General features: G+C 38.7%; 1 long non-coding RNA gene across 1 annotated transcript; it reads left to right on the forward strand.

The window, feature by feature from the left end:
• Nucleotides 1-26,972: 26,972 nt before the first annotated feature.
• LOC134153566 (uncharacterized) lies at nt 26,973-38,462 on the forward strand. The gene is made up of 2 exons (XR_009961168.1): nt 26,973-27,153; nt 35,271-38,462. It is a non-coding gene; the product is annotated as an uncharacterized LOC134153566 (long non-coding RNA).
• Nucleotides 38,463-72,089: the final 33,627 nt, after the last annotated feature.

The raw sequence follows: 72,089 nt of genomic DNA on the forward strand, positions 1-72,089 counted from the left end.
TCCAAAAAAAAAAAAAAGGGGGGGGGGGTATTTGGTTACTGCAGGAGAAATCAGCCTGTTAGGAAGATTGGAAAAAAAAAAAAAAAAAGTGAATCTGGATGAAAAAAAATGGATTTTTCTAGAGTGAAAAATAGTGATTTTCTAATCAGACCTAACTATAGAAATGATGCTGTTTTGAAGCTTCCATCCAAAACTATATTTCCTTCCTTGAGATAATAATATGCACTGTCATGAGGTATTATACAATTCATTTCACAAATCTGAAAGATTTTGGAGGCGGCAAAGCTTTTGTGTTCAGAATCTGCCTGTAATATCCGCTGTATTATTTACATTCTGCTATAGTTTGTAGAATAAATAATTAATCACAAATACATTAATGAGCTGTCTTTTCAATCCAAGCATTTTTATTGTTTTTTTTTTCTTCTTTAGATCCTTGAGACTTTAAAGCATCTTAATCTGGTAAGCAATCAAGTTTTTTAAACCAGTATGTAGGAGAAATAATAATTATCCAAGTCTATTAACAGTGAAAGAGGCCTTTAACATCATAGAATTCTCTCAAATTTTTCCTCAGGATGTTTCCGTGGCTTGCAAGGAGCAGGGCCATGAGAGGCTGCAGAATAGCTTTTAGGGAATGACTGGGAAGAGTGGCCAAATGTCCACCCTCTTTCACTTTCTCCTGCAGCATATTGCTGCTTCTGCAGGTTACCCACATTTATTGGTCTTTCCAAGTAGATGAGGAAGCTCTGCGTTGTTATACTTCAGTTAAAAATACTAATTTCAATAAAGAGATGAATTCCAGGCAGACTGGCTGCTGCCAGAGCAGTCCTCAACTGGGTCTTCCATGGAGTAGGGAAAAAAAGTGAGTCTTCCTATGGTGTATAAATATATGTATAACATACTTTTTTGACGGTAAGGTGTTCTACCACCATCATGATATCTGAGTACACCTCACTTAAAATTGCTGTAAACCTCTCAAAGATCTTTGTGCAGTCTGTGCCACTTTCTCCATACTGGGATCAAAAGTTTGCTTCTAAGCGTCTTTAAAGCTTCCTACAGGGACTTGTCTGTCCCTTGCATACGGATTTTCCCATGTATTTGGGTAAAACCTGTGTTAAGCTTGACATTTAGTGCAAAGCATAAGCGGAAATTAACCTTAAGACTCTAATTGAGGTAGGAAAGTAATTCCATAATAAAATCTAAAATGCATCTTGATTGTAATCAAGAAATGAAAAAAAAAAAAAAAAAAAAGATGATACCATTTGGTATTTAATAAAAAGTAACACGTACAACTTTAGGTAGGTAATTTCCTTGGATGGCATTAAAATGAAATGCAAAGCATATAAAAACAAAAATCTATTCAAGTGCCTTATGGAATCATAAATTGCAATGACATTACAATGAGAACAACATGATTTGCCCAGTCAAAAGCAATTATGTTAGGGGAAAGGGGGAAAACAGAAAAGCTATGGTCATCATAAACATTGTCAGCCCAGATCTGCATCTCTGTGCCTCTTAAACCAACTTGCCTTACTATTTCACTTGCATCTCAAAAAAAATTAATTTTTTTCCTTGATGAAATAGCCCTACAAGCCCTGCAGAATTGAACTTTCTGTCCAGTTTATCTTTTTAAGTGTTTATATTCAAAGGTTATTTTATTATTTTTCCTTTTATTTCCTCCCTGAAATGTTACTGTTGATAGCTATATATCACACTGTGAACACAGGCGCAAATGCATAATGAAATGCGATAATCTAATGAGCATGTTAACCTTCAAAATAATAAAAAGGCATATTTGTCTTTTATATATGTCAGATATACTATGCTTTGCATTTCTTCTTGACCTGTACTTTTGACTATGGTTGAATTTTAATTGAACTTGTAATTAACAGGGCAAGACATCTCTATCCCTTTCAACATGATTTCCTCTGATAAATCTCAATCTGGAAAAGTGCTGCATACCTTTAATTGGCAATCACTGAAGCTTCAGGGTGCTCAGCAATTCACAGAAGTGCTCAGCACCTTCAAATTACTGATAATAATTGAGGGTTACAGAAGATAAAACGTCAAATGCTGTGGGCATTTGATCACAGCATGAAGAGGTGAGATACCACGTTTAGAAAAACACTCCAGACTTTCTGGATGGAAATGCATGGTAGATGTGTTTTGCTACCACACTTACTATGGGAAGTTGTGTCTCCTTGTGTGCAAGGCCAGTGCTCCTACCATCTATTATACACCAGCGTGCAACCTACATTCAAACACCGAGCGCTATTTTTTGTTTCGGACACAGCGTGATGCAACGACCGGGATAACAGCCAACATGCCAGATCGTCCAGGCTCTTCCTCCGACACAGTGGGAGCATGTCGGTGGACTGCATTTGGACCTGAGTGCTGGCTCAAGAAAATGGATCTTCAATTACAAGGAAGAGTGCTATAAAGTTGAAATTATCCAAATGGGAATTGCAAAGAGATTTTACGCAGACTATCTGCTGGTACGTAAAAATGTATACAGCTCATGAGTATGTAGGCTCTTTACAGGTATTCTTCTCAAATACTGAGTATGCTTTCATTCACTTGTTAATAAGAGAGTGGTGTATCAGGGAAAAGAAGTTGTTCTGTGCTGAAGATACTTTCAATCACTGAAGGGATATCACGAAAGAGAGCTCTTACAGGTCTTTTCCTGTACAGAAGCACCAACTGTCCTGTTCATCATTTCTTGGACATGTCTTCGGTAAGATTCACAAAATACAAAAGATGCCACTTTTGCTCTTTTTTTCTTAAAATACAGTGTATATAAAATCAGTGATGCTCTGCAGGATGTTAGTGTCTGAAAGAAAGAAATTATTGAAAAATAAGTTTACATGCATTTGTAAGGTTGGGGCATAGAGAGGATTCTTGGAGAAGGTTCTTGGATGGTTTAGACGGAGAACAGCACTAGGAACCAACTGTTTTGAGTTCTACATTTCTAAATACCACTGATATAGGTTTCCTTAAAAAAACAGAGATGATAATATCTATACCACAGCAGTCTTGGGAGGCTCCTATGTGTAATGGCTACACATGGATTTGCTTCCCATGATTCTCTGATGAAGAAATTATGTTTATTCTGACAATCACAAAGCTGTTGTAATTAACATGTTTTATTGGTTTTAGCATTTCTGTTGGAGGCTTCCCAATATTTTTAATTTCTTTAAAACTCCAGTTTCAACAATAAGGAAAGATTATCTGTCTGCTGCAGCTTCTAATAAAAAGCAAGGAGGAGGGGAAGATAAAATGAATCTAGTGAATATGGTCTTGGAGAAAAGCTTACGTGCATAATCCATATGTACCCTATACGCTCAAAACCGAAAAAAAAAAAAAGAAAATGCTGAAATGTGACAATTTTGGGGGGACATGATTATGAATTTTAAATACCTGAATTTGGTAATTATGTCATAAAAAATACGCCAAATGTTCATAAGTCTGATATGAATAATCATACAATTTTTCTGCAGAAGGCTGTATTTTTTGGAAGCTTGTCCCTGTATGAAAGGTTTCACCTCTTCCTTTATTAACTATATTTGTACCCTGTCTATAGATATCAACTTCTGGACAAATTCCTGAGGCTGCACAACATAGCTGAGAAGTCAGTGTGCTTCATCATGGACAGAGACCTGAAACGCTTAAATTACAAAATTCAGGTTTGTAAAAATCTTTCAGGTTATGAAATCCATATTTGTAAAAATATTTCAGGTATGGACTAATTTTCTCTACCTGTATCTTGCACTTTTTGGTCACTAAGCAGGCAACAACACCGCACAACAGCAGTAACCACAGGACAAAACAGCAAGTGCTTCTGATCTGTGAGAACTAGCCAAAACTCAGGGGAGATGGGAGATGTGGCCTGCTAAGGTGGTGGCTGCAGACATGGAATACCTTCACTTCCCCAGGTGCAGGAAGCAGGTGGAGCTAACGTTTAATGCAGGATACTAGACTGTCTGACATCACTACTAGGTCTCCCAATGAGCTAGCAATTATTGTACCCTTTTCCTGCTCATAGACCACAAAAACTATACTGTAATTACTCAAGGAATTCAATAAGCTAGTTCTACTCACATTTTATCTCCTGGGGCAAAATTAAGCTGTGTTGACCAATATCTAGGTGGATGGGCTAGCAATAAACATCATCAAAGGTCTGTAAGCACATATATCTCCTAGCTTTCCCTTGAATGCTACCACACACTGCTGTATTTCTAAGTTGTTTTGCTAATTGTAGGAGTCAATCAGCATGTTTCAAATGTTCCTTAATAGTTACTAGAGGGAAACTGTGAAAGTACACAGTTGGCCTTGAAAACAATATTTCAGAGGCCAGAAGGCATTTAATTCACATCATATTGCAAGGGCACCACATGTTTTGACAGGCCCTGAGAGAGGTAATTCAATGAGCATCACTTTAATGATAGATGATTTAGACAGCTATTTTTTCCTTTTGTCCTCTCTGTGACCCTGCGCCTTCCCTCTTTCTTTTCAGTGCTGCCACAGAGTCACTGTCACAAGGATGTCAAATCTGGAGCCAATTGTGTCCTTACTCAGAATATTATAAGCAAAGGATAGAATTAAATGTGCAGATGACTGCGCAGTTTGCAAATCAAGACAAACACAATTAATTCAGTTTCCTCATTCCATTTGCTTGTCCAAGGCATAGGTTAGACATGCAGGGCCAAGTTCATGCCTAGTGAAAGCCTGTTGGTGTCAGTGGATTTTAACAGGGAGGAATTTAACTCTAGGCGAGTAACTGCTTGTGAGGGTTTGGTTATCACGTATGAGATGGTATAACATGGCCCATAACTTTAATATTGATTAGAGCAGTGGAAGTAGGTGGACTGGTAAATCATGTGTATTTAAATACAAGAAGAAATTCTATTGCCATTTGTTTTTCCTGCCTTAACTGAGCGGTCTTGCTGAAAACCTGAATGTCATTGTGAAAGGCACTGTGCAAACACAGAGCAAAAAGTGCACCATACCAGCTTAGCGAGCTTAAAATCTGACTAACCACATAAATGGGAGAAATTCACTTCGGCATGCCAAAATGGGGTTCTCTCTCCCCACGCAGCACACCAGGCAAGCCATATAAAATTCAAGAGGGGGAAGCTCAGTGACAAAATGACAGAGAACGAGATTTTGAGTCCCTTACACTGATCTGTGAACTCTGCCGAGTTGAAACGACTGTGTCTCCTGTCCTTTTGCAACTTAGTCACCATCTCCAAGCCCTGCTCAACTTGAGCAAAAGGGGCTGAATGAGGTCTCAGAGCTGGTCGGGATCCAATACCTTCACAAAAGTCTGCAGAGATTCAGCTCTGCTACCAAAGAAAATCAATAGGCTCGAGAGTGCCACGCTAAATAATGCCGATATTATTTACTGCTTGAATGGAGGAAAGGTGAAGAGCTTCTGGAAGGAACAGGCCACAGCCACTTCTACTAGATCTATTGAAAGGCTAAACCAAAGAAATTTATGGATTTAATATCCTTAAAACTCTGACTGCCATTTTGTCTGATTGCTATTTGTATACGGAAATGAAGGACGAAGTGCTTGTGCAAACCTGTACTTTCGGCATCAAGGTCAAGGAAAGTCTTTGGGTAATTTAATACTGTTTTGTTCTTTGCAATATATGTCTTCAGAGGACTTAACTCATACTTCTCACTTGGTCCTGGATGAAGATTGTTGGGAGTATGGTTTTTTGGTTGCAATTTCTCTCTCTCCATCTCTCACTTATTTTAGCTTGTTATCTACATGGCCAACTGGAAAGCATCTGACTGCTTCTTGAATATTTACAGCCAGTTTTTTTTTTTTTTTTTTTACCTCATCATCAGTTGGAGAAATAGATTTGCTCTTTAATGTGAGGTTAGCTCATTCATGTAGGTGCTAGTGAAACAGTGGAAGGTAAGCTTAGGAATCTGTGTAGAGAGCTTGCTGAAGGACAGATAAAAAATGAGTTTTGCAGTGAGTTGTGCTCCATGGCTGTGCTCCTCCAGCTCTAGCTCTTGTAATGTTTCCTGCATTAATAGCTACAGCAGAGCAGGACTATGACAGGCAGGAGACACAACCTTTGGGAAAGCAGACATATTGTGGAAAATTTGGAGATTACGCAGAAAAACCTCAGCTGAACTTTATTGCCAAAGAGAATAACAAGAGGTCTGACATCTAAGACAGATGTTTCAGTGCCTGGTAGGACTTTTTGAAAAATTTGCTTTTTGTATTTGGAGAGCATATGCTGATTTATCTCTCTTCATTTCTGGGTGTAACAATGACAGTGCTATAGCTGGGAGTTATCTCACATCTCCTTACACAACTGCAAGTCAGATAGCTAAAATCTATTGACTGTACCAACTAGATCTTCTTTAACAACAAACAGAGCTTGAATTGACTTGCACAAACGAAAGATACCTTCATCAAAGACACGTGCATTTATTCTGATGAATCTAATTTCTAATCAAATGGTTTCTATATGCTAGTTTTTGGCTAGAAATATCTCCAGGCAGCAATTTATCTGATGTCCATGTATCTATATAACCTTAGCTTAGGATGGCATGAATTGCCACGTGGCATGTTACCTGCTAGTTGGTACTGGGGAGGTAGCTAAGCACTCTGGAGGTGCCTACTTCTCTTCCTTAGATATACAAAGGTCTAAACACTAAAACACTACTAACGTTTAGCTGCATAATCTCATTAAATGAAAAATTGGGTGACATGAATGTCATTTTTACAATTGAAGAAATAATTACAATGAGAACTATTTCTACACTTGTGTCCAGCAATATGAAGAACAAGTTTCCAGCTACAAAGGGGGAGAAATAGAGACTGCTGCTACACATTCTTTTGAGGCAGGGGGTCACTTCTTGTTCTTCCTACAGAAGTGTAGGATCATAGTCCACAAAATCAGACATAAGTGTCTGAAGGACATAGTGTCATTACAGATTGCAAGAGGCCTGTCAATCAATGATTGAAAAATATGTAGATTTGTTTGGTCACAGGGAACGAGAGTCTGAGGAGTTGAGACTTTCTTAATTTTAATACTTTTCCAGTCAAAGCAACAGAAACTGTATTTGTGCTCTGTTAGATATCCTATTGCAACTGTGCTGTTTTCAGAAGAATTATTTATCATTTTCATAGAAAAAAAATAGAAGAAAATTTAGGTCAGTTAACATCACTATAAAATTTTGAGTATTATCCAAGTTATTTACTGTGCTTTGTATGCAACCTTCTCAGCCTTGATTACAGTTTTAAATCTTCTCTCTCTGATACTCGTATCTTCGCTGACCTCTAAAAATATGATATGCTAATCCACACTTAAAATAAGCTTCCAGGTATCTGGGGAACACTGGGACATTACACTGAAGCACTTCTGAGCTAGATTATGATTTTGATGGCATCAAGGCAATTAATAGTTTCAATATCTAGATACAAAATGCTCTTGCCTTGTATATCAGTCCACGAGATAATCACTGTAGGGACCCATAAAACCTTATTGTTTGTAGAAGCCGAATTAATGATGCAAAAGCTACTGGCACACGTGATTGCATCACTGTTGGTACATTTCAATACAGCTGGACTAAGATCAAACCAAAAGCACTTCATATATGCCAGTTCTCACAAGGTTGGATTTTTATTAACATCTATATTTGTCTATATGAAGAATAAATGTTTAACCAGTGGGGGCAGAATCTCAAGATGTGCTTCTTCCCCCTCTCACCTCACCGCTATTTAAAACAAATTCACAGAACTTTCCTTTTTGCATGAATGACAGTTTTGTGCTAGTTGCGTGGACAGGGTAGTAGTAGCTACATTTGATCTTCAAATTTAATCAAAGAAATAACATTGCCAATTATAATAGTCTTTTATGATACATAAAACTACGCAGAAGACATTAAGAATCTTATCTGATTCAGCAAAAGAATGAAAAGATAATTATTTATTATTGCTGTTATCAGTATTATTATGTTACTACAGGGGCACAACCAACCTCAGGACACTGGTGCGTACTAAGACTTGCACAGGTCTAGGATGAGACATAGCCCCTCAAAGGGGCTCAAAGGATTTCTGTCTAAAGAAATAATGCAGGTGATGCAAACAGGAAGGTGCTTTTAATATTACAGGTATACAGGGGAGCAACAAACTGCAATAGAAAACCAAGGTTACAATAGTAATACATCCCTGGTTTTATATCTTAAAAAGATCTCATGATATTAATTTAGAATTAAATTTAACTGTCACGAGATTTTGATCATTTGATTTTGTTCTTTTTATGTTTATTTCATCTGTGTGCATGGGAATAAAAGAAAAATCTGACATGCATTTGCAGTTCCTTGGATACATCTGAACTAACCAGTGGTATAGCTCTACTGTACATAAGCACTCACAAGAATATCAAATGTCTATCAGATACTACAGTCAAAGTTTGGTTTCGAATTAATAGCTTTTAAAAACTTCATTTCTTCAAGAAACAAAGCTATATGAAATTCTGACATCACAATTTTTGCTGCATTTGACCTTTTGCCATATATTTTTCAATCTAACATAGACCTCTTTCTTTATGAGCTCTTCCTAAACACATTTGTGGTATTTACATGTTGAAAAAGTTGGCAAATGTATTTTAGTACCTACCAGGACTTCAGCACAGTACAATTAATTAATAGCAACCTAAGCAAATTTAAGAGTACAATCACTCAGTGATCCTAAGACATATAAGCTTCCCACAGTGAAGAAAATCATGCCAGCAGAGACTCTTGTTGTTCTCATGATGTGAGTTATGCAAAAGTCAAGAGTGCATTTGAGGCTAGGCAGAATGGGGCTTTGAATGCTCCTAAATCAAAACAATAATGATTCATATATTTATGAAGGGGATAATAAAAGTGATTCACTTGCTTGCAATAACAGGGAGCTAGACTTGGTGACCCATGTCCTCTCCAGACTTATGCTGATAAGAATTGGAAAACAAGACAAAAGAGTGATTTGACCCTGGGTCTCTGGTGTTAGTAGAGAGAAAACTAAACTTTGAGCTGCTGGGTAAAAGGCAGGACCATATCTATCAAACCCACGTGAAATGATGCTGAATTGTCCTGGCCAGTAGCTAGGATATGGAGTTAGTGAGGAGCACTAGTCCAAACCTAATAGTGATCAGGATCAGAAAAGAGCAAAGAGAAATGCTAATCCTAGGTTGAAAACAATAGCGTAGACGACATGGGAAATGCAAGGGCCCACACTGCAGGAAAAGCTATAACCTTGTACTCTTCTGGTACATGTACCATGTAGCTTCATGTAGGGGTCTCTTCTACATTTAAACCTGCTACTGCCAGAGGTCCCTCTCCCAGACAAGAAAAAGTGTTACTGCCATGGAAAGAGTGAAATCTGCATTCTCCATTCGTTTATTCCTACTCTTTGTTTTCTGTTGTGTAGGATGGAATTGGAAGCTCAAACACTAAACTTTATATCGCTTTAAAATGATGGAAATGGAGAACACAATCTGAGAAACAGAAAAACAAGACTTGAACATTTCTAACCTGATGTGAGGATGCTTTTCAAATCAAGGAACAACCATATGTGCGTGCTGGTTATTTCCTTAGCTATGAATCTGCTGTTGCATGTCTGTAAACTTCCTTTTCTCACTATGTGCTCTAATTCCCAAATGATAAAATAGCAGGATTGTGTCCAAACTAGAAATAAATCATATTCATGCAGTATTAAATCCTACAATAATGAAATATATCAGTCTAGTTGCTGCTTTGTCCCATTTTACACAGAGGAGGGGCAGACGAATTATAAAGGTGGGTGATGAGATGTAAAACTGTGGGGCCATGACCGCAGTGAGAGGTGGAGAAACAGGCACAGATGAGGATGAGAACCTATATTGACATCCATTTCCTGTGCTACTGCAGTGTAGCAATACACCAAAACTGATATTTCTGTACTTGTATTTCTTATCATCCAGACTGATGAGCTAGCAGTTTGCCTACTGGCGTTCTCCCTACATGCACAGCCAAGTTTCCTTCCAAAAGGGACAAGGGCACATGGAAGAAGGTTTACACCCCAAATCACATCCTGACATGTGTCACTGAAGGTACACCAGGTGAGATACCTGGAATGAGGGAAAGAGGAAGCAAACATAATCTGAGTGTAGAAACAATCATAAATTACTCAATTACAGATCCATTTTGTGCTGACTACACATCTCCTCTACTCTGCTCTGCTCTGCACTGCTCTCCCTGTAAAGACATACCTTTCAACAGTTAAAGGAAAAAAAAAGCAAGTAATTATTCTGACTCTTCATAAACATAATAAACCTTAATGAAACATTCTTCATTTGCACTTCATCGTAGCATGGATGGAAAACATCATCTGTAATATAATAACTGTGACCAATACGATGCAGCTTCAGAAGCCCGGCAACATATCTGTTCAAACTGTTTTTCTCCTCTTTTAATGGAATGACGCTTGCTGGTAGTTCAAATCAATGAATTTGGATTGCATTTAGGAAAAATTAGACATTTGGAGAAAGTCTATTCTTTATTGGCTTGCAGTGTTTAAACATTTCCAATAAGCAAGTTTAGTTAAAACCTCAGTCATGAAAATCCAAAAGTTTCTGAGAGACTTATTATGACCCAGTCCAAATCTTGAGATCTAGAGTAGACATAGTCTCACTGAAACAGTCTCAGTCATTGAAAGCATGACTGTCCTAAAATGAACAAAAAAAAAAGAAAGAAAAAAAGAATTTTGCTCTATTTTGAATATCATTGACTTATAAAACAAATTCCTAGGACATAGGTTCTTTCTTTCTTTAGATTATCTTCTCACAATAAAGAGAAAAGAAGTGGCAGGTGGAAACAGGCTGTCTGAGGAAGATGCTAGAATAATAAACCCCAGATTTTATTATTTGATGGCCTGGTTTCTTAGCTAGTACCAACTGATGTTACACCATCAAAATAAATGGTGCTATGTTAATTTCCTCTATCAAAAGAGCTGATCCAGTTTGCCCTAGCATCCTTATTCTGTTCTCTTGGAGTGCAAAATTCTCTTCTTTTAATAGCTACAGCTATCAAAAATCAAGAAATTAAAAATTAAATTAAAAGTCTAGCATTAATGCTTGAACTGCTGCAGGATTCTGTTGTGTTAGAAGGTGTCAGAGTCACAATTTCAGTAATATGGTCCATGAGAATACAGTCTTGCCTACAATAGACAATGTGTTTTTCTTTTTTTACTTCAGTGGATGTGCTGATGTCACTGCGGACTCACTGTAAGCTTTCCAAAGCCAACACTGGTCCAGGAGTTTGTATCTATCTAGAGGACTGTATATTCCAGGGTGCTTAAACCATCACAACCTGTTGTAGTTTAATTTGCTGTATGTCTACCCGGTGAATATACAAGTTGCATTTAAAAAAACAGTGAATGGTACATTTAGCATTATTTTTTAATAAAGGTGCCATAGAAGGATGATGACCTTACCTTCTTTATTGCTATCATTTTTCTGGGTAGAATATTGTAGCTATTTACAAGCTAAATCGCCTAAGTTTTCTAGTATCTTACTCCTTCAAACAGTTCATGGACTGTGAAAAAGATCTTTACAGGAACAAAGGGAAAGACTTTTCCTGTTTTAAAAATAAGTATCTAAAGATGGAGATAGTTGCTCCTAAATGTTCTTTTCATTGGCCAGAAGAATGAGATTCATCTGCATATTTTCAGGAATCATTAGTTATTGAACATTCAGAGAAATTCCATTTTTCTCATCAATAACAGCAAAAACAATAATAGGTATTTGGTTGGTGAAATAAAAATGCCAAAGACAAAAATTTGGATGGCTTGGCACAATGAAACTTAAGTATCTTGGGGTTGTGTAAAACTGATATCTCCGAAAGAGGGCAGAAATTGTAAGTTCTAAGCTAATTTTAAAGATAATTCCCCTGGTTTCCCTTCTACCTCAGGACCTACTAGGTATAAATACCAATGCTGGAGTATTAAATGTGCCAAGGAGTATTCTTCTGTGCCACCTGCACCATGCTTTTATGGAATGGGGTGTCTTGTACGTCATGCAAGACCCAGCGGTCTGGTGGCTTGGGCAGCAAGGTTAACTGCTTGGCTTAGGAAAAAAACACAGTGGGGCTTGTGCAGAGTTCAATTAGCACATCTCATTCACAGTTTATGCATTTGTAATTCTGGAAGACTAATATCAAAATGTTCTATCTGAAAATATTGAAGTGTTTCACTATGAGGACAAGAAATGAATTTCTGAATCTTCACTGTCTTTCAGGAAAAATTTGAGAAGTCTATTATTCATTATGATTAGAGAAGGAAATGAAAAAGGACATGCTGGGATCTTCTGTGAGCTGAAAAGTGCAGAAACTACTTAGATCTATGATTAGTCCTACATGGTCTTGCACATAGAACTATGTGGAAATCTCTGAGGGCTTCCAGACTCTGTATTAAGTGCCATGCTTCTTTTGGTGTGAAATAGCCTCAATTTTAGTGATGGTTACCACTAAAAGAGATTTCTGCATAAAATGTTTTGGGAAAAGACAATCCTCTTGTAGCAATAAGTCAGCTCAAATGGCTTTCTGTTCTTTATAGCCAGATTCTTATTGAAATGATTCTTTCAATGTCATTGGTGTTTCATTGTGCTATACAATTAGTGAAGATGCTGAGTTATCTAAACTTTTGGTTAGGAATCATTTTTAATATCTTTTGTTGCAGAAATCCCTTTTTTTAGCATGCTGATTCTTAATGCACGCATAAACTATAGTATTTTGAATTAAGAAAACAGAAAGCTGTTATTTGCTGACAGCTACCTCCTATCATTAATTTTTATTCTCAAGAAAACTTTCATGTCCTCTTCCACCCAGCACTTCAGATTACATGGTCCAAGTTCTGCTCTCTGCAATACTCCAGCAAATTCAGGACAACTCTGATGGCATCAGAGGAAAATTTCTGGATCTTCTAGTGAAGGATTTGGTGGCTTCAGCACTGTTGCTTTGTTCTGAAGCAGAAAGATTGGTGGGCAAGCAGGGAGACAGAACCCATGTTAAACTGTGAAGTCACACTTTTTTATCTGAGACAATTATAAAGGCATATATAGTACAAGACAAAGACGGTCTGTCCTATCAAACCATTACATTACTATACCCCTATTTGTATCCATAAGAGCTGATCTTAGACATACATTACTTTATTTTAAGTTGCCCACTGCATATTATCTAATTCCCACAGCAACATTCTTTCCATAGAAGTGGAGAAGTTAGGGGTTGTAATTAGAGAAGAAGACCTAGTTTGGTCCTCTGTAAGTATACCATTGCTCCCTAGAGAACAGTTCCTGGTGATGTATATTGGCTGCTATTAAAAGTCCTGAGTGAGGGTCCTTAGCTGCTTCTTCAGGTAATTTTCACATGTAATAGAGCTTACCAAAAGTAAGATTTCCCTTCTGATATTACGCATAATGTAGCTTTTCTTAACTATAGACCCTCTGAGAATTAGAAGTTCTTTTATAATTTTATATATAAAAAAGTTCATTTTCCTAATATTTAGTACATTAAAGATGAATGAAAAAGATGGCAAAAGAGCATATGCCAACATGTATGTTTAATTATTATATCATTTTGTGCTGGGAAATGTAAGTTCCAATATTCTATCTTATTAACAGAAAGATACTTTAGCCAGAATGAAGTCGGTGAAATACTGTGAAGGAGTGCTTAGAGTAATTCAGTGGAGTTGCAGGGTAACTAAAGTGCATCTGCCAAATGGTATCACATATCATGAAATTTTAACTTATGTCATTTATTTATCCATATTGTTGTTTATGAGCAGAAGATGAGTTAGTGCTATTTGTGCTGCAAAACTCCATGGTGGAATATCCAAGGTAATAATTTGGACAGTCAGTGTTCTCTGGGGAGTTATTTCTGGGAACCGAAGTGCAGTTCACATAAGGTAGAATGTTGCTCTTCACTTTGCGCCAAGTTAGAAAGTTGTTACTTTCGAAGGCAGTGTCATAAAATTTAAATATCATGGGCTTCCTTGACTTTGTGATTCATGAGGCAAATAATGGTACCATTAAAAGACAGTGAAGTAGTTAGCCCATTCGAATGCAAAGTCAAGGATTAGGGATACTTGAAATATGACCATGGGACATCAATGAAAATGTCTCTGACTCCAGCAGAATGAGAATGGAGGGCGGAGAAAATGGGACACCATCAGTGCTGTTATGGTGCTGCAGAAGTTATTGGGAGGTTAACGCAAGGAGAGGTGAAGAGCTGCCTAATGTGCCAGGATTAAGCAAGCTAATGTGATACTTCCAAATTCTGAGTATACCATGAAAAATCACAGAGACCTAGTCTGCAATTGCCTGCGGCGGTATGTGAAGCAGACATTTCATCAGGCTAAAACCTTTCTACTGGGGTCACCATGTAAACAGTTAATGAAGCAGAAACACTCTGGGGATTCATTGACTGAGCACATTTAGATGTGTTACACATACATGTTCAATTGGCAGTAGTGAAATTACCTCACTGATGCTTTAAAGAAACTGTGGACGTTGTACCCTTCCAGCATTAAATGAGGTGTTCATAATTAATTTCTTATTTTCAAAGCCAATGTAACAGTTTGACTATAACTTTTATTAACCATTGCAAAGTTAAAAGGGGAGGGAAGAATCCAGAGGTCATAAACTACTTCATACAATTTAGAGTTCAGCAAGGAGTTATTGCGGCACTAGAGCCTGTTAATGTAACTGCAATTTTCTGTGGAGTTAACTTTTTTGTCACAAGAATTGTCTCGTAACTGGTTACCACCAAATGCTGTGGTATATCACTGTGATACAACTTAATTGAAAGGTAGTTTCAGATGTAATTCATGAGCCCAGGCACTGATGTTGTCTTGCGCTATTCTGCAAAGCCCCAAATAGTCCTGAAGCTAATGCAGTATTTCATGAGCCACAGGAACGTCTTACAGTGCCTTAACAATGTCATGTCCTTAACACTTCTTTAAGCATGTTAGTATTTCCTGAGATACCAAAGGGTGTGACATCCTCTACAACGTTTCCTCTTATTCTTAGAAAAGCCCTCGTAAGTGGAGCACTACTATGAACAGCTAAAGAGTGAAACTGTTAAAGCCTCCACGGTACTGATTTGTATTATACAAATTACTCTGTGAACTCTCAGACTGGCAATGAACCATTTTCTTTCACCATCTTCTCTCCATTACATCAATAGAAACATACATCCCACAAGAACGGTTATCTGGGAATAAATCTCAGATGCAGAGATTTTAAGACCAGGAGGAACTATTATGACTTCTGCATAACAGTCCATCGAATTTTTACAAAGTGTCAAGCCCTTAACTTGACTGTGCTAAAATCACACATTAAATATGTAATGCATCTTTCAGCACAGAACATATGAACTGTTTCAGTGCTTTTATCGGTTCTATTGCTCTTCCCAGGAATGAACCAAGGGATAAATCCTCCCTTAGCTTTATCTATTACATTCATCTTAGAGATTGGCAGTATTATGTGGATATTCTCTTCTACCCAAGATCTTGATGATGGCATTGCTTCTTGAGTGTGCATTCCTGGCATCAACAGCTTTTCTGAGCTTCTCCCATTTCAATTAGAACACGATTCTTAATGTGATGTTTCATGAGTAACTAACAGTTCCTCATATATTTCAAATATATTTTGTGCACAAAAAGTGCAAAAATTTAAACACATTCTTTAGCTTTAAGCCCTACAAACAGTATCTTTGAAATCAGAGAGACAGATTCAAACTCATAATGTTTCATACACTCACAGAGACCATACTGAAGAGTGTCACTCCCATGGCCATGTAAAGATACTATATTTATAAGGTGAAGTACTGAGCAACTCTTAGTAGTATGGGGACTGCAATGACTCATATGTAGCTAGCAATTTGTTTAAAGAAATTCTACTATTCCAGCTCCAGTCTATGTGAGCGTACTTCTCCATATATTTTACAAAAGCTACTGTACCACGATAGGTGTTTCAAGAATTGGCAAATTCTCTTTTGGAAAGACAAAACCAACAGTTGGTTATAATGCGTCTAAGTCTTCAAAGGTTAGCACTTTACACTAATTTAGAAAATAAAATCTATTCATAGATAGAATCATAGAATCAGTAAGGTTGGAAGGGACCTCTGGAGATCATCTAGTCCAACCTCCCTGCTCAGCAGGGTCACCTACAGCATGTTAGACAGGGTTGCATCCAGGCGGACCTTGAAGATCTCCAGAGAAAGAGACTCCACAACCTTTCTGGGCAACCTGGTCCAGGGCTCCGTCACTCTCACAGGGAAGAAATTCCCCCTCACGCTCAGGCAGAACTTCCTGTGCTTCAGTTTCTGCCCATTGCCTCTTGTCCTGTCAAACGGGACAACTGAAAAGAGTTTGTCCCCGTCCCTTTAACACCCTCCCTTCAGGTACTTGTACACAGTGATCAGATCCCCCCTCAGTCTTCCCTTCCCCAGGCTGAAGAGGCCCAGCTCTCGCAGCCGTTCCTCACAGGGCAGGTGCTCCAGCCCTCGGATCATCTTCTTAGCCCCGCACTGGACTCCCTCCAGTAGCTCCATGTCTCTCTCGTGCTGGGGAGCCCAGAACTGGACACAGGACTCGAGATGAGGCCTCCCCAGGGCTGAGGAGAGGGGCAGGATCACCTCCCTCCACCTGCTGGCAACACTCTTGCCAATGCACCCCAGGATCCCATTGGCTTTCCTGGCCACAGGGGCACATTGCTGGCTCATGGTCTTGCACCAGCACTCCCAGGTCCTTCTCTGCAGAGCTGCTCTCCAGAAGGTCAGCCCCCAGCTTGTACTGGTGCCTAGGGTTATTTCTTCCTAGATGCAAGACCCTGCACTTGCCCTTGTTGAACCTCAGGAGATTCGTCTCCACCCAGCTCTCCAGCCTGTCCAGGTCTCTCTGAATGGCAGTACAGCCCTCAGGCGTATCAGCCACTCCTCCCAGCTTGGGATCATCAGCAAACTTGCTGAGGAGGCACTCTGTCCCCTCATCCAGATCATTGATGAAGAAGTTGAACAGGATGGGACCCAGTACTGAGATAATATTGACATTGTGTATACTTTAATACAGATTAAAGGCAACTTTAACATAGATTATTAATTATTTTTATTGTGGAAATTACAGTATAAAATAGGATGCTACAGTGATAGATATGCTTATATACATGTAATGTATATGTATATACATATTATGTATGTATGTATATATATACACACACACATACACGCTCTCTCTTCTACACACCACATTCATATTGCTAAAATGTAAAATACGATATGGAAAAATAATCTGATACATAAGTCTCTTGTGAACATTCAGAGCCAAGGGCAGAAGATTCATTCAGGTCTAGTTAATAAGCATCTTGCAATCCAGCTAGTGCTATAAGAGTAGTCTGTCTCATCTGTTGGTTTTCAAGAACTGGAAGGTTTTGATCCATCTGTCACATAATTCTTCCCATTTCTATTTGGAGAAATATGCAATCTGTTCCATTAATAAAATGTCGCAAGTAGTTTCCTCCTTCCATGCAGTTCTAAACCCACTTGACAGGTGGATATTTTGACCTGTACATGGTGCAAAGCATTGAGTCATTTTAGTTAGTGTATGTCTCCACAAAGAAAAGAAAGATAGACACTAATTAAAACCTGGGTAAGTCATCTGGAAGACTGGTAGCACACTCTGGCATTTGTTAGCACAATACAAAAGTCACTAATTATAGTAGTATTGTTAGTGCCATTGAAGTTATAACAGCCTGTCAGAGGTGCCATTATAAACCACTATATTCAGGTGTTCATAAAGACAACCATAAAAATTAAAATAAAGCTGAAACTTGGCATACATGATCTCGGTTTGGAGCGCTTTTTTCTTTAACAAATTGGGTGGGGGGTGCTTGGGGCTGCACTCATTTATATCTAACTTCCGTGATTTAGAAATCTTACTTGGAAAACCACTCATAAAATAAATAGTTTGGGATTAAAAAGATGCCAGTTCAAATCCTGTTTCATCTGTTTACTGTGGGCCAAGTCATGTATCTTCTGTTCCAGTTAGGTGATTAAATATATGTGTATCTCTAAACAGCTGGGGAATTTAACAGTAGTAATCAACCGCAGAAGGTAGCAGTTTACATGCTTTAGTGCATCAGGTTATTAATTTCTCAGTGCTCTTGTTCCCTTCTTCGAGATACAACATAGAAGAATGAAGAAGAAAATAATGTTCCCTTTTCCTGGTTCCCATTTGCCCTTTTACACTGTCAGCTCCTTGGGGTGAGAGTTGTTCTTTGCCACTGTTGACACAGCTCACGGCCCGGTGGGATTTCAAGCCTCAATCAGAGAAAGCGCAATGGGAATGCAAATACCATATAATGGAATGTTTGCAAATACTCCTTGCAGTGGTGGCTGCTTTTAGGGTTTTACAGGAAATCAATTACTCCTATATCTCTGCTAAAATGGGCCAATTCAACAGCAGCTGGCAAAATTAAAGATTCCCAGCCCTTAATTTCTCACGGCATGTTAGTTCATAGGCTTAATGAAAGAAAACTGTTTACATGTTATCCTTATACCTACATTAGAATGATTAGATCCCATAAATTATGCAGGACACCATTAATAAGTTTCATTATGCATCAGATTACAATGTCCTCGTTCCAGCAGCAGTCTCCGATTAATTACATAGCAATCACTGCAGAGCTGACACTGCGAGAGATAGGGGATTACCCTGAGTGCCCCTTGGTGCAAGCAGTCATTAATATGATGGCACAAGGATCTGGGATAACAAATCGCCCTTGGTTAGAACAGACCTGAACTCATTAAAGTTTAAACATTGTATGGATTTAATCTTTTATTTTAAAAAGTAAACACAGGAGGGATTTGCTTGAAAATAATACCTTGGGTTTTCCGTTATGCAAATAAATCTGGTTGTGTTGACAATGTGGGAAAACAACAAGGTGACTTAATAAGATGCATCAGGTATGTATTAAATAATTGACTTCAGGATGTTTTCTTCTTCCAATGCTTTCCTCACTGATTGCTTTTTTCCCCTCTCTCTCTCTCTTCATACAAACAGAGAGAAGGGCAACTCTTCACGCATGACTCCAAAGCCCAGAATCAATAAAGATCATGCGCCAAGTTGGTTATACCTGTGTCATCTTTGCTATCCATGTCATACGGAGCACCCTGGAACCCTTCTGTTTTTCAGGATATTGTTTATTTAATGCAAGTCTACTGCTATCTTAAACTTAACTATCTTTAAATGTGTTGCTATGATGCCCGCACAAAGTATGTCTGAGGTGTCCATTGCTTTATTTTGCTAGAATATCAAGAAGTCTATTTTAAACATTCATCAGACATTGAAGGTTACAAATTTATCTCTTTTTTTTTTTAACAGAAATCTTCTTAAAACTCAGGTGTCCCTGATGTTACTTTGTTGTTGGGCTGAGATTTTTTTTTTCCTGGATACACATATCTGTGAGCTTTAAACATCCCTTAAATATTTTAAAGAGTATGGCTATATCACTACGCTTGGGGTGGGAATGAATCGGGAAGAGAATCCAAACAAGAAGTTATTGGAAGCTTTTTATAGCTACATCTCAAAAAAGGAAAAAAAAAAGTAGTTTTTACAGCATCTATGTGGACACATACAATCAGTGGTAGAGCCTGATTCGCATTCCCCCAGGATGCCTGTGGCAAAGGCAGAAATAGAAGCCTGGCCCTCCACACAGGTTTGAGCATTTTCAAGTTGTCTCCTCCATAGAACACAAATAATTGCATGAAGGAGCCTTCATAAGCCCTGCCTGATGTTCCAGAGAAGTAGCCAGCGGCATGGACTTTCTTTCCTCCAAAGCCTTAATTGAAAACAAAGTTGCACACAAACAGACCTGACAACAAACCAACCTGCAAAGCCTCAGGACTAAAACATCCTGGGTTGCTAGTAACACTTGACAAGGATACCGGCATGGTTCACAAGCAAGGATCATCTCTACAGAAAAACTCCTGGCCCAGTGTACCCTGCTGGCCCAGTGGGAAGTACCAACTTGCTTCTGCTTCTTCCATATTCCCTTTTTTTGCTTCCACCTTCACGCTTTTCCTTTGTCTTTCACATTATCACAGCTAAATCAAAAACATTTTTCTGCCTAATAAACCCCCCAATAGTGTCTATACATTTTCTTTGTAAATATTTGCAATTTTTGCATTCTGCCCTTCTCCAATATTTTTCTGATATTCTGTCACATGAAAATCCCAGTGTTTTTGCATGGGCTCTCTGTGCAATCTGCAGTTCCTGCTCCCTCCCCTGGGTAGTGGAGAAGGGGTAAACACCCTTCTTCTGCCTGCCCGTGGCCAGTTCACATGCATCGCTGTTCTGCACAGCGATGTGAGAGAAGCAGCATCGTTATACCGACACAGAGTTTAAAAAAAAAAAAAAAAAAGAAAAGAAATCCTGCTATTTCTCCTAGCTGCTGCCACCGGCCTTATGGGTTGTTACAGTACCTGGAGCTTAGTGACAATTATGCTTCTGAGACAAATGGCCTCACTCTCTATATTTCTATATCCCCACACCAAAAAGGCTCTCAAAGCAAGTTTTTAATACCTGAATTTTCATATCTCCATTGGGCAGGTGTAATTGCAGACTTCACTACATGCCTCTACCTTGCAGCGTCTGTTAAGATTTCTGCTTTATTTCTTGAATAAGTTTCCCCCTGCTGCCTGTCCAGCTCTGAAGCCCATATCAAAACTGCTTTCAGACCTCTTTTTTTTTAATTCATTTTTGACAGTTCCTGGCTTCTGAGCATTTTTATTATGTCTCCTATAAATCGGCCTCTCTACAAAATAATAAGGAAGGCCACAGATTAAGCCCTAGCAAAAAGGAATTGAATAATACCTCAGCAGGTACAAGAAAAGATATAAACCTCTTAGGGGGCACTTCGAGCTCATTCATAAATTGAAATTTGTCCTTTGATAGTAGTATGTGGCCACTGTGAGAAAGATTTTCAAAGGTAAAAGGTAACCTGGGAACATGACGGCTTTTATATTTGGGGATAAGAAAACCTAAAGGAAGAATTAAAATGGCCTTGTGGGTATGGTGTTAGTCAGGTCTGCACTGGCATCCTGTCAATATTCAAACAATTCTGATATTGTTAAACAGTTCTTCCCATTAGTATGTATATGCCTACATATATATATATATGTATATATATATACACACACATATTTATATATATATACACTTTTTTTTTCCTATATGGAAAAAAAGCATAAGCTTTACTCAAAAAAAGAAGTTTACATTGACTGAGATAGACAGAGTAATACAAAATCTGTTTCTAGAGCAGATCTTACCCTTCTAGCTCTTCAGACACAAACTGGGGATGACAGGAGTCCCCTGCCTCTCAAGGGCGTTGTGGAATAAACACATTAAAGATCGTGAGGTGCTCCTAGATAAGTACTTTGGGTAGTGCCTGCAGAACTCCCAAATATTTGCTTTCTTAAGCTTGGTAAAATGACTTTTTGCAGGGCCAGTGCTTCCTGCTGAACAGTGTCTTCACATTTGCCCCTGTGCACGTGAAATGGGTGTAAGACGCTGTTGGCTGGATGGTGCCCATGGTTTTACACCCATGTGTAAATGTCCCCTTGAGATGCAAGGGTCAGATGCTCAGTGTCCATGGCGGGGCACAATATAATAGTGAGGGAAAAGCCATGATAACGTAAGCACACCCGGGAGAAAAGGGCTTATCACTGCTTCTTACTCAGGCTCAGAAAAATCACTACCAGATTCCTCCAGAGAAGCAATACAGAATTTAAAGGAGTTTGTGTGATGTAAGCTTGAAAGGATCAGAGATGACATCTTCATTGCTTCGATTTTCATTAGCTGCAGGTCATTAAACAGGCATTTGCGGGTGTAATTCTGTATGTATAAAACAACTGAAATATTCATTACACACAAAACGAGTGAAAATGCACTCCCATCGTTGTGATATTTGAAGTGTAAAGATACAGACGACCAGAAGTCTTGCCCTCATCCTTCTCCCATTAAAATACTGACATACACCAGTGTTTAAAACGAAGCCCAATACACACCAAAACTAAGCTACCTTTTTTCGTCTTTTGTGGTGCAAGAGCCTTTCCGAAGAGTGGACATAGCACACAGGAAACTACACCCAGACAACGGTCAGGTTTGAAAATCAGTCTCTGAGGCATCAGGAAATACCTGTTCATGAGCATTCGTGTAACCTACATTTGATTTCCCTGTGCATTTACACTACAGCTACCGACTAAATAATCCTCTACCACTTCTTTGCACATGACCCTTGTCTCAGTCGGCCAAGGTGTAAGCAAATGAAAACAAAACCTTCTAATGCTTAAACATTTGGCAGTGGTACTACACTGCCTTTCTGCTTGCATAATAGAACAGGAGAAAATGCGTGTGGTGCTAGAGCACTGAGAAAATCAAAATATCCCCAAACCACCCCAAAACGTCAGATTGATGATATTTAGTTATCTAGATATCTAAACTCTGTTCTATTTAGTGGCTGGTAGATGGAATTTGCTATCTAAATCTTCTCAGTGGGAAAAGTGGTTGAAACTATTTTTTCAGTGACAGAACAGTGAATTACAGAGATATGGGGTGGACAGAGCTCCCTAGCCTAAGGGACTCGACTGGGCTTCAGCAAAATGTCTTTCCAAAGCCTTTCTGTGTGGGCCTGGAAAAAGTCATCCAACCTTTCTGGCACTCAGTTTCCTATCTGCGAAATATAAATAATAATTCCATGCCCATCACCATAGATTTACCAGGATGAGTACGCACTGAGATGTTTGAGGTTGCCAGCCACAGGCAGCGTAAAACTGGAAAAGCCAGAGGGAACAGCTTTCTGGTGGGGCAACGCTGGTGCTCTGCCCAATAGATGTTACGCAAAGCCTTTGCTGACAAGCTTTGTACACCTTGTATAACACTTGGTACCACTGAGAAGACAGGTACCACCAAGCGTGTTGTTATTTGTTCAAAGGTAGGCTTTGAATCAGAGGAACTTGGGCAACATGGATTGTATTCAATCAGTGCTGAGAACTGCATATTCAAGACCAATAATATTTTCATATTCCTGCCTCCTAAGTCTTTTTTTAAGTCTAGCATTATGATTTGAAAAGCAATCTATTTACAATTTGTCCCTTATTGTTTAGAAAAAGGCAGAAAGGGAAAAGTAACATACTTTACAAGTTTTTATTTTTAAATATTTTGGATAAAGCAATGCGAAAGAAACCAAGCATTCTTTTCCTCTCCTCTCAGGAATACAAAACAAAACAAAACAAAACAAAACACACTCAGATGCCTAAAACAAAACCCAATCTAAATTAAAACGGAAAAAGAGAAGATAAATGAATAGGGGGAAAAAAAAAAGTCATACTCCCAGGAAATATTGCGTTAGGAAAACATCAGGAAGAACAGGACACACATTTGCATCCTGCACAGTGCTGTGGCTGTGATTTTGCGGTGAGGTATAAAGGACTTGGAGCCTATACAGAACATGTCAGGCTTTGTTTGGGAAAGCATAAACAAGCCAAGAAGGTGAAAAAAGAGCAGCCGTGGCAGAAAGAGCACTAGTGGAATATAATACACCCATTCTAGCTGGGGTGCTGGCCAAGTAAAGGCATTTTTTCCCCCATAGGAAATGTTTCCTGTGTATTCCTTAAGTATTAAAAATATATAAAACTTCATATAACAGTATTGCCTTACGCAACAAAAGTACCAAAACTGCAATTGCTAACAACGCCTTGGTGGCATTTGGAAAGCTGGAGGAATATCAGAAGTTTATTCTGGCAACAGAGAGCAGTAATAACAAAGTGTGGTAATAACAAAGTGAATGCACACTGCCTAGCAGTACTTCCAACCACAGCTTATCCTGGTGCAGGGAAGTTTTCAGAGAGCAGTCCCTCAAATGCTTAAAATAAAGCTTAGTATATCCATTTAGGGATGATGAAAACAACAAAAATCCCTTGGCAGGTTGCTGTTAGCTCAAGGGCTCTGTCTTTAATTGGTATAAATAATTAACCAGCACTGTGCATGGTTATAGCATGATAATAGAGATGTTTCCTTTTGAGGTCGAGATTATATCCTTTATAATACTGAATAAATCAGGCAGCATGTAGGAGCAAGTTGCCTTTTACTGGACTGGACTGGAAGTGTTCACAAACTTTATTCTGCTAACCAAGACCCTCAGAGCAAATTTAAAAGTACAGAAAAAGGCCATGGTTTACAGAGGAGGAAAATAAAATTCTTTTCAGCGTGGAGTCTTAGGGCTGGTTATCAACATAGTATATAAATGCTTCCTTGGAGGACTTATATGGACCTTACTGGTCATCTGCCAGAAGATACTGCATCAATTATGATTTAAAAAAAGGGGGGAAGTAGTAGCTAATTTTTGTTGTTCTGTAACCAATAGCAATAACACTGGGCTTTCTAACATGTCCATACTTTCAGAAAACACTACTTTGTTAAAATTTTTATCTCATTGTACCAGTTACATCCTTTTGTGTTTGACCTGCTACTCATTATTGGGAATCTTCTGAATTGTCTCCTGTGGAAATTGAATTTAATGACACATTCAGGTAATTCTTTGATGCAATCCTACTTGTACAGACTAATGTGTACAGATATCTGCCCCTCTGAACACAGTAGGACTCAAAAAATGGCTTCTGGTTTGCAGTCCTGAGCCTGCTTTAGATAATAGCTTCCGTGTTTTTTTTCCCCCTTGGAGTAAGTATTTTGTCTTACTCCAAAAATAGATTCACTCTTCCTTACATCTGTGCTGAAATTTGGGCAGCTGTTGTACCCACTACACTTCTTAGGGATGTACCATCTTCAGCCATAATCCTCTTATCTGATATAATGCAGCAGTAGGTGCAGACACCAAGCTCACCCCGAATGAGGTGGTAGGTCTACCCAGCAGGACATTACAATGCTATGAAGAGGTGCTAGCTTAATTTCTGAAGAAACAGTAGCTGCAGCAATCCTTATTTTCAGCTAATATCTTCTGTTTTCCAACAGGATGACTTTCCTAGATACAACACATGGCTAGTTGCAGCCTAGGTTTGATGCACCCGCAAGGTGGGTTGCCATGTGTGGATGTTTCCTCAGTGATCTTGCTCAGGGTGGGATCCTGAGTCAGTCCTATGCGGTTCTGAATGGAGCATGTGTGTGTGCTCATGAGCACGCATGCACATGCGTATTTCCACATGTGATGGCTTCCTTGTTCTTCCAGGGAAGAAAAGACGTTGAATGAATGGTATTAAACTTGCAGACTTAATAGTTCCAAGAGTAGTGCACAAGGTTTTGTTTCAACGAGACTTGAAGTTTTACCTCTTTTCGAAAAAAGAAAGAAAGGTGTGGGCAATCTCTGCATTACTTATGACACTGAATTTCATCTTAATTTAACAGGATCTGTGGCCCCTGAAAACTGATTAAATAATCTTCATGTAAAAGGGTGAGTATAAAACAAAAAGCCAGATTCTGTGCAGCATCTGACTTATTCTGGATGATGCGAGGCTTTTACAAAGTCAGGTACTGCCCCTCAAATCTCTGTGCCGTCTCCACTGTAGCTCTGAGACGCCTGATGGCTGCTCCAAATTGCACTTTGTGGCTTTACCCTCTGTGCGAAACTATATCTTTACAAGCTTCTGTGAGCAGAGCCCTCTAGAAGCTCTTATGAGGTCTGAGAGCTGATCAGTAGCTCTCCTGCACTCCTTAGCTCTAAGTGCCTCCTGGGCTACATCATTAAAAGCTTTATGGGAATTAGGGATTGCAATGTGATTGGATTGCTCGTGTGTTCTCCCCTTGTCCATCATTTCGCACACATGCACCGTTGAAAGCTACGGGTTTGAATACTAAAAGCTGGCTCTGCTTATACCATGCATATCCCCAGTAGTGGAAGCTGGGGCAGAAAGTCTAGTATGTTGGCTTTTTCATTCCATTTTTTCCCCAGGATAGAAGAAAGTGCCATGTGCCTTTCTAATGAAGGCTCAGATCATTCTTATCTATTCAGATCTCCTTTTTTTTACTTAATGAACAAAATGTCAGTGGCTCTTTCACTGGCACTTCACAGCTGTATAAGTTAGCATGAATTGCTTCTGATCAGCGTGTTTGCTCACAATCTTACTTCTATAATTAGAAGATCTGCTTGTTTTCCAGTTTACTTGGGTTTCTACAGTGGAGCATGTAAGTAAAATTTTTTCAGGCATTCCATGGAAATTGATTCTTCACTGTTTTGCAGAGCTGTAAGGGACATACAGCTTCATCTTTTTTGTTGTTGTTGTTTCTTTAAGGAACTCCTACAGCTCTCCCTTGTAGCTGTTGTTTCTTTTCCATTTGCATCCTTTTTCCTGGGCTATTTGTAAGGTTCACCACAAATTCACTTTATAATGAAGAACTGTAGATCTTCTCCACTTCTAATTTGTCTCTCTAGACTCCACATTTTTCAGTGGTCTTTCTGACACCTCCTTCTATGGTTCTCCATCAATAACACAAAGAAAAGAAAAGAAAAAAGAAAAGAAAAGAAAAGAAAAAAGAAAAGAAAAGAAAAGAAAAGAAAAGAAAAGAAAAGAAAAGAAAAGAAAAGAAAAGAAAAGAAAAGAAAAGAAAAGAAAAGAAAAGAAAAGAAAAGAAAAGAAAAGAAAAGAAAAGAAAAGAAAAAAAAGCCTCTTTATAGAGCAAGTGATTCCCACGTAGTCTTACTAGCATAATGCTTTAGTCATGTAGCAGCAAAAAAGCTACTACATCCTCCTTGGGTTTTTGTCTCTCCTTTTTGCTTTTCTTCTTTATAGCAACACTTCTCCATTTTACCAGGCCCAGGATCTGACCTTTACCTTTGATGTTTCCCCATTACTCATGCTGCAGAAATCCTGGCACTGTTCCTCCAGACTGTATAAGCAGAGCTGCTAAATAACAGCTAGAAGTGCAGAGTCACGGGAAGGTGGAGCCTTAAGCTCCCAGAAGAAATCAATTTAATCTCCCACTAGGGTGACAGGATCAAGTGTATGTCTCCAAAGGGCTTTTGCTAAGTCTGGTCTAAAAATCCTCCAGAAACAGAGACTCCATGGTAACCTATGGCCTGTTCCTACGCATCACCACCCAAAGAGGTAAAAATTTTGCTTCTCATTACTTTCTTTTCTGTTGTTCAATCCTGTGTCATCTTCACTGACAATCTGATCCTTTTTAACTTTCCCTAAATGGCTAGAAAGAATAGTATGTATCATGATTTTTTTTCATATTGAAAAAATACCATGCATATCCTCAGCCTTCTTGTCTTCAGAGTTAAAACCCTTAGTTTGCCTACCTTTGCCCTATCAGTCATGTTTTCTAAAATTAGATCATCTTTCCATCTTCTCAAAACCCTCTGGAGTTCTGAGCCCATCATGCATAGTACTTGCTGTCTGTTTTTCCACAGAGTTTCTTGGTAGCACTTATATAGACTTTTGTCATGGAAAACATTCATCAAGATGTTGAATTTTCCCCTGAAGAGACTCCAATTAGACCCCTAGATGAAATGCCTTCACAGTTTGGCATTACCCTATTGATAGTTTCACAGAAGAATATGACTTTTTAAGAACAGTTGTGTACCTAAATTACACTTTATATAGGACATATGTTCTTACTTGCTCATGAGAATGCCACGAAGGATAAAGTATAAAGCCTTATTAAAATCAATATCTATCACATCTATCACCCTATTTACCCATATGCCATAAGATAAAGATTATTTGATCTGTTTTGCCAGATCTGTGCTGACTACTTTTATCATCATCTACTTCATAGGAATTTAAATTTAGATTGTTTACAAAATGTTCCACAATTTCTTTGGCAAATTCATGTTGATATTCCCCCAAATCCTTTTTTTCCCCTTTCCTTTTTAAGGATAGGCAATATGTTTAACTTTCTTCAGTCATCTGGCCTTCCTTTTTCTGTAAGTTATTGCAAATAAATAACGTTAGTTCAGAGATTGCCCTAACTTCTTAAACATTTCTTAAGTACTCTAGAAATCATGATAGCATACCAAACAATTATATTCAATTTTGAACATCATGATGTCAAAAATTAATGATCATAGAATCCTCCCACTAATGCCTGCTTTCCCAGGAAAACTGAAAAATTGTCCTCATCTCTGCCCTTCATCTCTTCTTCTACCAGATTCTTCTTCCCATTCATCACCCTCTCACACCGATGTCCTATGTCTTCCTCCCTGATGCCCTTATACTCTCTTCGAATTGATTCATGATGCTGTTACCTCCCTTCAGGTTTCCCTCTGAGACATGTTTTGGGGATGATTCATGTGAAAAACTGACCAGTGAATATTCGCTTAAGGAAAAGATGGGCAAAGATGATATTTACCAGTATGAAAAACAGCTTTTTATCATTTTGTCTAATAATGTGCATTACATTTGTTATGGATGCAGCTTATATCACAATGATATTCACAAGGAATTCAGTTCCTGAAGAGAATATCTGAAGTTGCTGATGCAACCTTAAAAGCTTCGTTTTTTGCTTATGAAACCTATAGTCGGTTGTCTTTCATGACGGATTTTTAGAGTGAGATTATTAAGCAGCTAAAGTGACTTTCATCTTACTGTATGGCATACAAATTGTGGCTTGTTTACAATAACTCGCATTGCATTTGAAATGATATTTTATCCACAGCTGACAAGACAACAAAGTATTTCTATTTCTGTAGCTTAGCTTCCCTCTTAGGGAAAAAAGCCTAAATTCTCTATTTGTTCACTTGCTGCTAAGTCATCCTGAGGGATATGTCCCCAAAAGGGTTTCTGTGTGGCAGCACTCAGCAGAGTTATACCTGGGCACTTGACTTTTGGAGCAAAATATCCAATCAAGGAAAAGGAAATCCCAGATTAGGTGTGCAAATTCCCCAATAATGCATAAGCCTAGTTATTACTTCAGAAATGGAGTTTCAAGCAGATACATGTGCGTGTGCATCTTTTGGGGTGGAGGAGACAGAAGCAGGGGTGTCTCCACTGAGCAGAAGTCAAGGAGAAGGCTTTTGACTGAAATGTTGCTCTTCCTTCCAACTCAGGTTCCTACCTGCGTCAGACTCCAGGCAAGGCTGGGATTCACAAATAAAATCTGTGCCCTGAATTTTGTCATCAAAGTCTACTTGCGCTGAAGGGTGTAAGAACTATTTTCTATGAGCATGAATAGCTTATTCTTTCCCTATTTTTCTGGCTGAATACAAGGCGCCCTCAACAGCACTTGACAGGTTGTGCTCTTTCATGTGTTTTCTTCATTTTCTTGTCTGTAAAGTGGTCCAGTTCCAGGCCAAATCTTCAAGCCTCATGAGCTGGCAAATCAGAAGGCTCACAAGTATTATCATTACTATATACAGTGATAACACTGCCAAGGTTCAATCAACTATCAAGTCTCATTTCCTGAGAAATTAAAGCCTAAGTGCTGCTGTGCTGCTTAGCATGAGCAAGGTTGACTTTATTTATACAATCTCTTGTTGTTTTCCTTCTTTTAACCTCTGTCCCCCTGCCTGCCTACGGTTAAATGTCAAGCTTGTTGGTCCACAGACCTCCCTGCCTCAAATCTTAAGGAAGCGAATTGTAGCATGGCTGTAAATAAAAGAATAATAAATATATACAGCCATTCATAAACATGTAGGCCTAATAATCCTCAAGGAGATAGTCTGCAAATGTCTGCCAGATGCAATGAATTGTCCATGATAATCCTTCTTAGTTATTAAAAGAGATTTCATCTAGTTATTTATTTTTCTCCAGGGTAAATGAACCATTACAAGGGTAACTTGTTTTTGTGGTTTAATGTTTTCATCGTTGATGTTGCTTACAACCTGAAGCCATTATGATGACTCACATGCTCTCAGACTTCAGAAATAAACACATGCTACATGTAGTAAAACTTTATACATATCAGCTTCATCATCCTAATTTGCATACCTGACAAAAAAAAAGGGGGGGGGGGAGAGAGGAACGAGAGAGTGAATAGTCCCTTACACCTCCAGCAATTGAATTCATAGGATCAAAACCTGAAATGCTTTATGGTGATGTAATTGCTCTTCTATAGGCCTGGCTAAGCTTGTTATGGAAATCTGGAGAATATGCACAGCAATTCTGTGTTACAGTGGAAATAGCTGGGGAGGAAAGAAGGAATTGGGGTTACTCTATATACATTGAGCAGCACTGCTTGCTAGCTGTTTTCTGCAGAATGGTGGAGGGTTTTTTTTGAAACTCTCTATTTGCTAAAAATGAAACCTTTCTTTCTTTTTCCCCCACCCCATCATAGCAAAGGGTTTCTGGTCCTGATGAGCAAGAACAAGAAATCTCACGAGAAATAGCAATAGCCAGATGATTGAGTTAGTCAATCAGGAAGATATTCACAGATGTGGATATAGCCTACTTCAAGGGATTCAGGAACATTATATGTATGAATGGTACAGTTCATAGCACCCAAACTAGAAACTTAAAAATAGGCAACATAGCCTTCTTACTCACTCAGACACATACACTCACTCTGCTCTTCAAGTTTTAGTACCTTGGCCTGAAGCACTCTGGTGTGAAACCAATCGTCTTCTGCAAGTTGGAAGATAGCAGGCCATTTCTTCAGTGAGCCACTGTATTTTATGATGAAAGTGCTAGTAGCTTACCATCATATTCATCAGGAATTAACTAGTTTCAGATGGAAAATAAACATGGGGAAAAAAAAGATCATAGAGTTATTGGAAACAGAACTGCTCATCACGTGCTCATTACGCAGCAGCGTGCTGAGAAGATCAGCCCTTGGGCGGACAGGAGAGGCAGGTTCGCTTCAGTCCTACCTATAAGATCTATCCTGTGCCTGCTCTGGTCCCTCCATCAAGGCAAAAGGACAGCACCACCATACCAACTCTTTTGCATTCATCTTATTGTATGTTGTAACGGAAAAAGGGTTTACTTAGAAACAAGAGAGTAGACTAGTCGAGCAAGAACACTAATGCTAGTTTGCTAACAACCTGAGCAAATCGAAAGATGCTATGGTCTGAAAAGCGAGAGGAAAGTTTGTTGTTCGTTGTGGTAATGCCCTTGTGTTAAATGTGGGTGCTGGTCTGGTAATCTAGCGAAAATAACCTCAAAATCTTCATGTTCAAAACGCATACTGATTATTACTTCTTCTGTAGAAAACAGAGAACTATTGACAGAAGGGCTAGGTGAGAGGCCTTTAACTCTATTTACTTTCTTATTATCATAATTTTGTTGTTGTTATCTGATGCCAATCACATCAACATTTTCTTATTAAAGGAAAGGTTCTAATATATAAATGTTACACCTGCTACTAACAACATTACTGCAGCTGAAAAAGCTGTGAACATCTGGAGTGAAATCGTGTATCCTTTTAAATCCACATGAGTTTTTTGTATCACTTAAATGAAGGCAGGCTATCTTTCTTGCTTTGTACCAATCATGTAATATATTTTCTTTTGGATTATTAGGTGTAGGGTAATGCCAGGCAGCTGTGAGTACATTTAAACATATAATTAGTGACACTCTGGTGAGCTTATGAAGGAAAGAGACAAATAATAGAAAAAAGAAAGGCTCAGCAGAATAGGAATCCCAAAGTCCTCTGTCTCACACCCAAATCATACTGAGAGGTCTGTACACAATCAATGCACTCCCACTTCTTTTCTGAGTTTCATAGGTTATTGTCAAGTATGCCATATTGCTATTTGGAGTTATAAATACTGCATCAAATCTGTTGCCTTTAAAAATGAGAGAACAATCAAACAAAAATGAGGCAGAGAGATAGCTACTAAAGTCATGCTTTGAAAAGGTTATTTTTACAAAATTTGAATTTAAGATCTACGTGAACCTAACCTGATCTCTTCAAATGCTGTATGTGGAAACTGAAATGTAAAAGGCATTCATGCTGATGCACTTCTGTATTTGCTCTCACTCAAAGGAGCAGGGAAGATGTTCCCCGTATGGGAACGGACCTCCTGGATGTCTTTCTGGCAGGTTAATTCACTCAAATCCTTTCTCCTGAAAGGACAAGTGGTTTAATGGTCTGTTCAGTTTGGTACCAGCGGGGTATCAGCAGGAGTAAAATGAAGAATGCAAATGAATAGGAATGCCAGATTTCTCCCGCTCTTTCAGGAGGGCTTACTCCCTGGAGACATATGCCTTACATGAAAGCACAAGAAGGACACTTCAGAGACACAAACACCTGTAAAACCGCTGATTTCAGTCCCCGGCAGACTTTTCCTGCAGAGGAATATCCCTGAGCAGCATCCTGCGCCTGCAGCAGTTTTTTTGCCAGCTGTTCCCAGCTCCCTCATCCGCAGCACAGCACTTGCTCAAAACACGGTTCATCCGAGCTTATCTTAAATCTCGGCCTAGCTGGACCACTGGCAGCAAACAGTGAGCCACGGTGTCTTGAAAAGTGCTGCATCTTATCCCAGAGGTGTGATGGGTGCTAGGGGCAGAGGGATATGCAGGTAACTGCGCAGACAGGGATTTCCTGCTGTCACCAGCTAGGGAAAGCAACATTCTTTGTTATTTTCCCCTATATATTTTCAACACTGTGTAAGTTAGCTCAGAAAGTGCATGCATAATCTTACCTGGCTTCTGGAAATCAGGCAGAACCATATTTATTGTCAGCTAAAGACAAAAATAAGCATTTAACCGCCCCTCCCCCATTTTTCCCCCAACACACAGCACGCTTCATCATTTGTTTCAAAAATTACAGCTATGAATGTTTTTTCGGCTAGGTTTATGTTTTGTAGAAGCTCAAAACCTTATTTACTCAAAATGATAGGATTACATTGATTTCAGATGGTATGATATTCATCTTTGTTGTCTGCTTTCAAGTTATAGCCCTAAGGATAATTACTATACTCCTGTGTTTCAGAAAACTGGTCTCATTTTTTTCTCTGTCTGCTACCTCCTCATCTCAGCCCCTGTTGCCTTACCCTCTCCTCTGGAATTTGAGTTTCTTATCTATTCACCTTCCCGTCAAGAGCTGAGGGTTGTCTTCTAACTGGCATTTTAGCATGAAAATCCCCTCAGTGTCTGGATTACCTCCATGTGCTGACGCGTGTCTTAGAGAACGAAAGAGAAAGCAGCTTGGCACGTAGCATGAGAACAAGAATTTACCAATCGCCATGCAGCTGCAGTGGATTTTCTTTTGTTGTGCCCTTGGGCCCCAGTAGATGTTTAGAAAGAATGACATTGCCTGACTTTTTCCGTTTTTTTAAGCCTGCCTTGGCTTGACAGCTCTTGACTTCTAGGCAGCTTTGGTGGCATCTTTCCTGTCCCTTCAGCTTTTCAGAAGGTTCTCTGCAGCCCTTTTTCCTTAGCTGATTTGAGATATTCGTCCTGAATTCTCTCCTCATTCATTCCCCTCCCACTTGTATCTCTCTTTCTCTCTTGCTCATGAATAAAGCTCTTTTTTTTAATATATATTTATTTATTTATTTTAGGCCTTAACACTATAAAATCTTCCATCTTTCCTTAGTTGTGAGCAATACCATCCTCTTCCATATATATAGAAATATATATATATATAGACATACACACACATATATATGTATATGTGTATATATACTACTTATTTGTCCTATCAATCTATCTGGCTCTTTTGTAGTGAGATTTTCTTCCCTATCAGCATCTGAAACACTCATGCAGGAGTTTGTCATCCTTTCTCTTCATTACAGGCTCAGCAAGTCACATTTTATTCCACTTTGCTCACAAATTGGGTAGAACATAGCTTTCCTATCCTGCAAGAGATTTCAGAATTTTGATATTTTTTCTATGAGATGAATGTAGGCAAAAGTCAAGACTACACTTATTACATACTTTAGTGAGAATCTAGTTCCCAGCAGAGTAAGATGCAAGTAAACCCTCTGCCTCCAAACGAACTCCAACCCACAGCCCACTTGAAGTTTGGGTTTTCCAGTTCTCTATCCTAAAGGTTATTAGAACATTGAGCAATTTCAAAGGGCAAGGTGGACACTTCTTCGGTGAAGTCACCCAGTGCTAGCCTCAGGTTACAATAATGTGTCAGACTGAGATTAATCAGGACTCAGCAGGAGAAGAAAGGTAACAAACTAGTGTGGACTGTTTCTTTACAAGCTCCTTGATAGCAAAAAAAGTGAAATGAAGAACTAGTCAGAACATAATTTTCTGTCCTATGGAAAGCTTAAATTTTTAGAGGCCACTGGTTAGTGAAGGAAGTGTATGGGACAAAGGATTTTGTGATCCAAAGTATAATGTGAAATATAGTTCAGCCAAAGAAGCAAAACCATGTGGAAGAATGCAAGAAAAGTGCTTCTGAATTATAACTTCTATGAACCACAGTGGAAAGAAATATACTGGGCTTTGGCTTCAGTATTTCACTTCTGGGCCAGGATATTCTTTATTTCAACCAAAAGCTGGAAGATTTCCATCCTCCTGGGTTCATAAAGTTTTTTGTTTGCTTTATTGTTTGTTTTTTTGTTTGGTTGTTTTTTATTTTAATATTAAACATTGCCACTGAAAGTAGGCTCTTGTTAAAAAAAGAAAACCAGACTTTAGGAACACCTCCATAAGTTCTACTTGCTTAAAAAAATAGTGAACTCTCTTTTATTCTCTCCTATCCTGTAGTATTGTTGCTGTTGTTGCTCATTTGCTCAGTTGGCTTCCTTTTGACTGCTTTAATTTTGTCTGTTTTTATTTTCTTTTGTTGCTATGGGGTTTTTTTGGAGGTGTTGCTGTATTTGACTTGCTAGACCTGGTTCACATTTGTCTTAAAGATAAATTCCAAAAAACCTGTGTTCATGGCACGCGCGCACACACACACTCACACATGTATATTTGTGTTTGTATATACATATATGTATTTATACGTATGCATTTCAGCTAGTACTACTCAATCTGTTCCAGGGACAAATATGTTCAAATGCTTCTCCTGGTGATGTGTCATCAAGAAGAGTGGTTTTCTAAACAGAACTGTTGTAGATGTCTTAAAATTAAAGGATGAGCTTCGGGCAAATAGATGTGTGTGCAGCAAAAAGCTATTACTTACAAGACTATAGGTGCCAGAAGGCAAATACTCCCATGTTCAGGGATGGAATAGAGCAGACAACACATTCCACTTCTGAACAATTTTAATGTATCTCCCTTACACACACAATAAAGATTTCTGGATCAAGCTGACTGCTTTCTTTCTAGCGGAGTAATCAAGCTCTACATCATTAACCTTTCTGTTTGCCTGGCAGATAATCTGGGAGAGCAGCAAGTGACTACTCCTCTGGGCTTTGGAGGCAAGCCAACACAATTACTCTCACCCTGTTCTCCGAGGTGGCAGCTGCAGCGAGAGCAGGATGCAGAAAACAGCCATGAAACCAAAGGGTTACAGACTTAGCAGCCAAGTCCTCGTTCATCTGCCGATCAGCCAGAGCTCCTAACTTGGATGACAAAACCTCACAGCTCACTCTTTGTGTTGAATAGTTACGAACTACCAGTCAAGTACAAAGTGCCCTCATGAAGGTCTAATGTTAGCCCCACTGTCCTTCCACCTGTCTTTAGTTGCTGATGGTAGTAGTAGCATAAATATGCAACCGAGCCAAGAGTATGCTGTCTTGCAGATTCTGTTCTCCTAATGTGTCTAATTGGACAGTGTTACTTATAAAGTCTACTGATACTCTGCCAAATGCCAACTTAGATTTTTGATTGCATTCAGCAACTTGCTCACACAAAGAAAAACACTTTCCCACTGAAACGCCTTAGCTCCTGGATTGCAGATATGGCAGATGTTTTGTGTAGGCAATTAAGGTTAAGGAGAAACTAGTTACCTGTGAGGGACAGGTAGTGAGAGAGGATAATGCCTAAATCCCATTTCTAGGATTTGCAGCTTCATAGGAGAGGAATAATTCCGTTATTTGAGCTATGTGACATCTTCAAAGAAGTTGCTGAAGCATTTGGTAAGAGACAGAGTAAATAAAAGTACAAAGGAAAAGAGAAATACAGAAAGGTGAAGTAATTTATCCAAGTCAGGCTAATCACATTGGGCAGAGAAAAGATCCCAGACTTTCTGAGTCCTAAGCCTGTATCTTAGTTGCTAAGCAACTGTCCTGAATATAAGGGTGCCCAAAGCACAGCATATCAAATATTATAACACTGGTGTACTGACACCTTCTGTTTTGATTCGTGCCGTATCTAAAGTATAAGGGAAAGAAATGAGCTGCTTTGTCCAGCTGCAACTTCAGTTCTTCTGCATGTAATCTCTTAAATAAGACCCCTCAGTTTGGAGTCCAGTTGTTCAAAGCTTCCTTACCAGCAGACATAAAAGAGCACTTCCAGCAGGTGAGTCATACAGCTTCATTCTGGAATGATTTCATGAAGGTATCTTGCTCCAATGTCCAAGAGAAATGATGGGGAGGACCTTAGCTTAGAGTCCGAGCTAAGGTGCGTCATCCATAGAAACAAATGGGTGAAACAAATCTTGGCTTTCACGACTAAGAGGGCTGCTGGAATACATCTTTCATCACTGTAAAAATGGCTGAAAATCCTAGTATTGAGGAGAAATGGGAATTTTCTAATAAGTAGAAAAGGATTCTTGGAATTACCAAGCCAATGTCTGGAATCCTTCAGTGACACTGTAATTATATGTCACATCTCCTTTAGCTGACTTTTGGATGATTTTCAGTTGGCAGGGTGGAAACATCCATCAACCAGCAAATATAGCTCATAGGTCTAAAATGACAGCCCAGCCTTCCCTGAAAGAAATCAAGACCAGGGAGATCAGTTCCAGCAATGAGAGCCAAAGGTTTTCTTCTAAAGGTGTTGAAGAGCACCCCGGAGGTGGGCTGGGCTTCCCTGCTCATACCAAGTGTTCACCAAACAGCTTTTGTTTGCACTTCTCTTATACGCTAAACTGTTAAAAAAAAAAAAAATCCAGAGCACCATGGGTAGAATGGAGAGGAATTAGCAGAACACTGATTAGAAAGTTAAAACTAAGAAATAATAAATTACAAAGGGAAGATTTACCAAAGTCTGGATGAAAGCTGATCTGCCTAAATCCATACAGCAATAGACTTCACGTGCTTTTCAGAGCTACTAAAACCTAAAGGTACCTAAATTCATTACGTATTTTTCTACTCAGCCTAAGCTTCCTGAAAAGAATATGTTTCCATATATACTTGGTTATACACCAGAAGTGCCTATCCTGGCACACATTAATTCCTATCTCCCACCAGTGTTTCTCCAATGGTCATGGTGGGTCCTACCATTCATGTTGGACTTGATCCTAGCCTTATGGCTCAGCTGAGGGTAAGTGAAATCTAAATGTTATTCCCTGCTCCCAGTTATGCACACGAATATACATATACATATACATATACATATAACTATTGTTAAATGAAAGCTGAATTGAAAATTTAGACATTACAATTCTGAGGCTGTAATCCTGCATTACCACTTCCCAGATGAGTACTCTAACTGTTAAGCTACAGCCAAGCTTTTTCATGACTGTCCTTCATTGGGTCTGCACAGCACTGCTGCTGTTTTGGATGCGCACTGGTTCAGACTCAATGCAGGGGACAGGGATTGCCGATACTTTCACCATTAAAGAGATTTCAGTGAAGGTTCAGTAGAGCCTAGAAGCTGCATCACCTGCTTCTTGGGATCAACAATTCTGAGGGATGCAGTGCTTCTGTACGGAAAGGTGGTCTGGATTGCACTTTGTATGTCTTCAGAGATGTCAGCCTGCACACTGACTGTGCAGAGGATTTGGGCGATCCTGTGAGGTGAATAGATAGGACCATATTCAACCAGGATCAGGTACTCAGATGTCTGGAGGTACTCAAAAGATCCAAGGGGTAGCATCTAAGTTATTAAGTTATTTAAGCTAAGTTGTGTCACATTCAATGACACAAATTCTTCCTTATGTCTTTCTGCCTCCTGTAAAATGTCTTCTCCACTGATCATGAGAATTTCTTAATGGTAGAGTTAATTAAGGGCAATTAAATATTGGAACAACTTAGCTAGGGTCTCTATCTACTCAAATTTCTGATTAGAAACTGGATAGCTTTCTCAAAGATAAGCTCATGAAGACTTAATGGCTTGATGTAAGAATTATCTTGTAGGAGGCTACATCCTTTGTCATGCAAAAAGCACAACAGATGCCCAAAGTAGTTCTATTTGACTTTCAATCTACTTATGTACCTGACAGTAGCCACAAAAGAACTAATTGTCAGCTTTGGTGAAGCTATACTGCATTCATCATCTGAGAAACCCATCCATGTGCTGTATATATTTTAAAGGAAAAAAAAGAATAAAAAAAAGCTGAGGGTAAGAAAAAGCTTGCAAGCGAATCCTAGAAGTTTACATTAAAAATATAATTTGTAACCATCTGTGTAGAACAAACCCAATAAACCATCAATTATCAGTGAGCTCTATCATTAATGAAATTTAAAGTGTGTTACAGTGGGGTTTGTTTTGTTTAAATTTCTTTTTTAAGACTTGTCCTCTATGTCGTTCGTTGTTTTCCTCTGCCTGTTACTTTCATCATGATGCAGTAACAATATAACAATGTTGGCTGAAAGCCAGCTGGAGAACAGACCAAGACTTCAATGGCTTTTGATGCATGAATATTTTGAGGGGGCATTTAAATGATGTTTGTGCTTCTCACAGCGTGAAAAAACAACACTATTTTTTTTTTTTTTTTTTTTTTTTTGATCTCCTGGAAGCAGGCTATCATAATACAGAAATAGCTGAAATAAGTATATTCAGGTAACTTCGTTCTATTTAACTACGTATCATTTGCTTCTGTGCTCACAAAGGAGGTTTTCATTCAGCTGGGGCAAAGTGCACACAGTTATTGATGGTTCAAATATTTATTCCTTAAAATGACAGCTCTGAAAATATACTTCTCTCTCCACACAGAGAGTGGGAGGGCAGTAGAAAGGAGGGGATAATTGGGGAAGCTAGAAGTGAAATGATGTTCATGGCTGTCAGATGCCATTTCCATTTTAATGACCGTGGAGAGGAGACTCAGAGAGTGGCCAGGCACTGCAGGTCTGGGTGACCAAGCTCTGTATCAGTGGTTGGGGGACACCGGGCTGGCATTGCTGATCAGAGGAAAGGAATATGTTTCTTAGATGTAGCCAGATAGACTGATATTGTGGAAAGTTGTCAGCATTTCACTGTTTTCTCAATAGCACAAGCTCAGGCTTCAGCAGGGTGGAAGCTCCACTATGTTTGACAGCCCACAAGCATAAAGACATCCATCATACCTCTGCTCCAGAAACCTGCGGTCTGAAAGATAAATATTGATGGTTTGGGGAAGCATGCGGTCCAGGAGAGAGGCAGGACAAGTAGTAACAGACTGTGTTGGTATGGATAGCCTGGCCGCGTACACAATTATAGGAACATGCACGGTGTCACACTGGGTCAGACCCGTAATCCATCTAGCCGAGAGTCTTGTCTCTGGGACTTGCCGGCACCATGTCTTAGAGAATTTGAGGCCCTAAACACAGGACATCACAGGGATACTTAGTGCCCCTGCTAAATGGTGATATGTATGCTAAGAAACTGTGGGCCTGTGAGGTAGGTTCAGTGTCGAACGACATTTCATAAGCAGATATTTCCGTACACGCACACCTCTCCAGATACACGGCACCCCAGGCTGCTGCGCATCTGGGGAGAAAAAGTTGAGGCATAAGTGAAGTAATATTCTGTATAGAGGACAAGAAGTCTGATGCTCAGCGTGCACAACTCTACTACAGAAAGCACAAAACAGAAATTACCCTGATATGAGCTCCTTGCTCCTAAGAGTCTTTTGCCTTCAAAGGCTGTGGGATTTGGGCCCAGACCTAAGAATGCTCTTCAAGGGAAAGTTCAAGAAAATTGACCTTAGAAAAGAGCTTTCCTATACTTTCCAACAAATAATTGGCTTTTTTTTTTTTTTTTAATTTCAACTTTGGCAGTTTTTGTTATCTGTTTAAATGTTTATTGGAAGTGTCCTTTAGTTTTCACTTTCAGTGTGTCAGAAAGTTCTCCACCTTAATCATTCATTGTAAGAAAAAAGGAGTACTACTGCCTTTTATCTGACTTGAACTTGCTACCCTCCTTAATTTTATTGCACGTTCTCATGTCCTGCCACAAACTGAGGAGAAGAGAAGCACCTAATCTATCTTCTCTAAGCCATTTATTTTATCCTTTCATTACGTCCTTTTGTATCTCTCCTTTCAAAGGTAGCTCTTCTCAAATTTTTCAATCATTATACGTGACAGATTTTTTTTTTTTTTTTTTTTTTTTTTTAATGCTTGGATCATTTTCATCAGCCACTGGTGAAGCCTTTTTAATTTTGATTTTTTATATTTTTATGTTTTTATGGTAGTGTTATAATACTTCACAAAATCTTCCAGAAGAGATTACATTTTCATTTATAGAATGGCAATGTAGTGTTTACTGCATCATTCCCAATCTCAGTTCTTATGAACACTCACATCTTGTTTGAATTTTTTTTTAACTACAGCTGCATATGGTGTAGAAGTCTGTCTTCATTGATACCCAGATCCCTTTCCTGGGTTGAGACAGTGAATGTATACCCCTGTCAGATGTACAAGCCGTTTAATTTATTTTTTTCCCTTCAGTATGCCTTACTTTGCATTTATTGGCATTGAACTTAATTTGCCCTCACTTTAGTCCTCACATGGTTTAGCTAAGTCTCTTTGAAGTTCCTCATGGATCTCTCTGGTCTGTGCTAGCTAAATAACTTTGTGTCATCTGCAAGTTTTGCTAACCTCAGATTACCCTCTTTCAAGATCATTAATACAGATTTCAAACGTGAGATGTAATGCAGAACAATGAGGCAAGGCATCCCACTGTTCACCTTGTGCCACTGACTATTTATTCCTTTCCTTTGTTTCCCATCTTTCACCAATTTTCAGCCCATGTTTGATGTACTCCATGAGTACATCACATAAATGAAACCATAAGTGTGGTTAAGCATCAGCATGCTCCGTTTTTCTCACTGCTTTGAATACAGTTTGTGCAGTAAATACACTATATTTCAGTCTCTCCCTACAAGAGATCTCATTTTATTTATTTATTGTTTTTTAACAGTAAGATGGCTCTATAAACCCCTCTTGTAGGCCCAAACCTTGTAAATGTCTGAAAAATAAATAAAGTTATGACTGTATATATACTTCAAGACGTCAGAAATTTTCAGACTTCTACTTACGGACAGACCATACCATTTTTCTCTTTGAGTAGTCAAGGATGAGAGGCCTGCATACATTCCTCTGCTAGTTCAATAACAGGACCTTGCTAGCACATTGTTACTATTTCTACCATAACCAACATAACAAGAATTAACTCATTTTTGCAAAAAGAACAACCTTGATTCTGGCCCCTATCCTAAACTGTGCCATTATAAGAGCAAATCACAGTTTTTCAGCCTACTTTCAGCTAGAAAGAATACTTTTGTTCATCCACACAGCATGGCCAATTCTGGAATTGATGCTACGAGTGCTGGCTAGGGAAGACAACCTCATATTGGGCCTAAGGGTCCCATATCATGTCTTCTTAGCGAGAGGACTTGTCAGTGTCTGAGGTTTTCGCCTTTCTCCATTCTTGTTGCCTGTACGTCCAACCATTCAGTCCTAGTGAGAAAAAGTGAAAGAGACCTAAATGGAGCCAAACAGAGTCCAGGAAAATAGCGTATTCAGTAAAATAACTAGATCAAACTCAGTAGCCTAAGGGTGAGAATAATCCCAACTTTGGTAATACAGAGCAGGTGGATCATGGACATTGATGCAAATAACGAAGATGGGGCCTGCATCCAACCATCTCAGGCCTGTTCTTATCTTCTGGTTTATTACCTCTGTGCTGCCACACTATCTGAAAGCTCCTTTTACCACTCTAGTATAAAGCAAGTTCAGACAAGCAAGTCTCCCATGCAGGGGATATGCACCGTAATGCATATGAAACTCTTTTTTTTCAAATACTATGCAATATGGTATTAAAAATGAGCTGGTTGTGCAAATAATCTTGTCAGCTACCTAATTTGCAATAATATCAAGGGAAAGTGAATATAAACAATGTATGAACACCCAAAAATCAAATGTGTTTAGTACCTGGAAGGAACATTAGTAGAAAATGTTTAGTTGTATTCAAGCATCTCCGATCAAGAGTCTTTATGATGTGCTGAGAAGAAAGAGATATTTTATCACCTGAGACACTAAGTCTAATCCTACTTCCTCCTTTTATCTTGGACATTTTATTTTACAGTAGAATTTTGCATTCTGTGAGCATTAAACACTGGGTTCCTTTGACATTCCCTAGGAATGTGGTTACACACACAAGACACTTTGACACCATAATGTTCAGTGGCACAGAACATAATTTGTAGGGTTTTTAGCCACTGTAGCAGCATCCGCAGAACATGTTTTGTACTAATGAGGAGGATAATTAGTAAGTTACCTAAGGTAGCCTGCAAAAAATACTGAGGAATATCCCTGTCATTTCAGGATTTTACCATCCTAACCTTTCCTACAAGGAGGTATTTACGTCCAGTCCTTGGGATTTGCAGTCATAACCCTTCTATCTCTTCTTTAATGAAAATAAAGAAGCTCAAGCAAGAGTCTTTATTTTTAAGGCCAGAAAGAAGGTAATTAACTGTGTTCTTATGACTAATCAAGTCCTGTAACTGTCTTTCAGCATGTGGGGGATCTGAGTTCAGCTCCATCCTGTGCTTAAGGAGGTTCAAAAGTACACTTATCTCCTCAAGCAGAAAAATGGCACCCACAGTAATTCAGAAAGCTGCATTTTCAAATACCTAATGCGTCTGTGGTGTGAGTACTTTGCTGAAAAATGGGAGAAGTAATTTAAATTCCTACTTCAAATTAGGCAGGCTGGGCTTTCAGTAACAAAACTCCTGTCTCATTTGAGTGCACTAACATATTTTTCATATCCACACTAGAGTAGGAGTAGCTCTGACTCCTTTTCAATTGGCCTCACTTGTCTTGAGTGTTTAGGTTTAGGAGAAGGTTAGCTGTTTGTTTAACTATTAGCAGTGGGATTTAATTTCAGATTTTTTCTCAGAATTGCTTTCTGGAAAGTTTAGGGGGCTCCTCAGTAAGCCTGATGATGGCTTCTCTGAACTTCACCCATTTTAGACATTTGACCCTCTCCATGCCTTCTTAAACTCTCATTCCTGGGTGAAGTATAAAGACTTCTCTAAAACTTAGACAATGAAGTCTCATGTCCCTTGGGAAACTTGGCACTGGGAAACTTTAGATACACTCCTGTGTATCTAAATCATTTGTGGCTGCATCCCAAAATCACTTACAGACTGAATCACAAAATGATGTTGGGACTTCTGAGACTCACTTTAATTTTAGCATCAAAACACTCATGTGGTTATCTCATGTCTTGAACTGTATGAGAAATTAATGGTGCATTTCCGTTCAGTTTGGGTTAAAACTCATGACTGTCCTCAGTTGTTATGTTTGGCTCTCATCACAGAAGGGTTCATGAAAACTTCCAGAAGAAACTAACCTGAAATATGTTCTTCAAGAGAACACTTGAGGCACTGCAGCCATGATTGGATCCTAGCCCACAGGCCTGTGCTAAAGATAGTCTGAAGCAAACCATCTTAAATGTGAATAGAAGTGGCTGTCAGCACCAAGTGTTTCACTCCACAGCTTCCTCCTGTTGCATCTCACTCCTTGCTAGTATAGACATAACCTTCATGAATTACGGTAGGTACCTAAGTTCATGTGAGATTCATTCCATCTTTGCCCTGATTCTGTTAAAAGCAGGGTAATTTTCTTCTTTCAGGAAGTCATGAGCATGTCTTCCTGAGTGAAAACCTGATTGTACCTCTCCTCATCAGAAAAGAAAAAAGCTCCTTGTGCAGCCCAAAATACAAAAAAATCTATTCACCTCTTTGCTGGGGAAAGAAAAGTGTTAAGTCCCAGAGGTGAACTATTAACCAGTTAGTTAACTAATGCTAGTTCCTCTTCTTTAGATTGAAAGTCACTTGATAAAGAATGAATAGAATCGGTAAGATTTGCAAAACTGGAAGGAATCACATTTGACAACCTTCGGAAATATACTTCTTTTTCCCTTAGATACTCTTTTTATCACAGACTTCTTCCCTAAGCCACAATCCTAAAATTAAGAACTCTAGTGAAACATGTGTAATCATTTCTCTTCTTGCTTTTAGGGGGGAGACAAACCTCTGTGGGACTTTTTTTTTCTTTTTCTTTTTCTTTCAGAGAGAGAGAAATTAGACTGAACTAATCAGCATGAATTGTATGGGGAATGTTATGAGTCATCAGGAGGAAATTCTGCTTCATCTTTGTTTAAAAAGAAATAAAAAAAATGAGGATTTTTAAAATTACTGAAAGAAAAGGAAGATTAACTGTGCTCTGAATGCAAGAGCTTTCTAGGAGACCAAATAAGTCTTCTATAAACTGATTTGCCTTTCTGACTGCGATTTAGTAGAGTGACACCTAATTTGTTCTGAGAGTCATTGATGCCTCCAACACAATGGAGGATGACAGCTTGCATAACCTCTCTTTCAGCTCTCATCTCATTTATTCCGTTTGAAGTCGAGTTCCGACAAGAGAGAGGCACAGAATTAATATTACCTTAGATCAGCTCAGTCTCCAGAGGGAGCAGCAAAAGCTTTTCTGGAAACAATAAACCCTTTAAACATGACAGGAGGAATAGGACCTTAGGAGGTATCTGAAAGTATCCATTATTAAAGAAAGAAAATATATATATATATCTATGTGGGTCACTTTGATTGTTTTTGTTTTTTTTTTTTCCTTAATAAAAAAAGATGAACTATGTCAGTTTTACATACAAATTGAAAGACTTCAGATACTTTGTAGTTAACATCTATGTTATATATACATGCTACACGCACATACACACATATATATATATACACATCTTCCTTTTAGTTACCATTGCAGAGTCCCTAGCCATGAATGGTATTTGTTTTGACTTTGAAATTCCCTGCTTGTTTAATCTGGTTCCTTTCCAATTTAAGAAAAAAAAAAAAATCAGGAAGGGAAATTCCCATCACATCTAATAGTTTATAAGGTCAAATTTAATTATAGCAATTTACATTTAAAATTAATATAACATTTTAAAGTAAATTAGAGGAAGCCAAAGAGATAATTTGTGCAGACAGCTTTCTAGAACGAGCAAGAATAAAGAAGCATGACAATTTCTGCGTAGCTGTACGTACCTTAATCTGTGGTTTACAGAACATCAGCATGGGTAACCTGGCCTAATTCCATTCAAGCTGGAAAGCTGGAGTGAATTATGACAGCTAGTGGTCAGACCTTTTATATATATATATGTATATATGTGTATATATATATGTGTGTATATATATATATATACACATATATTTGACTGAGAGATTAGATACTTGAGGGGAACATAGGTAGAATAAAAATGTTGATGTTTGTCTAAAACCTTCACATCAAACCACAACTAGAGGAAAAAAGAACCCTCTGGGGTTTTAACAGCTATCAGTGGACAGACTTAATACAGGGGCTATTCATTAATAAATAATCTACCCGATGGATAAACCTTACAGCATTTTCTTTTTGTGAATTCTCAGTGGACTTTGGATTTCTATCAGCAGACATCTAATTTACATGTGAATTGTGATTTCATCATATCATATCCTGTCATTCCACTAGGAATAATTTCCTGTCATTCCACTGTGAATCATTTCAGGAAAGTACAGATGACTTAATAATTTACAATTAAATAGTTCGTGTCATGCTGGAGCAAACCATGCGAAAAGAATCAGTGTACTTGCCACACAAATGCAAACACCTCTGGGACGTTCAAGGTGGAGCAGAAAAGAAAGGAATGGAAAAGGAGAAAGAGAAGAGCAAAGGACTGTAATTTAACAGTGGACAGTAGAATGGCAGAATTTAGCAGAAGTGTGGAAAATCATCACCATTTTAATAGAATTCAGAAAAGCAGAATACAAATGAGGGTGTTAAGTAGATTGGAGAGAAGGCAGCCCAAATACCACTTTGTTGGGAAGGGTGATGTAAACCTTTTCTGTTCTGCTGAATACAGGCAAACACTCAGCCACCCCGAGGGACTAGCTATAGGCCTGAGATTGCACTTGCCTTCTCACTGAAAAAATTACTAAATGAATGTCTCTTGCCTTCCCTCCACCCCCATCTCCTCCGTCCCCCCACACTCATTCATGAAATGTTTTCTGAATAGGCTTTGATTTTCCGCATTTTGTTAGCAGTTCAACATTATTTGTCAGCAGCTTTGAGCAGCTCTACATATGGCTTTGTGCTAAACTATTCACTTTGGCTGTGCCTTTTATCTTATTTGTGATGTGAGGCCAGCCTCACTGTGTTCCTCCCCGATTAGAAGAGCAGAGAGAGGAAACATATACTTGTGGTCTTAGATCTGCTACCACTACTTCTCATTTCTGCATGAGATTCATATTCCCTAACTTTAGGCAGTTACAGTACAGATGTCTCCATCTTAACTACTCATCACTGGTTCTTTATAGTCTGTGAAAAGAAATATGTGCTTTAAAGCAGGACATTTCTGTCTTACGTTAAACTCTAATTCAGGATGAGATTAATATCACCTTAAAACTGCCTATTGCTTTCTACAGTTTCCTGAAAGAACCTAGAATGATAGCTGAGATGGAAATATCTACAAGTTACAGGTTTAAAATTAGGTGTAATTAATGCTATCCTACCAGTCAGCTTATTTTCATAATCCAGATAATGGAAAGGATATTGAAAAGGATTTTTGAACTCTAAGATGAAGATACCTCTCCAAAGCAATGTAAATAGACAAAAGGTGACTTTCTAACTGAGATCTGAAATAAAATCACTTGCCTACTAGACAAACATCCCTTGGGAAAACATTCTACCAGAGTGAGTCATTGTAAAGAAGGTCAATACTTTGAACACTAAATCAGAGGAGGACAGATAGGAAAAATTAGTCCTTTGATGGCATGTAGCAGTCTAGGAAACTCAATTCCTTTCTTTGTATTAATTTACTTATATATGATGAAGTGAAGGCAAAAGGTGTCATACATCTCTGCAATTGTATTTTAAACTTATTCTTTATATAAGCATGGGATGAAGGAAGATAAAAAAATGAAGAGTCAATGAAAAATGTAGAGTTTCACTATGATTTGTCTGACTAGTAAGAAAACTAGAGCTATTCTGCGCACAAATTCACAATCAATTTTAAGAACAAAAATCATACGAAAAAGTGGTCTCTGATACAAAACCTCCCTGAATCCAAGGTGTGTTGGGTATTATAAAGGAAAATTTATTTGCTAGGAGAGTTAACTTCCAGTTTACTCCATGAAATGTCTGAAAATGTTCAAACAAGTTGCATTATTAAAAGGTCTTATGTATTTTATGGATTTCTGTCTAAGCTCACACAATAATTATCAAATATCAATTATTCTCCCAGTATCACCCTGAAAAATATTGATAAAACTTATTTAATTTGTGGATGAACTCATGACAAAAGAAAAAAAAAAAAAAAGGCACAGAACCTGTCTCTCATGGTTGTGTTTCAGAGGAGTATGTGCAGTGAATCTATGAATCTAAGTCACATTCTACAAGTCTTTCATCTAGCTTCCCTCCAGAGAAGGAGATTGAAAAAGTAACAATAGAATCTATCTCTATAACAGTAATTCTGTGGTTATAGCAGCCCCCCAAGACTGACAAATTTATGTTAAATTCCTTCCTGCAGGAATTTAGTCTCTATTCCCTTCTTACATTCAAAGAATCATCAAAATTTTCCCACAGAATGACACAGCTTCAACAGAACACCAGAAGACTTCTCCTGCCCTCCTCAGCTTATGCTAGAAAAGCATCCAATCACTCATCCTACTAGAGCAGGGTGGAAGTGTTTCATTCTGTTGTATTGTTGTCATTTTGCAGGAGGGCATTCAAGATTAATTAATTGAGCCCAAGAGAAGGAATAAACATGACAGGAGGATATGTTCTAGGGTGTCCAGTTAGAAATAAGTGCTCTCTGTTCTAGCACCTGCTCTCGATTTTCTATCTCGTCCAATGATCAGTTGATAAAATATCAAGTTTATCCTGTTTAGTAGTGGATTCCCTCAGGAAGTTGAAAATGGCATTACAACAATTTCAGGAAAAACAAGAGGTTAAAGTTGAGCCACCCACTTTCTGAGATTTCTATAGTCATCAAGCTACTACATGAATGTCAAGACACTCATTGCTTTGCGAAAAAAGACATGAAAATGTATGCTCAATAGAGAATTGGGTCTGTGATCCTCATGTGGGGTGGTACATCCTTAGTAAAGTGACCAAGATTCAGAAAACAAGATCTGTAAAACATTCTTGTCCTTTGCACTTTTGAGAATCACAAAATCATAGAATCGGTAAGGTTGGAAATGACCTCTGGAGATCATCTAGTCCAACCTCCCTGCTCAGCACGGTCACCTAGAGCATGTTAGACAGGGTTGCACCCAGGCGGGCCTTGAAGGTCTCCAGAAGGTAGATCTCAACTATGTATGTCGGCAGCTTCTACTGCAATGCTGATCCAAACACACTGCACAGGGAGCACAGATACCAGCACAACAATTCTAACTTTTACTACTTTTATAAGATCTACTTTTGAGATGTGCATGTTCTTTGATGCATCTTTCATTTGCAGATATGCAGCCCTACTGCAAAAGCTTCACTCCCATCCCTGTATTGTTTTTTTTTTTTTTTTTTTTTTTTTTTTTAACACATACTGAGATGGAGAATTTTTATTTGCAAATGAGAATTTGAGGTACAGAGAGAGAACAACCTCTGTCTTAGGTTCAGCACTATTTCATTCTTTTTCTTGTGCACCTATCTCACCAACCACAGTTCTCCACATTTCTAACTAGAGTGCTAACTCAGTACCAGCACGTGTTACACTCAGGCTGAATAATTGTATTTCCTTCTTTTGGCAAAGCCTTGGACATACTATTTGTCTAATAAAATATATGTCGTATTAATTATTAGTAGTATTTCATGTCACTGTTCGTTTCCTCATTACTGGGTGAAATACTAAAGTGCATGTAGCCACATTAATTTTCATTACTGATGCCAATTAGCAAGTGGTTATAAACTTTTAATAATATTGTAACTATATAAATCCTTATTGGGATATTTTCATTAATTTTTATCAGCACATAATCTGCTAAATAACTGAATTCTTCTGCTGTAAATTTGTCATTTCCATCACAAGTTCATTAAACAGTGGTTAGAGTCTTAGGTAATTTTCTCTCAAGCTATAGTATTAATAACAATCTCAGCCCCTTTCGTTTGCCCCAAATGGTGTATACTCTTCAGAAAAACCCTATCTCTAGCAACCCAGAATGAAAAGGCAATTACAGTATTGCTGCTTTTCATTTCACCTCCTTTTTGGCAGCTGAGTGTTCGGCATCCAACCAAAGCTTTTTGTCAAAGCTCTCTTTATATCTGTGCATGGATGGGCGGTTTTAACCCAGAGTACTTTACTAATTCCTGTTTCGGAGTCAGGTGATTTATATTCAGGTAAACCTGAAGTATTTGGAGGAGTGGGGAAGAATAAATGAAAAGGGTTGGTTTGGTTTTTTTTTAGAGGACGGGAAGAGATGGTACTCTTTTGTCTGCTGAATCCAAAATATGTCTTGGGGTAGAATAGAATTTTTCAGTGAACTCAGATGTGGTGTCTTGTTTCACTTTTAGTATTTTTGTGTGTATTTGAGTTTGCTGGTGTAGAAAAGCCCACAAATGCTGAAATAAAAAGGCATTTTGAAAACAACAACTTTGAGTGGGATTCAACTGCCTAAACTTAAGTGTTGTTATATTACTCACTCTGGGTTCCCTGCACGACCTTCAGCTGTCACCTCACCACCATGCGGGTCTTCAAGTGACCCTTGGGTTACATCCATCATGCCCATGTAGAAGCGTTAGACACATTAAGGCATTTAAATGGCATTAGATATCTGTGTTTAGATATCTGAATTGTTTTGATGAAATGAAATGAAATGTTTCAACTTTGTCAGTAAACCAATATTGTTTTATCTTCTTCAAGGATTTTTATTTTTAACACAGACTTGTCTTTTCACCTGATCCAAATCTGCCTTTTTGGAGAGGCAAGTGGGGCCTGAGATTTCACCTAGTGAAAACAACAGATTCTCCTGGAATGTCTGAATTCAGGCGTCTGTCTAAAAGGTATGCCACTCGCCAAATAAAAGTGGCAGGATAGATGCAGAATTTAATAAGCTGGTGATACACGGGAGAACAGATTAGATAATTGCTCTAGTCTCTTTGAACCTAAAAATCTATTAACCATCCCTAAGAATTTTAAAAATGCTTTTCCTCAAAAGCAAAACCCACTGACAATTATTCATTAGCTAAAAAGCCAGAGAGATAAGAATAAAAGGAGTTATAGAAATGAAGAAAAAAATCTTCAAAAAGCACATGAGACCAAAACTGGTGTTAAACAAACGCAGAAGACAGCTCTGCTTTATCTAACAAGCATTCAGGCAGTAAGTTACTAAGCATAGCTATTTATGTCGGAATGAGTGTGAGGAGACTTCTGGAAACATGTGATACATGATGAATTTTCCATGAGACTCTGCACATAGCATTGCCATGCCCATGCTAATATGTTATAGACTAACCCTCTCACCATGAAAGGAGCACACGGACATCATTTTGCTATTACTTTTTAGCCATGACTACATTTTGTCCATTAATTAAGTTTCTTTTTTTTTCTCTCCAGAGTAGCTTTGCATCCACTCTCAAATCAAAAAGCTAATAATCAGAATTATTCAACTGTTGACACTGTTTTACATTCACTGAGCCCATCCGTTTAACACCTGTAATATGTTTTCACCCCATGGCAGTGTTACATCCTTATTTGTTAATGGAACAGATATCAGCTTCCAAACGCCTCTGGCTCAGCGAAGAGAAATGGAACTATCACAATTAGCACGAATCAGTGCGTCCAGCACTGTTTGGTGTGCTTCATTTTAACCCAATAGTAATTTTAATAATAGGGTTATGTCTGCCTGGAGCAATCAGAAAGATTCCTGAGTTAGTGTCAACCGAGCTGATAAATCCACTCCGATCAGTGAGAAACCATGCACAAGCACTCATTTATGCCCCCAAAGCAGGAAAGCTTCATTAGTGAAGGTTTTCCATTGGGTATCTCATCGAGGGTGAGTAAGATTTTGCGTGGAGTGCATCATCTTGGTGATACTGAGATGACCCTCTCTCTCCCTCCTCCTTGCTTTAAAGGAAGCCTGCAGTGAACAGGGACAGAAATTGAGGACTTAAAATTGGGTAGTTGAATGCAGGCAAAAGTAACTGAAAGAGCTGCCAACACTCAGACTGTTACTGATTTCTTTATGTGTCTGGGTTCTTTTTTATTTGTTTTTATTTGTTTGTGGGTCACCTGGCATTAATTCAAGTTTAGTAGCTTAATGTTCAATGAAAGGACATCTAAGATGCCTTTTCCTGCACCCTCACATTCTGCAACAGGGCACTGACTGTTTACTTGCCTCATTAGGAAGCTGTATGCATATTTTTTAAGCACCGTCAATTACAAATCACAAACGACTAGCACATAATTGTGTGTATTTTCAGATCGAGGCAGACGCGCGTGTGCCAGTACCTGTTAGATTTGATTGGACAAGGTCACACAGAGGAACATTAAGAAATTGAGACAGAGATGTCAAAGCATTTCCAACGGCAACAACAACCGCCCCACTCGTATCAACAGGGGGGAAATGGAAGCATAAACCAAATTGCATCCAAATGATTGCAATTGGAGCACATGTGTTATGGGAAAGGTTTGAAGTTAGCACATGTGCTGATATAGCAATATGACGATGAAGGGGGGGGGGGAAATCCAGCATTCAGTGTCTTTGCAGCACAGATGGTTGGGTTTGCTTTGCTGGCCTAGTTGTTCATTAAAATGAATCAGATGAATCTGGCTATCCCAAACTGTTAGTATATGTCTCTGCCTTATTATTCTGTGCTTTGCAACAATGATGATCCTATACTGCCCATGGGCCAAATGATGCTTTGGTACGGACCACATGATTTACTGGCGGTGGGCTGGCGGTGTCTGAGCTAACCATCCCGTCAGCAGTGAAATCTCGGGAAGGGTACAAAGCACCAACTGGATCACATCTGCCGTCTAACCTTGTTTTACAAAATCACTTAGTAGGTACTACACGGACTGTAAGCAGTTATATGTGATTAATTACAACCTCACAAATGGCTCTGACTTTTGGGCACTTCCTTACCTTTCGCATTTTGATGGTATTGAGTGGTAAACACTAGCAGAAACATTTTTTATTTTTATGTTCTTTTGTTATGTGGCAAAGGGTCTGTATAATGCAAATAACACCAGAGCTTTCTTTCTCTCCACCCCCCCTTTTCCTTCCGGAGAACGAATAACAGTTATGAAGAGTGTAGTGATATATGGCTCTACTAGACAGCCATAAAGTGTAAATTTCCAACATGAGATGCCTGTGGGGAGGGCAGATTTTCCCTTAGCCTCACAAGTCCCACTGACGTTAATGAAGGAGGCATGTCTACAACACCCCTCACTGAATAATTTACATCTGCATGGACAGAAAGTCAGAAGGCAAAGCTGGAGACACATCAGAGAGCTGGCTTTAAATCAAGTCAAAAGTTTGCCTGTGTTTGTGGGTGGTTTATTGTTACAAAAGGAAAGCAATGCAAAGTGAAATTAAAACTTTTGCCTTCAGCTTGGAGGCATTCAGTATATGAGGATGGTATGTGATTCCCTATGAGGAGTGGGAAACTAGAAAATATGAGATGGCTGAGGATAAGGAGCTGTTTAAGGAGACAAATTAATTGTAGTTTGAATGAACAGAAAAAAGGGGTCTTGAACTGAAGAGTAAAATTAGAGTAGATATTTTTGTGCTTCTTTCATGAATACATTATTTTATTAGAAAAAGTAGGGCAAAAAATACAAGAAGGCATTTGGAAATCATAGAGGCTTGAAAGTCAAGTATTTATTTGGAATTAGGGGTCATGATTTAGGCTGGAGATTAGGACTAGGTTTTCAAAGGAATTTAGATGGTAAGAGATAAAGATAGACAGCCAGTGGCACTTCTGGGAATGCATCTCAGCAGACTAGATTCCCAAAGGCATGCAGCTAAACAAACACTCACTTGCACAAGCCCTGGGTAGGTTAGCTGAGGTACAGAAGTGGTATAATGATGTTAGCACAACGTGGTATCTTAGCGAGCCTACACCAAGTACTTGACATTATCACCCAAACCCGAACCAATTTCACACAGGTGACTTCAAGTGAGTATGAAGCACTCTGGATATGAACGTAGCTGTTGTTGGTGCCTGAGGTCCAGATCCCCATAAAATGGCAAATTCTATAGGATAGCAGCCTAAATAAAGAATGACTACTTCCTTTCTGGGTAAGTTTTGATGATCAAATCACTTAGTTCTCTAAGTGGTGAATGATCTTGGATTTGCAGACTCTTAGAAAAGATGGGATCTATCCCTTACAGAACATTTCCTTCTCAAAGTATTTTAGCAAACCCACACTGACACTGTTAATGAGAATATTATTGCTGGTCCAGTGGAAACAAAAAATTTAGCTTTTGTAAGTTAATTGATTGCGTAGTCACATGGCAGTTTCAATTAGGCCTGGTTTCTAGGTTAGACCCATTTTATCTGACTGAGGAGTCTCAGCATTATATGCCAAATTCATAGCTAGCTTTTGTCTTCAGAGGGCATATTATTTGACTCATCTTTAGTATCTATCCTTAAATAAGATGAATCATTTTCTGGCTATTTTTCACCATTAACTATAAAAGGAGTTTAGGGCAAATAATTTGAACTTGGACATCAAACTTTCAGATACTTCTGTTAAACCAGTCTATCGCTGTCAGACTGCTGGATCAAGAGAGAGCTTAGTTATATTCATAGATCTGGGACTTTGTGCTGTTGTCCAACATGCAGATCTCCTTTCATTAACTGGGGACAAGGAGTCCTCGAATCCCACCACTGTGTCCCCTGAGCTATAACCAATGCTGTGTGGTAAGTCATGCCGCCCTCGGCACTTCTGTGCACTTCTGTGGTCTCCTCTGCACCTCTAACTCCTGAACTGGCTCTAATACGGCCATAGAGAAATATCTGTAATGGTGATGTAGACGTGCTTTGAGGCTGCAATCAATACTTCACAGAGCACCTTCTGATTATGGGATTTTAAAATAAGGAATGTGAATCTGGAAGATAAATTTCTTAACTTCATCATCTTTGCTCTTAAAGCTCTGAGGAATTACACATCTCTGAAATAAAAGGTGCTAAGACAGCTTCCTCTGACTCACACTTTACCTCCTTCCCCGAGGATGGACTCTTCTACATATCTAACATCCTCAGTAAAAGCCATCTCTGCTAAAAAATGATGGAAAGAGGAGAACACAGATAAGATGGAATTTATGCAAGACATCCAGGACGATATGTTCCAAGCTTTGCTTCCACTACTCACCTACCTCTGATAAGGCTACATAAAAGTTACCATGGTCTTTAATTTCATCATAAAGAGGAGTGAGCTCTGTAACTTTCTTCTGCCTTGAGAAGGAGGAAAAAATGCATTAATCCAAACCAGCTTACTGACCACCGTGTTGGAGAACTGATATATCCCACATAGTAATCATGTGTTAAATGAAGAATCATCTGTTCCCCAGCTAAGGCAGCCACAAAGTGATGCTGATTTTTTTTAAGCATTTTTTTTTTTTTGTCTTATGCTACCAAGCTTGGTGATAGCTTAGTTGGAAAATGCACCATCTGAACAGATGGAGGAAAAATCTTCCACTGAAAATATATGCCTATTGCTTTAACTGATGTGTAAGATGATTTTGGCTAGGTAGAAACCTGCTGGATATATAAAAAGATTATTGTTCTGCCATTATCACTATACTATTATGAAGGTACAGAGTGAGTTTGAATCAAAAAATGAACTTCACAGAAGGGTAGTGTGGATGTTTATGATGGCAAATTCTCTGACTGTTTTTAAACCAGCTGCTTTCAATGGGAAGTGGGTTGCCTTTCCTCAATGCACTCCTCTTCGGTTCTGAGCCAGGAATGAAAAAAAAAAAAACAAAAAGAAAAAGGAAAAAAGTTTTCAATGGATTCAGGAAAATGGGGAGGGAGAACTGAAGTTAAAAGAAAATGAAAATACTGTTTCACTATTTCTCCCCAAGTTACTGTTTGATTTTGATGTCTGTGTCATGTGAGCAGATTTGTCTCCCAAGGTGGGGAAAAAAAGTAGAAAGAAACACGTGCATGTAGTGAGTGTAATTTGTTTTATTTACAAGCCTTGCATGAAACGGTCAAACAGCAGGCAAAATAATCTATCCTTCCTGGAATTCTAGCCCTATGTTAAGTTCCTAGGAAGCAATTTTATGTCAAGAGATAAATCTAAGCAAAACCCAAGAGAGAGGGCAGTCTTTTCTGATGCTTTTATATCTCCTTGTTCCTGAACATTTTTCTATGGCATCCCTACATTATTCTAAGCTAATAATATTAGCATTCCCTCCAAAATATTGAACCTTTTGTTGACCAAGTGCAAGAATTTGGAAGAGTCTGAAGATACATCACTCTTACCTAAGTCTTCAGTGTAGATAACTACACAAGATAGTCATTCTAGACCACCTCTGTAGCTTATGGATGAAAATGCCTGCTTGTAAATCAATCTATCTTAAACCATTTAGTTGTCAGGATGGGGGACTGACCGGACAGAAAGCAGCTTTGCAGAAAAATATCTGGGCTTCTGGTGGATGGCAAGCTGACCAGGAGTCAACAGCATGCTCTTGCAGCAAAGAAGGCCAACTATATTCTGGGTCGTACTAGCAAAAGGGTAGCCAGTAGCACAGGGATCTTTACCTCTATTAGGCACTTCTGAGACCACATCTGGAGTAGTGGGCTCAGTTTTGTGCTCCTTAGTACATGAAAGACATTGGTATACTGGAGCAAGTCCAGCAGAAGACCATCAAGATGATTAGAGGACTGAAACCCATGAGATACAGGGAGAGGCTGAGAGACTGGATTGTTTAGCTTTAAGAAGAGAAAACTAAGCTGAATCTTAAACTATCTGATGAGATAGTGTAGAAAAGATGGAGCCAGACTTCTTGAGTGTGCACAGGGATAAGAACAGAGGTAACAGATGCAAACTGGAATGTGGGAAATTGTGATTAGATATAGGGAAAAAAATCTAAATGGTGATGAAGGTTGTCAAGCACGTAACAGGTTTCCCAGAATGATGGAGAAATCTCCATTGTTGGAGATAATAAAAGCGTGACAGGACAATGCAGGGAGCCATCTGAGCTAATGGGATGTGCTTGGAGTGCCATGTTGGACTAGAAACTTCCAGAAGCCCCTTCCAACCTGCATGAAACTATAACATGTGCCCTGGAAGTGACTATGGTTTTCTATAAAGACTATAGTGATGATAAAGAGAGCCAATGTACTGTAAAGGACTATAAAGAAAATGACACCGTCCTATGCAAGTGTCTCTATTTTATATTTAAATCGAGTTTGACAAATCCCACCTTTTAACAGTGGCTCATGGTGCCACTTCCATTTCAGTACCTTTCAAAGCCAAAAGTAATTTCCTCTTTTATCTCTATATTTATTGTTGTGCTGTCTAACCATCTGCCAACAAAAATGTTTGTAAAGTCATCAATGCATCTACCACGTTACACCTCTCTGTTAGTGGTGCCTGTTGTACTTGGCAGTCAAATCTAGAGTCATGACAAAACTACAACTAGTGATGTTCCATTGTGGTTGAGATTTACCCATTTTTCTGTCGAGGGAGAGAGAGGTGAAAAAAAACTCTGAGGAGACAATTATATCAGGATCTGTCCTCCATCCCCAAGAAAAAATCCACATCTCTGAGTGAAAAGAAACAGTTCAACCTCTGGTTCTCCCAGCGATGAAGAGATTGGGCTATAATTATGAAGGAAATTTCTATTTTATTTTGTATGTTAGTTTTGTTTCTTTTTCCCTTCCACCTTCTCAGCTTTTCTTATTGAGATGAAGCAAATTAAATTACAAGAATTTTAGGGAGAAAGTTCTAATGGAGGGGCCTGTTTGTCTGTGAGATTTCCAGTGGGTATAATAACAAACCCTAAACTGAAAACATCTGTGATGAAAATCCTTTCAGCTGACAGGAACAAACTTGCAGGGCTTGACTGGACTAGTGAGGCCCCCAGGAATTGCTGTGCTGGAGTAGAGTCATTGCCTCTATGCCCCAAAATCTTTTTATTCTCCATGTCTCAATCAAGGAGGATCAGAGGACAACGGCAAGATGGGTGGAAAGCAGAGAATGGTTTCATATATGGAATAGCTGAAGGATCTGAATATCTCCAGCCTTAAAAGAGGCAGCTGAGGGGGACCCTCATGGAGGTCTATAAAGATGTGAGTAGCATAGAGAAGGTGAGTAGGGAAATAGTTTTCTGTTTTTCTTCTTTTTTTTTTTTTCCTGATATAAGAACTAAAGATATTGAAGGAGCCTAGCAGAAGGAGGGTTTAGAAGAAACAGAAGCTATTTGATTTTTGTACAATTTGCACTTAAGACACAGAACTCTTTTTCATCGGATGCTGTGGATGATATATTTAATGTGAGCTCAAGGGGAGACTGGCCAAATTAATGGACAAAGTTAGGAATTCCAGGCACTGCAGATTCCTTCAGTATTTGATATATTGAGTAAAGTCTCAGTACAGGTTTGCCTAGTACTATGGCTCTTTCATTGTTATCTGCTTTTTGGACAATATTAGTGACAAAACCTGGGTTAGGTGAACCAGAGTGGCTATTTGTATGATTAATATTGGAGGCTTCAAAGCAAATAAAACAAGGTGATGGAAGAACAGTTTTTACCTCAGAGACAAACAAATTAGGCTGATGTGGGATAAACATTTACCTTCAGTGCTTTAGAGATTTGATGCAACCTTGAAGCATAGCTTTAGCTTTTGAGAACAATTGATTTTAATTATTTCAAATTTAGATAACATTAAGAAAAAATTTACTTGAAAAGTTTTAGCAGTGTTCTCTTTCATTCTCTAGCCATCCTGATTTCTTTATATTTAACAAAACTATCACAGTAAAAAACTATATTGGAAAATTAACAGTGAAAGTGGAAAATATTCAGAGATCACTATGTACTCAATTGTTAACACAAATAATAAAAAATGGAGACCGACTTCGGTCAGTTGTGGAAATAAAGTCGATATTATATCGGCACCCTGCTGATATTCAAAAAAAAACAGGACAAACCAAAAACCATCCCTAATATCAAACTTTCAAATCCACATTTACAAGCCTGTGTGTGTACCCCAAAAGTGGTCATCACCACGGAGGGTCCCTGTGGAGCTGGCAATAGTGTTCGGGAAACTGTGACGGTACAAGTTTGAGTGGGCTTCTTTTTTTTCTGAGCTCACTGTACCATTTCAAGACATGGGTGAGTAGTTTTCTCTTCTATGAGAGCTACCCTGAAGCTTATGACCTTATAAACTTCAAGTAATCTAGATAACTTTTTAGGAGCATTATTTTAAAGAAAATCCACCAATTCTAGACAAGTCCTTTTTCTCTCCTTCAAACAGAGCCTTTATCCTTTCCATGTCACTCTTAAAAAAAAAAAAAAAAAAAAAAAGAAACATAACGTGCATGTCTCTGTTAGTCTCCTAAGGTTCCCTTTATTGTTGATTTAGAAAGGCATAGGGTATGGTGCAGAACATGTCATCCTTTGTTTCTCCCCCTTGACTTTACAGGACACCAGAAGTCACTTGGCAAACTGAAGTTGGCTCTGTTGAATCCTGTTGTTGTACCTTGTTCGGATCCTGAATGAAATCTTTCGCCTTAAAAATATAAGCTCTAATTTATTCTGAGCATTTCTTTAGGTGACACTGTCACTGGGAGAAAGAATATAAGACATTATTTGGATTCTACTCCTAGAAAATCCCCCATCAGCTGGAAGTATTATGGTTCAGTATTTTACTCCCCTTCAACAATAAAATAATGTCCTTTTTTCCTCACAGAAAGAAGTAGTACAGAATTGGAAAGGACCTCAGAAGGCAGTTGCAGCACAGAAGCTAAGAGCACATCCAAGTTAAAAGTAATATAAATAAATCCTCCAATATTTCTATTCAGCTGAAAAGCAATTCCTTTGCCAGAAAATGTTCTTTAACACCTGTCATCTGTTACTTTCAATTTTTATTAATTTTGAATGAAAATCCCACTGACTGTAATGAACTGATGCTTGACCAGATCAGACTTCTAAATGTTTCTTTAAAAGGACCTTTCTTTTTGAGTCACTGGATGCAAATGTTGTAATGGAGTTAAAACAAAGTCAAAAATTTCCAAGTAACATTTTCGTGAGTCAGAGGTGTTGAGTTCATGAATGTGATTTTTCACTTCAGCCAGAGCAGTAAGTGACCTGTGCTTCTGAAAGTCAAGCTCTCAAGTCTGGATTTAATTTAGCCTTTAGAAAATAAGTAGATGAATTGTTTTGGCATTTCATAAGTATTAAAACAAACAAACAAACAGATGTTGTTTTGAATAAAAAATAAATAAAACATAGATTCTAAAGGAAGCATTTCTGTGGGAATCCCAACTTTTTGTTGTTGTTCTTGCTGTTGTTTTTCAGCTGAGAATTCAAATGAGCCATTTACTTCCAAATGAGGGAGAGGAGGCAAAGGGTTTCTGGGGGGTGGGTGTGGGGGTGGGAATTTACACTTTACAACTAACCACGCTTGGAAAGAGGAAACAAAACTGCATCATACCAATTCCATTTCCTTCAACACTCATCTGCTGACCACAGTGGACTCCCTTTCAGCTGGAAAAGCCATAACACTCACAGCACAGGCCACGAGCACAATGGTGCAAAACTCGTTAAAACTGGGCAAGAGCAAGCTCAAGTCTTGCCTTCCACTGTGGATTTTGCCACTTTAACGCCAGTGCGTTGAGCAAGTTGTTTCGTCTCTTTGTGTCCGTCGCTGATAAAACTCCCTCTTTGCAGGGGAGGTCTCGTGTCTAGGTCTCATGTTTGTAGAAGGTATTTGGAAGATATCTCCTCTTAGATGTTGCTTATATGAGTTATTGTTGTTATTGCCACAGATAACATATCCCTTTAGTATCTGCCTTTTGTTTCACCTGTTCCATACATCCTGTTCTTAATGAAGACTCTTTTTCACATCCTATTTACTTGCAACCCTAAGAGTAGGTCTGATCCTTTCTTAATTTCTCTTCTATACTAAATACGGCCTATATAAGCAAACATTAAAAAAGATCTTGCATTACAACCTCACTTAAAGGAATTATTTCTGGCATGGGAACAGTTTGCAAGATCCCTCCTCTAGAGGAATTACCTCAGTGGATTATCTGGCCCAAAATTCAGACCATTTTGTTTTTAATGAATATCTGGCCGTTGCTTTCCTTGACCATCATAATCATAGTATTTAGGTGCACCATGTTCAAGAATCAGGTTTTCTCCTATCAACATCTCTTTGAGATAAGCACATACCATCATATCTATTCCACAGTTGAATACAATGTGGTTTTCTGGAATGAATGACTTTCCTACAGTCACGCACGAGGATTGTGTTTGAAAAAAGGACATAGAAGGCCTAAACTGTTGTTATCACTATTAGATCACCCTGCACAGCAGCCAGCCAAATGAGAAATTAAGATTTACATGGGTTGTTCTTTAGATGTGTATGTTAAAATAATGCCCCCAAAGTGCTTCCAATATCATAGAATCGGTAAGGTTGGAAGGGACCTCTGGAGATCACCTAGTCCAACCTCCTGCTCAAGCAGGGTCACCTAGAGCATGTTAGACGGGGTTGTATTCAGGCGGGCCTTGAATATCTCCAGAGAAGGAGATTCCACAACCTCTATCCAAAGTATTATTTACACCAATATCAAGGTGTAAATAACATTCTTGCATGAAGACTCTGGTTGGATGCTTAGCTACCAGGGTGGGGGCACAATCCCATAGCTGAAAGCTATTCTGTATAAAATGAGTCTTTCAGCACTAAAACAAAATAGTCCGCATCAGTGCAGTGTGGCATGTCTGCATTAGGGAGCTCAGGAAAGTAACTACAGACATAATCATAGTGTTACATATTTCCATAGTCCAAGTAACACAGGCAACCTTACATACATCATCCATACATTGGGGGAAAATTTTCGAATTGAGTAGCCAGTTTTGTACCTATGTTCATGTATATTGGATTTATATTTGCAAACACACGATACATTTTGAGACAACCTTCTCTAGACACAAATCTAGTTTCCTTGGATGCCTTCATATATTTGTACAGATGTATTAGAGGCTTTAAAGAGGGTTTTCCTAAGCTGAAAATCCTCCTTTCTAATTTGAACTATTATTAAAGTCAAATATATGGTTTAAATTAGTTCATAAAACTCCTTCTCTAGTCCCTGCTTGAGAGCAATTCATGCCATGTGAAGATCTGTCCAACACAGACAGAACGAAGTGACCTGTTGAGGTCTTTTTCACAGTGGGAAACTATGCTTACCACATAGTTTGATAAGTAACTTTGAGACACTTAATGTTATAGGAGATGAATACCATCTTAAGTGACACTGCAAAGGTGTTCTTTGAAAATTTCATCCTGAAAGTTACCTTGGGACTTGTAGGAATCAACCTACAAGTTAAAAATAGCAGTTTCTGACACATACAGAGTGTTCAATGACACCCGCTCTGCCTCAAGGTAAATATAGATAGACAAAATGTTTCAGGAAAGAGAAGGGGAGCAAGGGACTATTTGTTTGCTCGTTCGGTTTTTAAGCCAGTTTTATTTAACTGAAAATTATTCGATGGCTTCGTACACTCCAAACAACCTCTCTGAAAATTTGTTCCTAAAAGTTACCTCGGAAGCTGAAATCAGTTTGCAGGGTGGGTAGAACACAAAAATAACCTCTTTCTGATACATGAAGCCTTTTAAATAACATCCTCTATGAGGCACTAAAGCTTTAATATCAACAATATCCCTGAAATGAGGGGAGTGAAAAAACAAAACATGAAGTGCAGAAACTGCTATCAATTCCATTCACAGTGGCAGAATGACTCTAATAGCAGAGATGTTTATGAGTCATAAATTACCATTTATAAACGCAGTGTTTAGCATTTGTTTCAATGGACAACATATGGTAGCAACATTTCTAAATAGCTTGAACTGATAAATAGGCCAGTGAAGTGGCTCAATTTGTTAAAATGCTAACACATTAACTACTGCATGCAGTAGTTGCATGTTTGCATCTCTAACACTGTCTGTCTGCTTGGGCCTTATGGAAATAGGCACTTGCCTTGAATTTATGAACTGGTACAGTCAGTCTATTCCTCACAATGATTTATGAGGAATCACCATCCGCAAACGGGGTGATCCATCTACGACTACGTTAACCTCAGTCCTACCCTGTTGAACAGTGTGACCACATCCTGCACATTTTAGCCACTGTTATTTTCTTGTGAAAGACTGGCTGATTTCTGGGGTTTTTGAATCTTATGTTTTGTCCTTACAAAGGAGTTACATAATGACTTAAATCTAATCTTTATTATAGCTGTACTGATTAACAGAATCAGTTCATCCAAACACTCACCTGAGGCTATCTCTGCTTCTGTCACCACAACTGTCGTGTTTCACACAAGTCATTTCCAGCTGCTGCTTCTTTTATCTTATGCAATGACAAAACAGTAACTTTCAGTGAGAAAAAAATGGTGCTATGTCTGAAGAAAATAAAATTGTTCTAAATATGACATTATAGTAACACATACTTTGGCTAATCTTTATGGTTGATCTTCGGATTGGGTTCTTTCCACTCTAGCTGTACTTAACTAGCTTTTCTTATTTTTCTTTTTTGTCCCATCAATGGATTTTTAAAACAGTCTTGACATCAGTATTCAACTAAGTGCACTCATAGGCCTCCAAAATGCAATTCTGTTATTGCCAGATGCAGAGCCTCTAATACAGTTCAATAAAATGTATCAGGGAGGATCAACATATTTTCAAACATGATCATGGGTCTTCATAACTTCTTTTTCTCACAGATGATCATAGAACTGTAAATTCACAGAGCTGAACTGTGGCATCCTAATAATGTATGTGGTGCAGATTGCAAGGCCAGAAACAGTAGAACAGGTTCCTGCATCCCAATAACTCCATATAGAAGTCCTTTGGTGTGCTGTATAGGGGGATAAAAAAAGACATCCAAGTTTGGTTTGGAAAAACACTGTTTGGTCTAGCAGTGATGAATAGGATTTGTGTCACCTTGCAGAGACATTCACAGTGGAGATCTCTGCATCCAGATTTGGCATTTCTAGGAAGAAGATTCATCTTATTCTAAATTGGATTTCTAAAACAGGTCAGGTGAATTTCTCTTCATCAGCTGTAATGGAGTCTAAAAAATTAGGTCAGGCACCAGCTAAGCACTTATTCATCCCTTCCATAACGAGATTTTTATGCTGATAGCTCTTCTGTTTTGGGATGACAATGCTCTAAGGACAATAACAACTACAATAATATTAATAGTAATGATGATGGTGATGAAGGTGATAAAACCAATGAAGATAAAAATGTATTGATATCGTAAGCAGGCTGAATCTCCTTACACTAGCTGTCATGGTAATTTGGGGTTAATTTTAAACATAATGAATACAAAACTAAGCCAAATTACACATGTAATCAATAAAAAGTCATTAAAATGTGAGTTTATTCGTCATATTCTAGGATAAGAACAGAAGTGGAGTATTGTCTAGCAATCATTTGGTAAAACATTTGGTTCTGTTTATCATTCTAATAGTGAAACATTTTATACTTAATTTCAAGACGATAAATCCAAAGACCTCTGCCTAGCTCTAGGCAGAGCAGCTTTGGTTAGGAAGAGCTCCTCTGATAAACTTGTCTTTTCAGCTTCTTCCCAGGAGGAGCTTAAATGCTAGGATTTGAGTGTTTACAGTTTAAAAAATCTAGGAATAGTCAAAGATTGGAAGAGTAATTGATTCTGAAGTTATGACTATTTGAGAAGAAATGCTACTCAATAGTTTAAGGAAATAGTTCAAATAACCATTTCAGTCTCAACCACTAGAGAGAATTAAATGAGCAGAAATCATTCTCACTGCAATTAGTAAAGAAGGCAATGAGAATTTGAGTTTTACACTTCATGTGTTTGGCCTGCATCACCACACCTGAGCATCTACAAGGTAGGTGATCTTCCTAGAGCAGGCCACGTCCATCAGTACATAGTGAGAAAAGTGCTACACAGAGAGAAGGATCTCAAGGGAAAAGTTCCCAAGGCTCTGAGATTAGTGACTCCCCTAGTTTTGTAGCTCAGCTGCAGATTGTTCTTTATGTTTTATGTTTAAAATAGTCTGTGAGAATCCTTAAGGCTAAGACAAGTGAATTAGCTGAGTTTTAAAAGAAACAATTTCTAAGTAAGGAAGAGGAATCTGTGTCTGACCATGGCCAATTGTAAATGTGATCTGAAAACCACCAGTTTATTCCCGCGCCCTCCAAAGAAAATATTTCCTTTTGACACAAGCCTCTCAACAGGCCAACTATCATCACTGGCTTGATTTCCAGAAAGGCTGAGCAATTCTAGCTTTAAATTAAGTCTCTGAGAGCAGTAGTTGGTCAGGACCTCCAGAAATCAGGCTCTGGAGAATCAATCTATCAATACGAAAGATTCGGAGGTGACCTTGTTGTTTAAGGAATCTTCAGGTCTCTTCAAATTGTAGTTTTGTTTTTCTTTATAGTCTCCAAACAGTCAAGATGAAAGTGTCTCTACTGATCAGGTATACCTCAAGGTGGTATAGAGCTAAGCTCAGCCCAAATACGTGAACAGCAGCAGATAGCTGTGGAAAGGGGACTTTTCTCTCTTTTATGCTTCATAGATTGCCCAACTGAGTCCTTTCACATTGGCTTAACAGCTTTACCACTCTACAGCTCATTAGTTCTTGCTATTTCTTAACTGAACAGCCGGGTAAAACATGTTTAATTTATGCCCAGCATAGCACTGAAATATATTCTCCACAAAACTTTTAAAAGGGAAAAAATAATATAAAAAATGTTCCCTCCAGCATAACCATCACTAACAAATAATGAACTTGTTTATCATTCCTATTTTATGTCTGATACTTCAGGCATTTCTGAGCCCTTTTCAGACTATTATCTACTGCCCTTCAAACCCTTCATGTTGTTATCCTCTCTTTTATATCAGTAATAGGTTTTAAGACTCATAGTAATGAATGCAAATATATTACTCTTTTAGGGCAATAAAATTGTTCTTTAGCAGTTAACTGTGCTCTTTGCAACAGTGAAAAGCATTTTAAATTAGCAGTTGGAGAAAACTAGGACATGGGAACACAGACAATATAAGACTGCAGCAATCCATTAGCTGTTACCTAATGGAAAAGTTAGTTCATTAATGCTCAAGTCATTTGTTGATTATCAAGGGCTGAAACACAAAGTTCGACTCCTGTTTAATGTATTGTTCTCAGATGGAATGGTTTTCTGGAATCCTTGTCTAGAATCTGGAAACAACTTGTTAACGGGCCCTGGAAATGAATTCCCTTTGTAAAAGGCTTTGTAAGAATATGTCTGGTCCCAAGGGAGGCACTCTCAATTTACAAGTCATTCACATACTTTATACTTTTTTTTTTTTTTTTTAGTGATACTGAGAATGTCATTTCTCTGGAAATGCAGTAAATATTTTTCTGTTTTCCCAGGAATCTATATCTTCAGTAAGTTCTCAGCCTCAGTTCTGGGAACGTGTTTCTGCCTGAGCAAATATATAGTCCTGATGAAACCAAAGGAACTAGCCACCTACCTAGAGAAAAGACGAGCCATCCATTATGGCATTAGTGTTGGATTCATAAAGCTGAGTTCAGTCTCACTGCCTGCCAGGGAGCTGATGGGTGACCAGTGCAAACATATTTAAATCTCTGCTGCTTAACGCAGCACAGCAGTCTCGGAGCCAGCTTTATTCGGAGCTGGTGTGCCCATGAGAGAAACAGCGCAGTGCCATGCAGGAGACTCTGTTTCAGGGCTGGAAGCAGCATCGCAGCATTAGGATGGTGCTGTGCCCACACTAATAAGCCCTGCTTACAAGCAGGCTCAGCTGGCAGCATTTCAGGTCTTCCTGCACTGTGCTTCGTTGCACAGCCCAGATCTATAGCTCCAGATCCTCAAAAGAACTGAACTCAGTGGGAATTCGAAACCTACTCTAAATGCATTTAAGTTCTCTTCTGTAAATGAGAGGTAATAAATAGCACTTTCAAGCTTCACGACGGCGAGAATAAATATATTAAAACTTGGGACCCATTAAGTTACTATCATACTAAGGGTTATTTAGTTCTGAACCTATGATGGATGGGTGAAGTTAAGCGTATGTTTAAATTCTTTCCTTGACCGTAGTCAGTGCTGTCGGAAACTCTCTTCGTAACTGATCTGTCAGCAAATGATCTGTTTCCCGATTTGTAATGTTCTATAATTTTGTTAGTGGGAACATGCATATGAAGCAGCTTTTGCTTCATTTCCTTTTGAAGACGCCATGCTGATGGATGGTTTAATTCAAAAGCCTCTTTGCTCTTAAGGAAGACCCCCATATTCAGACTCTAAATCTTGTCGTTATTGTCTGTGTAATAACTCCTAAATATGTACTTTTTTTTCTGCCTTCTACCTCTGTTGCTAGAAATAAAACTAGCTTAGTCATCTCTTCCATTGATTACTGCTCTGCCTCTCTTGCTGGTCTTTCCGTTCTTCTCCTCACTCTACAAAAGCAATCATTCATCTTCCTGTGTGCTGAGACTTAACTCTGCATAACAACACATCTATTCTCTGTTTATTTTCATTTGAAATGCGGCTTTCAGCGAAAAATGTGTTTTTCATCAGGACAGACCTTTCTACAGAAGGAAAATATTTCAATTAAATATTATTTTTATTGAAAACACAATTTTCCCTCTGTTTTGCTCAGCAACTTAACAAATAAGGGAGGAGAGAAGATAGGTCTTGCCTGACCAACCCTCACTGAAAGTGTTTAATGCTCAAATACCTAAGAATGTTAAGCTTTGCATGTTTGTTGGGTTTTTCAACAATCAGCTCATAGAAAAATGTCATCAAAGTGAAACACTATTCACGTTATTTTTTGGCACATTTTTGACACATATATTTATGATACAATTAAAGGTTAAGATATTTCAGAACAAAATAGATGAAGGAGATTTTGGCTCTTGCCTACTCACAATTCAGTTTTCAGTCCTGGGCATGCTATTTGTCTGAGCAGTAACAGCTTTGGAAAGTATGGAGGAAAATAACTCCCACAGAGCAACTATTGAGAACTGGGATTTATGGGATCTATGGACAGGGGTATACATTCTGTATGAATTAGACTTTGTTTTTTTAACAAAGTGGGTTTTTTGCAGTTCCCTCAAAAATCTGATAGGGATGGGATATAATGGAAGAGAGGATTTGGAGGAATAAGATGAAGCTATCTGGAAATGGAGGTGGAAATTTGCTCTTGGAGCAATTCAGTGCACTCTGGCCTTTCTGAGGGTTCACAGAGCATCGCACAGTTTCAGCATCAAATGATACACAGGTTAAATGGGAAAGGCCATTAGCTCATCAATGCAGCATTGGGAAAACAAGGCTATGGTCACTTGCAGCCCATTTTGCAAGTCTTTGGTATACCTAGCAAGTCTACGGAGTGAAGGAAGAGATCAGATATGGCTATTTTCAGGCATGATACAATCTCAGTAATTTTATTATCAACATGAAGAGTTTACTTGCAGTTCTCTTGGGACAGATAAAGTAATATGCTTTTCTGATGAACTGAATTACCCAGTGTTTCAGCAGCACATACAATCACACCCAACCAGTGAAATATCAATCTAATGTTAAGAAATAACCGCGCTGATCCGGCCTGAAAGATGATTTGCTTGTTTGCCAAAATGCCTGGAAACATTTACTACTGTATTAACATTATTTTTTTCACATATAAGGTTAATATAACTATGACTTAAAAAATCAGAAATTACTTACAGACAATGCTTAGCAGACAAGAGAACTACTGAACAATTAACAAAATAATCACATAAAGATAAATTCCTGCTATATTTAAGCATGGACACACATTTCAGTCAGAAACAAACAAAAAATACTTGACAAAAGGTTTATGCGTATCTCTTCATACGCAGTGAGGCAGTCATAAAAATGCACTGTTCAGTCGATTCAAATCGTTCCTTATTATCCAAATAATTGAGTTCAGAATAATGTAGCTTGCAGAAAAAGAAGATATTAAAAATGTTAATGACTCCAGACCTAAGCTTGTTCCCAGAAAACCAGTTCCAGCAGCTGCAGATCCAAGTGGGGCAGAGTATCACTGTTGCTTTAGAAACATGGCCAGAAGATATCTGTGAGAAGGTCTGCACGGAGCCAGCTCATGCACAGCAAGGTCAGTCCTATGCCTGAACACATAAGTCTTGTTAAAGCCAAGTTACTATGTCCTTCCTCTGCATCGAACTCCCCAGAACTACTTATTTTAAGAGAGCCGTGCAGAGATGCCTATACTGCTCTGTGTGGGGCCAGCTTCAGTCTGCTCTGCTAATCATCTCAGGCTCTGAGCACCACAAGAAGTGGCTATTCAGTCTTGAAATAGCCTTGGAAGTAATCTACTTTCATGTAGTGCTGTGCCGGTGCCAAAAAGCCCTGCTAGAGTGAGCTGACTGTCATCGTCTCCCTCAGACCCGAGCTGACACGGAGAGTGGGATTCATCTCACTTAAATGTCTGCACCACAGACATCTACATCTCCATTAGTCACCCTTGTCTCCCTTTATAGTCAAGGGAAAGAAGTAGGCATGATTCACCTCATCCTAAAGCAGGCATCTCAGATAAGCTGGGTGAATCATACCATTACAGTGGCTGTTTTGCTCACGCAGTGAGGGAAAATGATGGAAACAGGGCCAGGGTCACTGGAGACATTAGAGCTTAAAAGTTACAAATTAGCATCACATTATATAGGTAAATTCAGGCAAAAACACATAAACTAGTTGTTTATGGTCATTTGGCAAGTGATCTGGAAAGCCAGGAGTAGAATTCAGGAATTGCCTATATAAACAACAGCATCCCATCATCCTGCCAGTCGGGCATAATGATGAGCTTTTTGGTTTTGTTTTCAATATATACGGTTTTAGGCCATAAAGTTTAATCAAAAAATTATGTGTATTTGCCTCCTCCCAAGACGAGTCACTAAGTGCACTTTCCAATAGCACAATATTACCCAAACTAAACGAGATGAACGAAGAACTCTTTGTATATTTTAGTGACCAACCTTAACTCCATTTCTTGTTTGTTTGCATTTTTTTTTTCTTTCCTCTTTGGTGATTTAGCAAGAACAGTGAAGCCTAATGGGTAACAGGGTCTTATGGGTGTTATGACCTTGCAAGTTACTTCATCTCTGCATTCACAGGTTGTCCAACCTGTAAAAATGAGATAACAATTCTCCCTTCCTTTTTTATAGTGATGTGCCACTACGTAACTTTTAGAAGAGTATTCTCTAACTCTATGCTGCAGCTGGAGTTTCTCCTACAATGATGGCAAAGTGCAGTTTTGTCCAATCCAAATGAAAAAAAAATAGGTAATCAAATTTGGATGTTCACAAACTTCATGTTTTGGGTACCATTTGCTTCTGACCTGTGTAACATCTGCAAAAAGCTTGGGGAAATCCTGTGGTCCAAATATAATGAAAAACAATGTGTGATGAAAAAGCATCTAAATGCAGCATTCTTCTGAAGCAAGAGACATGAGCAGTTAGCCAGGGATACACAATGTGGTGCCCTCATTTTCTCAAACTGGAGCTCTTTTAAGCTTGCATCCCCTGCCTCCGCTGTTGACATTCAAATTGTCTTTTTGCATTTCATAATGGTAGTTCTTGTCTTGCTTTCCACTTTATCTGCCAAGCCCACTGCTGGGTCTTTCTTAGATGCACAAGAGTCAGGGATAAAGCTGACTGAAAATGCATTACTTATTTTAGTCATTTTGCTAAAGTACCAGCAAAGCAAGCCAGGAAATTATTAGAATTGGACTGCTGTCATCAATTGCTTTCTCATCAATGGCTCAATTTTCTGACAAGCATCAGTTCTCCTTAGCTTTCAGCCATTAAAATAATAATAATAACAATAATAATAAAAATGCAGTCCTGTAACCACTCAGAGAAAAACAAGGTAACCCTCCAATCTGTTAGACAGGAAAGTGCCATATTTTCATCTGTGAAGACTCTCACCTGCACACAGCCTACTGAAATGCCCCCTCCGCCCCAAACACCAGTCCCATGCTACTGTCCTGCCAGTGTCTACTCATCTGTGTGTTCTCTGGTTTCTTTGTTTCTGCGAGACTGGTGTGATATGGTTCACCTTAGGATCTACTCTCAAAATTCACTGCTGTCTGGTGGAGAAAGTATAAGACATTGGATGGAAACTTTTATGAAATACAAGTGATGAGGGACAAAAGGCTGCAGTTTTACTCCCTGGACACCAGTCCTGAAGGAGTAGATTTCTATTTTGCAGCTTCTGGCAAATCTTATTGCTATGAAGAAACACCCACCGGCTTTCCACTGCCTGACTCTGCGTATATATCCCTCTGTCTTTATGACTTGACTTCCTTACAGCATAAAGTGTTCCCTCTTGTGTTGCTGGAAAGTGTCTAGTTTGCATGGTGCTACAACAAATAATAAGTAGTTTGGAGCAGAAACTACACATATTCTATTTTTGTGCAGGAATTGTACTGTCAACACCAGCAGCCTGTATCCAGATAATCCCATTGACCTCAGCAGAGTGTAAATGAGAGGAGAAATCAGCCTCAGTGCATATCCATTACTGCTGTTCCACAGTACATAATTATTGCTGTTTGTTATTTCTATTGCAGGAGAACCCAGAGGATCAAATAAGGATCGGGATCCCCACTGTGCTAGGTGCAATGCAAACACGTAAGTAGTCACGGTGCCTGCACTAAAGAGCTTACAGCCATGTCTCTTAGGAGAACATTTCTTAGTCTAATAGAGTTCTCTATTAAGAGCAGTTAATTACTTAATTCAGCCTAATTTTTTTTCTGCTCAGTTTCCTCTATTTCTCCTGCCTACCCTCCCTAGACCATCCTTAATAATTCTCTTCCCTTCATAGTGTTAACAGCTTTCCAAACTCTGCATGCAATTGTTATCCCCCCATCTTTTGCTTCTTGATTGCCTCATCAGACAAGCCTTCTCCCTCATTCTCTTCTTCTTCCTTTTCAGGATATATGTATACATATATATATATATATATATATATGTATATATATGTATGTATTTTGAAAACAACCATTTCTCTTCATTCTTTTCATTGTAACAACATCTTTGGATCATTATCCTTCCAGTGTGCCTGAGTCTCACTAAAATTGTGCCTCCTTTCTGGACCACAACATAGCGTTTCCTTGCAGGACTTTAAAAAAGCACATTCACACTCTCTGTTGCTCCCTTTCCCTTCCTTTTGCTAGCAGAGAAATGGCTCATTGTCACCCCACAGGTTTTTTTCACTGTTATTGCAACCTAAATATCATATCTTCCATTTACTGAACGTCTAGTTCGGAATACCTCTATGCACTCCTCGCTCTGGAGGCATTAGATGGTGTTTTTTTCTCTCTCCCTGTTCTAGACTGAATCTCATTCCACTGTTTCCTGCTCATATTTCTAAGTTTCCAGGTCCCTTTGTGTAACTTCTCCAACTTTGCTCTAATTTGCACCCCAAAGGCCTTACCTGGAAGCTGCCCCATCAAGAAGCCACAGGTTTGTACAGGAGGGCTGGACATCTGTAACCGACAAGTAACTGCAACCACAGCATTTTGCTGAGATTTCTCCTGTGATATTCTGAGGACTCTGCTGAACAACTAGCACTGACCTTCACTCACAAGCTGTTTCAGTCTCAGGTCTGCACAGCAAGACCTTGCTGTAAAGGGACTTTTAGAAA

The sequence above is a fragment of the Rhea pennata genome, chromosome Z (assembly GCF_028389875.1).
Source record: "Rhea pennata isolate bPtePen1 chromosome Z, bPtePen1.pri, whole genome shotgun sequence".
Classification (NCBI taxonomy): Eukaryota; Metazoa; Chordata; class Aves; order Rheiformes; family Rheidae; genus Rhea; species Rhea pennata.